At 45.7% G+C, this 66,574-nt stretch overlaps 3 protein-coding genes across 10 annotated transcripts in view; 1 reads left to right on the top strand and 2 right to left on the bottom strand.

Annotated features, from left to right (window-relative positions):
• Window positions 1-20,611: 20,611 nt before the first annotated feature.
• LOC144721149 (uncharacterized) lies at window positions 20,612-30,453 on the top strand. Its single transcript, XM_078598544.1, has 2 exons — window positions 20,612-20,618; window positions 24,027-30,453. The coding sequence occupies exons 1-2, from the start codon at window positions 20,612-20,614 to the stop codon at window positions 25,700-25,702; spliced, it is 1,683 nt and encodes a 560-aa protein (XP_078454670.1). The 3' UTR covers window positions 25,703-30,453.
• A 6,453-nt stretch (window positions 30,454-36,906) lies between these two features.
• Window positions 36,907-58,827, bottom strand: LOC144721061 (cytosolic 5'-nucleotidase 3-like). Of its 7 annotated transcripts, XM_078598378.1 has the most exons (11): window positions 58,711-58,779; window positions 57,235-57,309; window positions 51,632-51,718; window positions 47,074-47,172; window positions 45,000-45,069; window positions 44,173-44,219; window positions 42,434-42,519; window positions 41,760-41,849; window positions 40,665-40,827; window positions 40,073-40,273; window positions 36,907-38,973 (listed from the first exon to the last, which is right to left on the bottom strand). In XM_078598378.1, exons 1-11 carry the CDS (start codon window positions 58,741-58,743, stop codon window positions 38,818-38,820), a joined length of 1,107 nt encoding a protein of 368 aa, XP_078454504.1. In that variant the 5' UTR covers window positions 58,744-58,779; the 3' UTR covers window positions 36,907-38,817. The 7 variants fall into 7 exon arrangements, with proteins under 7 accessions (XP_078454504.1, XP_078454505.1, XP_078454506.1 ...); XM_078598379.1 differs by lacking the exon at window positions 57,235-57,309 and having other exon boundaries at window positions 58,711-58,803; XM_078598380.1 differs by lacking the exon at window positions 51,632-51,718 and having other exon boundaries at window positions 58,711-58,778.
• Window positions 58,828-61,092: 2,265 nt separating this feature from the next.
• Window positions 61,093-66,574, bottom strand: part of VOPP1 (VOPP1 WW domain binding protein) — a 32,339-nt gene continuing 26,857 nt past the window's right edge. For both annotated transcript variants that reach the window (XM_078598377.1, XM_078598376.1), the window contains exon 5: window positions 61,093-66,574. This exon is cut by the window's right edge and continues 2,699 nt beyond it. The gene's annotated coding sequence lies outside the window, so the exon portion shown is untranslated.

Here is a 66,574-nt window from a genome sequence, read left to right as displayed (position 1 = left end):
CACAACGCAAGCAGCCGTCCTCAGGTGAAGAAGAGGTCTGTCGGAAAGACAGCGTCTGAATGAACATCACCAGGCTTGGCAGCGTATATTTAAGCTGGGTTGGAGGGGGAAGAGCGCCTTGACAAATGAATTTGCATATCAATAGGAATTTTGCATATTTATCGGAAATGCAGATATGGGATTAGTCACTACTTGTGGAATGCGTAGGAGGTGGGCGGGGGGTTTCAAAGTCATATTATGCCCGTGCATTATGCACTGTGTAATAATCGATGTTGATCATCATTATGGACATCCCTGATCCATCCACTGCTGTATGAAGATCTTTCCACGCCATTGCCATTCCTCATCGTCTGGCCACGCCATGACGCATCCGTGTGTGTGTGTGCGCGTATTGATTTGCAGGCACCATGTTTACACCACCGGTGCTATTTGCGTCCTATTGAAAGATGAAGAATCCATTCAGACTCATCACCGAGCAGTGTCGGTGGTGGCCCTTCGTGATAGAGAGCGACCCGTGGACGCGGCTATCGCAGAGCGATCTCTGAGACCCCTGCAAGTGACTGCTGGCACATAAAGTAGAAAGAAGCACTTAGATATGTTTATTGTATAAGGGGCCGTCCATAAATGACGTCACGCACCTAGGGGTGGCGGGTCCGACATTTGTGACGATGTGTGACGAAGGGGGGGGGGGGGTTGGGAAATGTGACGTCACATCAAAATGCTCAACTTTAAATGAATATAGACAACACGTTCTACTTAATTAAATAGACTTTTTAATGAATGTTTTCTCCTACAACATCAGAGTGCAGCGCCACATTAAATACGCACTACAATGACAATAGTTTAAAGCGATTTGAAGTAAGTTTTATTTTGGGGGGGGGGGGCAGAGCTTTGTGACGTCATATTTGAGGGGGGGGTCTGACTTTTTGTGACGCCGTGTGACGAAGGGGGGGGGGGGTCAAAAACCGTCCAAAATCGCGTGACGTCATTTATGGACGGCCCCTTATGACGACTGGCTCCATACTTATACTCGGAGTGGTATAAATTTCACAAATGAATATCCAAACACAGCAATCCATGGTATAAACAAGAACATTGCTCATACAGAAGGGTAGTTTGAATGTCACATGTCAAATTACTATTAATAAGTTGGTGTAACCATTAGAATTTCATGGCCGCGTACGTGTCAAAGGAATCTGGTGTTCAGCATGACATTTGTAATCTCAATCGATTAAAGTACAGGCGTTTATTTTAAAAAAATCTAAGTAATTTTGGTTCATGAAGGCACGGTTATAAGTGACGAGCAGATGTGAACAGCAACCACAGTACTGAACTTCATACAACAAAGCGGTTTCCATTGCACATGGCCACAGGGGCAGCGCTTATCTCAGTGGCTCAGCCCTGAACCAGCGGTGGAAATTCCCCATTGCTATGGCAGGAACAAATTATTTTACGGACAACCACTGTTGACATGCAGAAGGATGAGCAGCTGACACATGACCAGGATATTTGAACCGGCAACATTCTGATCCGGTGCCATTACCTCCATCCACTGTGTCACCTGTCTGGCATCAACACCGTGCACAACACCTGTACAGGTATCCATCGATTCACGACCGTTCGGTTTCACGAAATTTCGCGTGAACGCGATTGACAGATGACGGGACGGACACCTTTCGATGAACGAAATGGAACTTCCGCGTTCTGGACATTTCACCGCGGCCACGCGTCACGAGCATCGTCAAAGGAGAAGCCACGTGGGGAGGGCTTGCGGGGTTACCCATCAGCCCCAGCGGCGCGATGTTCAGTTGAGTTCATGTGTAATGAGGTATAACCCTGTGAGCCATTCGGCTCTTGAATCGCGGGCAACCGCAACAAACAAAAACATGAACAAGAAACATCTTAAAGTGACTACGCGCAACAGAAAAATCCAGGAAAAAACAGCAAAGTCTTCCAGAAAAAGCACCATATACTGTATCAACGCTGTGTGCACAAATCCCAGTGGGATGCAAATCAAACACTAACAACCATAAGACAATTTTGATTAAGGTTATCAGTCTAACTCTGTACTACAACAAACAAATATGGCTAAACAAAAACGTTTTCGAAATCACCAAAATAAAGCTATAAAAACAATGTAACGGTGACCATAGGAACTGTGATTCAAATTTCACAATAAACGATATACATAACATGTACGACCAAACTTTGCAGCCATTGCTGGCAGCATGAATCACTCCATAACAGCAGGAGTATCAATAGGAGTATCCATTTTTGTTAAATGCACCTTTGAAGATCAGCCCACTATAATCAAAACTCAAGATCATACTTTGCAGCGGTCATCCAGAGCGATACATTTGATTTTCAGGCCACTGAATAGCAGTAGCAGCTAGGGGTGTACAACTCCTCTCGAATAGTTTTGAGTGAAGATCTGCAGTGCAGCAGTGGTGCCCTCCACGTCACCTTGCCAGTCGTGCCAACACGCAGATCTGTTGGTGAGGTCCCTGAACAAACAGGTGAATTCGTTTTAGTTGTAAATTCGTTATTGTTCAATCGGTTTAACATTTTTGGGGGGGATTGTGAAAAAGGCAAACAGACGTATATGTTTTAGGTTAGGAGTAGAGTTGAAATGGCTCTCCGAAACACCTGTACCTACATTGTTTTGTATGAAATGAATGGGAAAAGGAATTCCGATTTACGAAATTTCGTTCTACGTGTTTATTGAAGAATGCATCCCTTTCGTAAATCGGGGAATACATGTAAATATAGTCACTTACCTGAGAGTACTTTGAGTACTCAGTAGTTGTTTAGATGCAAAGCACCATATTTCGTCAACATGACGTTCAAATGCTGTCCAGTCAACAAAGGTCACTCACTTTTCCTTTGGGTTGAGTAAAATTAGAACCACTTTGTAAATAAAAAAAAATGTTTGTAAGTCAGAAGTGGTTTTACAATGCTGAGATTGGTCTCTGCCATGGTAATGTGGAATTATAATCACTTGCTCAAGATGACGACGGATACGAGCACTGCCCCAGTGTTTTAGCACAGATACACTCATGATATGTTTTTGTCATTTTACAAATGTGTACATTTTTGGCAATGAAGTAACCAGTGTATGGAGATGCCCTCAGACAAAATCGTCGTGGCAGATTAAACATCGATCAAGGTCTTTTACTCGGTTATTAATTAAACGACATTGCAGTTTAATTCTATTAATTCATCAGTATGTTAATTATTGCCGCTTTTTAAAGTTATTTGAGGGTTATTATTACATACATAAATAGCAACATTGAATTACTGTACTGTATTTGTTTTATATCAAGTTAGTAAAGCATCCAAACGTGTATGTGCCATGCACATTGAGAACTTATTTCGCACCGCGCTAATCGGAGGTGCAGGAGGAGCACAACAAACTGAACACAAAAATAAGTTCAAAAAAAATTAGTTTTCCATTCAGATTTAAAAGTGCACAGCTCCAATGGCTTCCGAATATCGGAAGGAAGAGCGTTCCAGACGGCCGCAGAAGCGCATCTGAAAGCGCCGCGCGATGCGGTGACCCCGTCTTTGTTCGGTTGTGAGCAAAGGCCGCTGATGCGGGAATGACCGGAGTTCACGCGATGATGGTTCATGCTTCTTGATCAGCAAGGTGTTGTGGTTCGTTTGCGGCATCCACTTTGTGTGTAATTAGTGCTGCCTAATAATATCTTCGTTCGGCACATCGGAAGGCAATGCAGCTCGGGTGAGCACTGGACGGACACGGTCAGATCTTGCAGTACCCGTCACCACGCGTGCCAGAGAATTTCATCATCGTGGTGTGGAGTGAACACTCTCGCACAACATTAACGTCATCTCTCTCTCTCTCTATACCTTCGTTATATCTCTACCCTTGTTGCCTGCAAACACGGCAGACAATCAAACACGCGAACAATCACATCGACATCCCCTGCAATGGACAGCGCACTCTGCATCAATGGGCCCATAATGTACCCAAGTTGTACTTATTATTTTTTAATTTCAGCCTCGTGTCTAAGTCTACCTGCATAACCGTTCACGCACCCCTCTTTTCGAGCCAACTGCTCTGACCCTAATTGTGTGAGCTTGATCATGAACAGCGAGAAGAATAGCACTTTCAGTCCATCTTAAGTTAGGCCACAACAGACATCCAATTCATATCTTCAAAAGAGATATATATGATCCTCGCTTTCTGGGCGGTTTTGAGTCTCGTTCCAAGCAAGTTATTTGTTCACATGAGCGTGCCAGTTTTTCTCTGGTGCCAGTTTTCACATCGCTATGGCATTTGCACTGCCTGCATAATTCGCAAGCAATAAAGCACTGGGCACAGTTGAATAGACTTGTAAGCAGGCTGCTTGCACAAAGTGCCTTTCCCAACGACGGTTGTAAACCACTCCAAAAAAACACACAACTTATTTGTTTAGCGCCCCTTGAAAGAAATTTCGGCAAAGTGGGTTTCAGAAGCCGGAGTTTTCACGCCGAGAATTTACTCCGATTCCGGCAGAAGGCAGCACCCATGGCATCGACCGTCCTGTGGCTTCTTTGCAGCTTGGGCATGTGTTTGCTGGCCCGGGCTCAAGGTATGAAAATCGTGTGCAATTAAGACATGTTAATGCCACGTTTTAGTTGTGTGCCGCTCAAATTATTTGATTGTTCAATTAATTCTGCACCGTGCATTCCGCGTTCTCGTGCCGATGCAAATAACTTGTGCGCGCGCGTAGTTTCATTTCTGAGTAAAATCGTTTAATTTTCGTTTGCACCAGTGCAGATGCTAAATGCGTATAAATAATGAACACTTGTAGGTGTTTGTTTTTATTGTTTAATATGTGAGATGGAAATAGGGTTGACCAGGGCTGGCTGATATAGACGGCTTTAAGCGGAGAGATTTTCTCAGAGAGATTTATCATTGCAAAAAAAAACATTAAATCATTGTTTAAGTCAAATAAGTGTGCATCCCGAAGAAATTAGTGGATACTCCACATTCCTATGGTGGGAACCATATCACAAGAACAGTTTTTTTTTCCTTAAAATATGTCATGCCCCATTGAAATGAGCTGCCCAAACTGTTTGGCTATTTCCTCTTCGCATATATTGTAAGTAGCGTGCATAATTGAATGTTTGCAATGGTCAAATATTGTATTGAAGTAATCTGCGTCCATTATTTTAATCCAAAGAAAAAAACATCGAAATATCTCGATGCCCTTCCAAGCGATGAGTTTTGCTCACCTCCTTTGGTGACGTTGGCCATTGGTGGAACATCCACATTACGATGGCAGGGCTCTATCCAGAGTTGTCGCTTGACAACTCTGGACTCTCCAAGCTGCGCGGCCTCACCAGGTGATGCTCGTGTGATGGCAGTGAGTGGAGCCTCACCCGGAGTAGATCTCAGGCGGGCATTCACACGAAGCCGGCTGCTATTTGGAGCGAGCACTGCTCGCAAATTATTCTATCTACATTTTAAAGATGTATTTTTGTTTAGATAACATTGGTATGCCATGAGGAGTCATTTACTGCATTGTAAGATACATTCATCATTTAAACAGCATTTTGAGCGATATGTTAATGAGGGATATATTTGAGTTGATAAACCCTCCAGGAGAATAGAATAAGTCTTGCGTTTTTCTTATTTTATTTACCAGTGGTAGTTATAGAGATAGACTTGTCCCATCCATAATAATGTGGAATGTCCGTCAACGGCTCAGGGCTACCTACTGAAATGAGCGAAAGGGAGATATTGTTGACTATGACTTACACTGACTATGACTTGACTATGACTGATATTGACATCCACTCGTGTACGCATCGCACACCCTGACGGTGACAACAGGGACTGGCCTGATAATTGTCTCATTCTATGGAAGTGGGAATTGCATCGTAGGTTGTTTCCGTATCTCAATAAAAAATAATGTTTTCACAATACGTACTATTATACTATTATACAAACCAAAGGCATGGACGTAAAAGACCATATTTACTCGTATTATTATCCCTCTAACCAAAAAAAACCTCTAATATGGATAATATTGTTTGCGAAAGCCGACGTGTTAAACAGTATTGCCCCTGTTTACCCACGGAAGCATCACCGAGTCTGCCGATTCCTTTTCAAGAGGGTCCTGCCAAGCGCTGTGCAATAGGAGGAGGCGATGTTGCATTGTGTAATACCCAACAATTGAGTAATTTGGGAGAAATTCTTCAAATCCTAGCAAATGTGGCCCTTGACGCTGGCACACAATGGCCCAACTCTTGCGACGGACGTCACGCGGTCAGCGAGGTCCACTCCGAAGCAGACGGCGCCAAACGATTAACCGGGGCAGCCGCCGCATTCAAACCGTGAACCTCTGCCGCAGGTGGGGGACGCACCGCTGCTAATCCTTGCCAGCGCCCGACATTTTGCAACAAAATGCCACCGTGGGTCTGACACGCCGGGCCGCCTGTGTGCGACTGCCTCTCGCTGTGCAGCGTCCAGAGATGCTGCGCTGCCTCTCGTCATATTTACGACACCACATGATTCCAAATCGTGGACTTGCTTCGAGTTCAAAGTGCAGCTTACCTTTGTCTTGTAACGACCTCATAACCCAGATTGGAGGCTCTTTATTTATTTGGTGGGGTCGATAAAATAGCAACCACTTTGGCGGCAGTCAAGAGTGGTTGTTTCCGGCAGAGACTGGCCCTTGCCATGAGAATGTGGATGTTTTTCCACCACTCGCTCAGCTCAGGGGTCACCGATGGAGATCACTGCAAGTGCTGAGTCTTTTTTATGGCTCGTGTAGCGGTTACCGACGGCAAAACATCGTCCTGCATTCAAGAGAGATGTCGACTGAGGTGTACGGTGTTTGATGCATCATCATTCCCTGGCAGTAATAGATTTTAAAAGTGTCTGTGCGCCTATATAATGTAAATAATACATAAATGACGGCAATTCTAAATCCGTCATTGGACGAAGACCTCCCAACACCATCTTGGGTATGGGTTCTTTTTTGTCAACATACTTCACCACGCATGTCGGTAAAGGGGGGCAAGCAGCATCAGTGTTGACATCATAAATGTCATTAATGTGGGCCGTAACCGGATATTATAGTCAGGTCGCTGGATTCAGAGGGCGCTAACTACTATGCGACTACACCACCCATGTTTGTATAAGAAAAAATAATCATATTAGCTTTGAGATATTTAAGTACTGTAACAGCACGTTCCCATTAGCAGCGGAAAACAGGTAGGTAAGCACGCTTAAAACTCTCAGCAGTGGATATGAAAATTAACGAACAGCTCACCAATGTAGAGACAAGACACAGCTGTTGATGTTTAGTGTCATCTCCACAACAGAGATGGAGCAATAAGGCATCCTGACCTCTGCCTACGATTGAAAACACAACATTTATTTTAAAAAAATTGCACCGTACTTATTTATTTTGTAACCAAAATAGCACTGATCCACAGCAGTGCCTCAGTTTGAAATGGGCTCCCTAAAAATCGAAAATTCACAACTCCACTGCGAAGCGCCCTCTTACCGGGCCCCAGAAATGAATGACAGCCCATCATGGGTTTAACATTTCCCGGCCAAACCTTCATTGGTTTGATGTGGCCAGCCAGGGCCACGGAGAGCAGAAGGGTCCTTCAGAACAAGCCACGCGGGCCTCAGATGATGTCTCAGTACGGGTAGAAGGGGCCTCAGAGGATGTCTCAGTACGGGTAGAAGGGGCCTCAGATGATGTCTCAGAACGGGTAGAAGGGGCCTCAGCACGGGTAGAAGGGGCCTCAGATGATGTCTCAGAACGGGTAGAAGGGGCCTCAGATGATGTCTCAGTGCGGGTAGAAGGGGTCTCAGAGGATGTCTTAGTACGGGTAGAAGGGGTCTCAGAGGTGGCCTTAGAATGGATCGAGAGGGCCTCATCTGGCATTTGGCCCAGGGCCTCCAAAAACCTGTTGTCATCCCTGTGCCGGGTCCTCCATCTTATATTAACGAGCAGGGCAGCCATAAGCCAACCACAGTATAAGCCAACGCAACCACAGGGTTATTACGCGAGTGTTTCAGAACGTCATGTGGCCATGACTTTTGAACATTGTATTGTTAATTAACGCAGCTTCTGACTTGTGTCAGACAACTTAGGGCACACAGCCTCGCTGTGCCTTGACAAGTAATACTCGTTCGGTGTTACTTTGGTGTAAAGCTTTCGTGACTGCAGGAACTCATACTCTTGGGTCTGTCGGTCAAGTCACGTGTTTGTTTGTTTCTACTTCACACGTGGAGCTCGCTCTCCGTGGAGGCCCTTCCGCCAGCAGTGGCGAGGTAAAGGAATTGCAGGGCTGCGCCTTCACCTTAGAAGAAACAAGCTTTCGCACACGTGTAAGCATTGTGTACATGCAATGCGCACACGTGTATGCATTGTGTACATGCAATGCACACACGTGTATGCATTGTGTACATGCAATGCGCACACGTGTAAGCATTGTGTACATGCAATGCACACACGTGTATGCATTGTGTACATGCAATGCACACACGTGTATGCATTGTGTACATGCAATGCGCACACGTGTATGCATTGTGTACATGCAATGCACACACGTGTAAGCATTGTGTACATGCAATGCACACACGTGTAAGCATTGTGTACATGCAATGCACACACGTGTAAGCATTGTGTACATGCAATGCACACACGTGTAAGCATTGTGTACATGCAATGCGCACACGTGTAAGCATTGTGTACATGCAATGCACACACGTGTAAGCATTGTGTACATGCAATGCACACACGTGTAAGCATTGTTTCCATGCAATGCACACACGTGTATGCATTGTGTACATGCAATGCACACACGTGTAAGCATTGTTTCCATGCAATGCACACACGTGTATGCATTGTGTACATGCAATGCACACACGTGTAAGCATTGTGTACATGCAATGCACACACGTGTAAGCATTGTGTACATGCAATGATTAACAGCACAGACGGGCAGCACTGTCTCCGTGGAAACAATGCATGCGGTGCACATTCTCGACTGAGTCAACCCAGGGGGTGCCCACTCGCTCCACGGTTGAGCATCAATAAGCGCCGACACCGATGACTAGTGATGTAACGCTATGAAGCCGAATGCGTAAATTGATGCAGATACGTATTGTACCAGGATATGTTCACCATAGACAAAGATCCCCCGGACAGCCTTAGCAGACTGTTGGGGCAAGTGCTGTTAGCGGCCACATGTTTAGGCTCGCACGGCACACGATACGGTGGCCTTGGTCCACTCCGCACCACACACTCACTTTAGGCTGAGTGGATCTGCAGAATAATTAGCGTGAGGTTTGTAGTCTTCGTTTTATTGACGTTGTGCATGGCCAGGACTCGAACCCAGGTCAGCAGGATGGCAGTGCAGCGCATTGGCACACTCCCTCCCCACGCGAGGTCGTTCACGCACGTGCCATCATGTGTCTTGACAGCAGCAGCGTCCTCCCACACGCGCCGCCAACGTCTTTGTGTGTGTTTTGTTTGTTGTCCTTCCCCCGCACCTTCCGATTCGCACGGTTGGCTACGTGCGGTGCGAAAGAAGTTCAACGTACGTGCACACAAACGTTGTGAGCTGTGGTCACACCTCCGAGGGGATGGCCAGGGGTTGTACATCTCGTGTGGGATTGGAGGAGCGAGTCGGTTTGTGGTGTGTGTGTGTGTGGACACGCACACCCAGGATAATTGCTTGGGCGATGTGGCGACTCCCCAGGGAGTGAGGCAATTGGGGGGACAGCTGGAATCATTATTAAGGGAGAGATCTCCGCCGAAATGAAGGGGGGCTGAGCCAGAGATGGGAAAGTCTCGTGGGGGATGAGTGTGAGCTGGTGCATTGAACGTGGCTGGGTAGTTCTCTGCTATATTTAAATCTTCAGGATAACTTTTACACTCCTTTAAATAAAGAATACTTGTTGGATACCAAACCTACTGTGGCCGCTCCAATGGTCGATTGAATTTCACCGCTTCCGAACGCGGACATTTGCTTCACACCGCACCGTTGCAACTGGTGGTGACATCTTCTTCAGCGTGGCAGCCATCGAAATGGCCCCAATCCGAATCGTAACTCTGCCTGCTGAGTCACTGGGGACTCAACAGGAACAACTCCCACGACGTTAGGCAACTCACTCGCAGTGCGCCCTGGCAGCTTAGAGTCTCGAGCCAAGAACGTCAGCGGCCAAGTGACTTTGTGCTGTGAATACTGCACATTAGGTGTCAATATTGCCACATTTTCAGATTATGTGTAACCTGTCAAAATTAAAAGAGATGCCCTTTGTTTATTGATTTGCAGATGTCTCATGCCCATCTCGCGAGTCATTGATATACAAATAGACGAACGTCTCCCTCGCCTCTAGAAAAATGATGAACAGTACAGACAAAAAAAAACAAATATCCCCCGTATAACCTGAGCAAACTGTTGGGGCAAGTGCTGTTAGCGAGCACCTATGAAGGCCATTATACACTCCAAACGGCACTCAAATGCCAGTCGTTATAAACTCGCCCGACCGGCAGTTGTTGTTGTTGTCATAAGCGGTATTCGCAATGAAAATTCCGTCGAAAAATCCCTTCGATTTGAAGTTTATCTTAAAACTGTGCGTAGTGGATTGCTCGTCGTCATTATGGGAAATGTTTCCGTTGATGTCGGAGCACAATTGACAAAAAAAACAAATCTCCGTCGCGTAAGCTGGGCCACATGGATTGGCAAGCCGGCCGAGAGATTATCATCTGCCGACGGTAGCAGATGAGACGTGTCACCCACGGTGTGATGGATTTGTTCAGACACGCAGGTCCCCAGCTCAAGATTTTTAAAAAAAAACGACCGCCGCTTTCACTGGAAGCCACCGCTTTCGTTCCAGCACTGGCGTGAATTGACAAACGATGAGCGTCGCTGGTTAATCCACCCGTCAGCATGACATCAGTGGGACATGCAAGTCACACGACACCCCACCTCCACCACCCCCCCATGGTCGCAGGTCTAGCCGACGGGTAGAACTAATAGCTACGTGAGAATGCAAAGTACATGGAGCCCCAGAACGAGAAGCACAATGTGGCTGTGCCGTGCGATAGCTGGCACCGACCTCCGCTCGCTTCACTGAGCCACAAATAGCCCCGTGTCTCCACGCAGCCCACGCTGATAAGTGCATGCGCACACAATCGCACCAACATCCCAAGGCCGGCCTCATTAGAGGAGCTCTAACGATCATAAATCTTCGGTGCTCATTACTGGCTCAACGGGAGGGTGCAAAAGATGCTTGTTAGGGTTTTTTTTCTTTATTTCTTTGGAAATGTGCACTCTGCATTGACCTATACTACGAATACATGCAGGTTTTGCTGTGTGTCAATCCCCAACCGAGATATGAGCTCGCAACCTTTACCACTGTGTGCCGTCCGCTCTGGCCGCCCCACTACCCAGCCGAATCATTCATGACCACCAACATTGTGTGGCTGACAACCACGTGATATATTGTGTGGCTGACGACCACGTGGTTGCAGAGTCGTCAGTGTCGACGTGAGCAGAGCAGTATCGTGATCCATTTGGCACGTAGGCTTTCGCGACCAAAATATTGCAAATGTTGTGGGTTTACTCTCCCACACACCGGTGTGCTGAACTAGTAACGAATTGGCCACGTTCTGTTTACGTGACAAACCTTAGTAATTGGCTGTGTCGGGTGGTGGCGGGTTTAACGACGCAATTATATTTACGTTATCCTAGCCAAAAGACTCTGTTATGGATCGTGAACCACGTACAGTTATACAAAATACAAAGCCATTTTCTCAACCGTACCCACGCAAACAAAATGTCATCTCGGTATCCTTTGTGAAACATTAATGTACAGGGTGCTTCAAAAAATGCTAACACTTATACGGGACCATCGTTTTTAATGGAAAAATAACGGATAGTGCACTTTAACATGATGACAAATGTAATGTTAATAGCTTCAAAAAGTCAAAGAGTGTCCACTCGTTCGCCACCGTTGTCAACACGTTGCCTGGAATCTTCTCCAGGTGGTCTCCAGAGCCCGGAGGCACATTTCTCGTGGTATTGGTGCAAATTCTCGGAAGTGTTCACATTTTTTTAAAGCGCCCTGTATTTCAAGGACTCGGGGAGGGAAATGCTGATCAGCCAGGTGTTGACACACCAACCCCTCTGCTTCCCGTTCTCCCCGGTTCAAGCTTTTTCACGAATGGTGAATAAATCGCGAATTCCAGTGAGCGCGTGTCTCACGTGCAGAGAATGGGTCTGGCCATGACCGCTTCTGTTTGAGATGACACTCGTGTGCCTGATGGGTTTCCATTCAAGGCCCTGTGGTCCATTCGGAATGTGCAGCAAGCTATCCTAGATCAGAACGATCCGAAATATGTTCAAAATGCACTCGGAGGACACCAATACAGTCAGTTCAACCACTCATATTTACATAAAGCAACACTGTCATAATAGTAAACATTGGGTGTCGACATGAGGATATACATGAGGATCTGATCCATTGCGCGTAATACTAAAAACACTTTTTGGAGTTTAGCAGGTCAAGCCCACTGAACTATAGAGCTCTTTTTCAGAAGCGACCTGGCCACAAATGATCGCTCAACGAAGTGGCTTATCACGTGGAAATGTATAGCAGCCAAATACTCTAAACGCATGTTTCTAAACATGGAGGGAAAACCCCGTAGGAACAGGAGAAATACCCACGCGGCCACTGGAGAACACGCAAACTCTAAATATACAGCAGGTGTCACAGGGTCGGGATTGAACCCACAACCTCCTGTATACCAGGCGAGCTAGTTAACGTCTCGCCACATGTGCATCTGTCCGTCCGTGTCTCTCTTAGGTGTGCCACCTGTCTGGAAATTGGCATCTGCGTTTGCGTGGCAAGAATTGATTTGTACCAAGATGTGGTGAGATGTTGAACTTGTTACATTTGGTCTGTGCAAAACGAGGGCAAACCCTCCTCTCAATCAGCCGATGAGCTTGCCCGGATATGTGACCTCTCTGAATGTCTCCCTATTCGTCTGTCTGCCTGTGAGAATGTTTTCACAACGTCCATAGCCCTGGAAAGGGCACTATATGAATCCGAAATGGAAGAGTACGTATGGAAGGCAATCGAATGCTCCTGAACACAGCTGTTAGCTAATGCTGTGTCAGTTCCATTACAAGTTCCATTCCCTTTCAAAATTAAACTATTTTACCGTAGTTAGCGCCAATTATGGATTTTGGTGGCATTTAAACAATAAATACGCCAAAAACGACGTCTTTATTATTAAGTTCCATGTAATAATAATTTCCAGCGCTTTGTCAATCCACTGCTGGATGAAGGTCTCCCCACGATGCTTTGTTGGTGGGGGTTGTTCGACCATACTTCACCACAGTGGTCAGTGCGGGTTGGTGAGGGAGGTCCAGGACCAGTGCAGATCGCACTCGCGACCGGCGTTAGCCGTTGACAGAACTTGGGTCGCCAGGTTCACAGCGCGCTGAGCGATCCACCCTGCGCCCAGCACCCCTCGTTGAAATCCCACAAACAGGGTGGCAGGTCACAGCGACCCACGAAGCAAGATCATTCATGACAACTAGGATCATTCACGATGGCTACAATCATTCACGATGACTACAATCATTCACGACAAATACGATCATTGACGACAACTAAGATCTTCTTGGTTCTTTTGGTAAAGTCATGTAGAAGGGAAATAATAAAATAATAAAAATAAAAGATAATAAAATAAAAATTTCACGACGTTTCGGCCACAACGCAAGCAGCCGTCCTCAGTTGAAGAACAGGGCTGTCGGAAAGACAGCGCCCGAATGTTATTTTTTATTTTTATATTTTTTTATTTCTCTTCTACCTGACTTTACCGAAAGAACCAAGAAGATGAATCCCTGCAGTCACGAAAGCTTTAAATCGAAAGACAACTAAGATCATTGACGACAACTATGATCTAACCATCACGTCAGGATTTTCCCCGTTCCGGTAGTAGTAGTAACACGTGGCTTTATTTCCGTGAGCGAGAGAGAGCCCGCTGAGATCTATCTCTCAGGAGAAACCTTCATGCCTCTCTGTGTTTATTTGCAAGTGCCGCTCCTGCGACCGGGGGAACGAGATTGCATATGTTTTCAAGTGATTCCACGGGCCCCCTTGGCAGTTCTACACAGGGCGGTGTGCTTTGTCCGTTGCCTGTACGTCCTGCAGCAGTGTGGGAACAACATTCCTCGAGCCCTTTCACCTGGTTGAGTCCAGTGAATTGGCGCAGGGCAGGGTGACAGACACTTCGCAAATGTTGTATAACAATGATTGGCGGGCATTCGTCGACGCACTGCTAGGTAATATAATATGTAATTGGTATGCCGCGTCACTCGTGCAAGCTGCATATCGCCATGCTGCACCTCGCATTAGCACGGTTGACTACGTACGGTGCGAAAAAAGTTCAACATACGCACGCGCGAATATATACTGCAATGCAAGGAGGTGCAGGCAGATTAAAATGCGTTTCAGCCAATCTGAGTGCCCGGAGAAATCCTACGCATGAGAACACTCTATTCCAAACAGGTGGAACAGATGGAGATTAGTCCACACTTTCTGCACCGCATTCTCCTGGCAAGCCAGGGGTGTGGCGCCTCAGTGCCCACACGGAGTTTCGCGACATTCGTGTGATCCACCAATCCTCGTCTCCGCCGCGCCGGATCGCCGCACAAGCGTGCCGACAGCCACCGGCCGCATTGCTTGACCGTCCTGCACCGCGCTGGTCAGTGCGCGTTGATGAAGGAGACCCCAGGACTGGTTCATGCATCGCTCGCCACTGACGTTGACCCTGGCTGGGAATCAAGCGAGTGTTTTTCGTTTATGGCGCTATTGTTGACGGGTTGGCCGAGTTTGTTGTTGTTTGTTGATTGTGCGCCGCTGCCAACGCAGCATCGCCAACTGATTCGTTATTTGGTGTGCGCAGTACTGAATTCTAATATTGTGATACACGTATCACAATATTAGAATATTTACTTCTACTGGAGGAATCCGATAAGCTATAAAGCTTTTTTCTTTCACAGGTGCCCAGCAGAAATGCGTTGATAACAACGATTGAAGTGGTACTGTTGTCCTTCCCCGGCACCTCCGATTAGCACGGTTGACTGCGTACGGTGCGAAAGAAGTTCAACGTACATACACATTCCATAAACTCAATGGTAGCAGGGGCTGAGACGTAAAATTTGGTGGGTCAAGTTCACACTGGGCACGTGGCCTTCACCTGTACCGATAGTCCTTTACAGCACCAAGATTTTGGGGTCGAGAAGTGTTGAACAGAACAATTGAAAGCGGATGGAGACCCCTGGGAGATACGGAGAGCCATCTTGTGATCATCAGGACATGGCCCGTACAATAGCACCACCACCACAACCACCACAACCACCACCACAACCACCACCACGAGCAGCAACAGCAGCAGCCACCCTCTCTAAATTTGGCAATGCACAGTACTCACTCAACCGGTGTGTATGTACGTCAGTCCAATCTGAGCCCTGCATGCATTCCTGATCATTATTTATCATTGTGTGGCCAGCTAGGTGTGGTTGCCACCTCTAAGGTACGAAAAAAACACATCATGGGCAGAATATCTCACAAAACCGGAAGATGGGACATCTGTGAAAAATAGCTTTATAGCTCTTCGGATTCTTCCAGGAAAAATATTCTAAACTACATGTGAATTGATTGTCCTAAGTGGTGTATTATGATTATTATGCAACTGACAAAAGCCAGGACTATTAAAATCACGGTAAAATTGACAGATTTCCCTGGACAGCGGCCACCTCAAAGCGAAGTCGATCCTGGGAAACCGGGACAGGTTGCAGACTCAATCTCTCCCCGGGGCGACTGGGCGCACATCCACATTGTTGGCCTATAATCGTGGGTCTTCTTGGTTCTTTCGGTAAAGTCACGTAGAAGGGAAATAATAAAATAATAAAAACAAAACATAATAAAATACAATTCTCACGACGTTTCGGCCACAACGCAAGCAGCCGTCCTTGCGTTGTGGCCGAAACGTCGTGAGAATTGTATTTTATTATGTTTTATTTTTATTATTTTAATATTTCCCTTCTACGTGACTTTACCGAAAGAACCAAGAAGATGAATCCTTGCAGTCACGAAAGCTTTCAATCGAAATTTATAATCTTGGGTCTTTCGGTAAAGCCACGTAGATAGATCAGATAATACAAAAATAATAACATCACGTTTCGATCGCAACACAAGCCATCGTCATCAGGTGAGACATATCGTGGGAGAGCTGCTGAGAACAACTCCTTACCTTAGCAGCGCTCCCACCATCTCTTCTCAGAAGCTCTCCCGTGATATTTATCACCTGATGACGATTGCTTGTGTTGCGATCAAAACGTCGTGATATTGTTATTTTTAAAAAAAATTCATGATTTGATCGATCATCGTGGCTTTACCGAAAGACCCACGAATATGAATTCCTGCAGTCACGAAAACTTTACGTCAATTGTTGGGCTACGCTGTGCACCACCACAGGCCCATACCAGCCGAGGCTTGGGCACACGGACAGGTCATTCCGGCCTCGTTTTACAGGCACGAAGGTGGACTAATTCTAGATTTGAAGCTTTCGTGACTGCAAGGATTCATACTCTTAGGTTTTTTTCGGTCAAATCACGTAGGTAAAAAAGAAAATAAATAATAGAAATTCAGCTGTGACGGTCCCACCTGATGACGGAGACTTGTGTTGCCTCCGAAACGTCGTGATTTATTATTTTATTTCTATTATTATTTATCTTATTTATTATTTATTCAAAAAAATTTCCTCCATGATTTTACCGAAAAAAACCTAAGAGTGCGAAGGTGGACTAGTCGTCGTGTGTGTGTGCACAGCTCTTTGTAAATCGACTGCTGGATGAAGGCCTCCCCATGTCGTGCGGGGTTTGTTTGACCATACTTCACCGCACTGGTCGGTGTGGGTTGGTGAACGGGGTGGCCATGGACAGTTCATATAGATTGCTCAGGATGGCGGGTTCGTAAAGCAGTGCTCACATCACTGTGTGTCGCTGCTCTGCCCGTGCTCATTAAGCGTGTATTAAAATAATCCGATTGACCGTTTAGGTTAATGTGCTCAAACTAAGTGCAAGTCTACAAAAAATGCATACTGTGGCTGCAAAACCATAACAGCTAAAAATATTGTCACCCTTACTTTACATATAGACACACACATAGAGTTGGCGTATGTTACACGTGTAAATACATCTCAAGTTAAGTAAACCGCCATGGAAACAGAGTAAAGGAAAATGTGTCTTGGAGGCCAGTGAGCCAAAATGTCAACACGTTCATTTTCTCCTAGCGGCAGGGATAAACAACCTGTTACAGTATTTCTATTTTACCGCAGGAGTAGCAGTATATAGTTTTGGCATGTTTGCACATATTCAACATCACGCCATGTGCCACGTGTGAGCCGTAATGTTCCATGATTAATTGTTTAAAGGTAAATGCATAGCGAGGGGGATGATGTTGCAATGACTCTGGAAAGCTGCGATATTTGTCCACGTCGAGGGGTTAACATGACCCCAAGGCGGCAACACGACACCATCACAGACAACTTGCCTTGCCGCACTGCATACTCTCCGAAGGGTGAGCTTCGGATTCATTACAAAAATAATCTGATTTTTAAAGGCAATTTTGGATATATATAGATAGTTAACGTGATGTATGAATTCATCACGTAACCAACCGTGCTAATTGGAGGTGGGGGCGGAAGGGCATCAGACGAAACGCAAACTTTCAATGTAGACATGGCCCTCTCATCCATGTGAACGATTGTAATTGAGTGCAACAATACACGTCAATTGTTGCCTGAAACTAGGCCTCGGCAAGGTAAAGTAGTTTACCCTTTTTACCAGGTAACAGAGTAAAGGTGTCGACCATGCCAAGGGGTAAGGTAAAGGGCAGGGTAAAGTATTCTTAGGTTTTTTCGGTAAAGTCACGTAGGTAAAACATAAAAATTAATGAAAATAAAATAAAGTAAAAACAAAAATCACGACGTTTCGGAGGCAACACAAGTCTCCGTCATCAGGTGGGACCGTCACAGCCGAATTAGCTGCATCAAGTGAGGCAATGATCATTGATCACTTGATGACGGAGACTTGTGTTGCCTCCGAAACGTCGTGATTTTTGTTTTTATTTTATTTTCATTAATTTTGATGTTTTACCTACGTGACTTTACCGAAACAACCTAAGAATATGATTCCTTGCAGTCACGAAAGCTTCAAATCTAGGCAGGGTAAAGGTAGCGCGAAGTATTACCTGCTGAATACCTTGTGTTTACCGCTCGCTAAAAGCTCCGTGGCGCAGTCCGTGGCCTCCATTTAGAATTGGAATCATCGAGAGTATTCTCTATATGAATAAAGCCCTCTTCCTAGCATTTACCTGTTATAAACCTTTTTCATGTGTAGTAGTACCCCAGTAATTACCCTGTAATCGGGTAGTTTGTATGGGGTAAGGGTAAAAGGTAGGGTAAAGGTAGGCTCGTTGTTTTTACCTTTTACCTTAACTTGCTAAAGGGTAAAAGGTAAGTGTAGAGTGATTGAATTGTGGTAAGGGTAATAGGTAGGGTAAAGGTAGGCTCGTTGTTTTTACCTTTTACCTTACCTTGCCGAGGCCTACCTGAAACTTCAACAAAACATCGCTGTTGCACTGTTATGCAATGCTGATGGAAATACTGACGAAACTAAGCTGCGTCTGGGACCCCAAGATCACGACTTATAATGATCGCATTCAACGAAAAAAGCTGCAGTCTATTTATTTTGCAGTGTTCTTCGTAAAGAAGGCAGTGCTGATTGACTTTAGCTGCCTGTGGGTGTAGCATTACGTGAAGCTTTGCCCATAACTACTTCTGGGTGAGTATATATATACAGGGTTAAACATTTGTAAACCGCGTTGTGTTTTTATACCAAAGAGCAATATTGGCCGTGTTCGCAAGGACACATTGAATTTAATGAACACAATATGTGTTTGGATGCCACCAAGGTTGTGTCGTACAAACAACTACTGGCTCCTACTGTGGGAACGGGGATTTGTGACCATTGGCTCACGGCTGCAAATGTTGACGAGAAAATCCCCACCATTTTCTGAGCATGGAAACACTAAATAAGAAATGTAATAAAAATAATAATTATAAAATAACAGGCAAATAACACGTACAGTACAGAACTGTGTTGTGTTATGTTTGAGGTGTGAAAAAAACCCTGTTTTTATTTAAACGAACCTGCAACTTAATATAAAAGTTAATATATCATCACTTAGGCGGCACCTTGTTAACTCACATTATATAATAATTGTGTCCTATCCAGGAAAGCATAAGTTTTAAGACTGTTTTACAGGTGGGTCCTGCATTAGAATGTTGGGCTAATTTCCATTAATAAATGCAAACATTATAAAAAATAAAAATTTTGGGCGCCCTATAACTACGTTCAACATGCATAGATACATTCATTACAACAAAGGGATGTCTGTCTTACCACGTGACAAGCTGAGCCCCATGAATCTTATTCTACATTTTAACACGTAAGCTTTCGCGACCAATATCATCCTTAATACAGGTTTTTTTTTGGGTTAGATCGCGTAAATATGAATCCATCGTTAAACCCGTCACCATCCGACACAGCCAATTAGTAAGGTTTGTCATGTAAAGAGAACAAACCAATTGGTTACTGGTACGGCAACACCGGTGTGTTGGAGATCCACAACATTTACTTATTCTACATTTTGCACCACAGATGCAAGATGTCTCTTGAATGAAACCACTGCGCAGGTTTTTGGCGCTTGTTGCCGCTACAGCTCTCCGGCGTGCTTCAGGGTCGTGCCACATGATGTCCGACGTTTCGCCCCGCGTTCTGGCAGCTTGTTCAGGAACCCGAGGAAACATTCCGCCGTGTGTATTTAGTGAACCGTGTGTGTGGTTGTCGGCTCCGTGAGAGGAACGCTCACAGCACGGGGTGGCAGTGCCCATAGAACAGCCTCTTAGGCAGCAGAATGTGCCCACACAGGGACCGAAGCTCCGTCCAAATTCACATTCAAACAAATAAACTCTGCAAAGTACAAATACCAAACACCTGAAAGACAGAAAAGGGATTATAAATAAGCCAGTATGCTTGGTTTGCTGTTGCTGAATAATCCAGGCCACAATGTTCACTCGCTCAAATGCGCGAGGGTAGGTGCTGATCTGTGGAAATTCCACATTACTGTGCTGTGGCCCAGCCTCCCCTCCTCTGTCTCCACTCCCACCCAGGCTCCAGTCTCAGGTTTGAGCCTCTCTCCTCTCACTGTCTTCATCACACGGAGGAACTAAAATAAAAACAAACCGAATAATTTTCGGATGAGGTCATCTCCACTCTGTGTCAGTCATGGGAGTTGTTTGGCAATACTTCACTATACTGGTCACTGAAGGCGGTGTTGGGGTGGGGGGTTGGGGAGCAGATGTCAGATACACGCGCACTATTCTTGATCAGAGGAAGCTCCTCGGAGTGGCTGGGAAGCACTCCAATTAATCAGAGTGCGAATATGTATTTCTACCGAAGGAATCCGATGAGCAATCAAGCTCTTGTTTCACAGATGTCCGGTAGGGCGATCATCACAGTCAACGCCATCGATGCCATCTCGCCATCGCCTCCTTCCTTCTGACAGCTGACAAAGCAGCTGTCAGCTGTCCACCCTCCCTGCCGTGCTGCTTTTCACTCTCTCGCGCTCAGACCGTTGGTGTCGTACCCTCTGGTCGGTACCCTCCGCGCTTGATTTTGTTTTGCCGCGCCCTATCGGAGGGCCGCAGGGCACGGCAAATAATGAGGTGCCCTCCGATTAGCACGGTTGGATACGTACGGTGCAAATGAAGTTAGAAAAAAAATACAAAGATCACCCGTATGGCTTAACAGACTGTTGGGGCAAGTGCTGTTAGCGAGCTCCTATGAAGGCCGGCAAATAATGAGGTGCCCTCCGATTGGCACGGTTGGATACGTACGGTGCGAATGAAGTTACAAAAAAATACAAAGATCACCCGTATGGCTTAACAGACTGTTGGGGCAAGTGCTGTTAGCGAGCACCTATGAAGGCCGGCACGGCACACGAGGGGGTGGGTGGCCAGCACCACGCCCGCCCGCCTTTGTCTCCCCACCGGCGATGGTTTTACACACCGCACCAGGTACTCATTTGAGGCTGAGTCGGCCTAGGGGAAGCCCAGGACCCGGTTCTGATAATCGTCGCTGATGTTGGCCGTGAGCGAGAATCGAACTCGGGTCGCCGGGTTCGTAGCGCAGCGTAGCGCTCACCGCGACACCACCACTCCACAACACGCGCACAACAACAACAACAACCGCCATTCGCCACTAAGTGGCGGTGACGTCACCACGACGCTTGTGCCAGGCCATGTGCACCTTGAGGCCACGTGAAGTGTCGAACGCCCGCTGGCAGGAGGTCACGGGGCAGACCCAGGTGCCACGGGTCGACTGACCGAGATGACCGAGATGACTGACTGATGCACCACCTGTGCCCCCTACTGTGCCAACTTGCTGTGCTTTAGCCACCCGGCGCTCTGCTCGTTGTTGTGAGCGTCGCTCCTCCGCCCTCCGTTGTTGTTGGAGGGCGACTGCCTCCAACTGCCCAGTAGCGTCCTTCACGAGCCTCCTCCACTGAGGCCGATCTTGACACCGCTGGTACCAGTCATCGGCAAGTCCACTCAGCTCCACGTCCTCCTGTACCACATCACTCCATCTCTTCTCTAGCCCGTGCCGCGCCCGTTTAGCCCCCTCGATCCGGCCGAACAAAAGCTGCTTAGGCATGCGGTGGCTGGGCATGCGGGCTACATGACCCAGCCAACGCAGCCTTGCCTGCCGGAGGAGCTCACTGATGGGACTTTGCCCAGATCTTTCAAGGACTTGTGAGCTCCTCACACAATCCAGCCTGGTTAAACCCAGGATGGATCGTAGGCAGGCCAGCCTAAATGTTTCCAACCGGCGAAGATGCTCCACTAGGGGGGTCCACGTTTCGCAAGCGTAGAGAAGGGAGGGAATGACCGTGGCCGAAAAGACCTGAAGCTTCGTGCGGAGCGACAGACCAGGTAGCTTCCACACAGCGTTACGCAACCGATGAAAAGATATTGCCGCTCGACTGATTCGGAGTGAGACCTCTGCTGATAAACTGGAGCCGGTCATAAGCACACTGCCCAGGTATGGGAAACTCTCCACTCTCTCCACAACTGCCCCATCACCAATTGGGAGTTGTGGGGGTGGAGTGTCCGATGGTACAAAATACCCAGGCAGGTGCTTAGTTTTGGTGGGGCTGATGGTAAGGCCCCACCTCTTAGTGGCACGCTCCAGTCTCAGCAGCAGCGTCTCCAACTCCTCTTCTGAATGAGCAGCTATTACCAAATCATCGGCATACATAACGTGGTTGACCAATAGGGAGCCATCCCTTGATCGCACCCGGGCGTCGATCAGCCTCCCATTATATCTGTACCAAATGGAAATTCCCCCGGTACAGCTATTGAAGGCTTCACGAACTACGCAGTCGAAATAGATGTTAAATAATGTGGGAGCCAGAGGACATCCCTGTCGCACCCCAAGGTGTACAGGGAAAGGCTCCGACTCCCGGCCACGTAGTTTTACCCGGGCCCGCTCACCATCATGAAGGTCCTTAATAATCGTGAGCAGAGGGTCAGGGACTCCGAAAGCACGAAGAACAACCCAGAGCCCAGTCCTACTGATGGTATCATAGGCCTTGACCAGGTCAATAAAGCAGAGATGTAGGTCTTTTTGGAATTCCCTACACCTCTGCTGTAGCAGACGGACAGAAAATATGGCATCTGTGCAGGACCGCCCTTTCCTGAAACCGCATTGGGGCTCCGCAAGCCTCTCCTCAGCGTGCCTAGCAAGGCGATGTTGAATAATCCTTGCCAGGACCTTACCCGGCACACTGAGGAGTGAGATGCCCCTGTAGTTGTTACAGTCGGTACGGTCCCCCTTCTTAAAGAGGGGGACCACCAGGGCATCCTTCCAGTCCTGCGGAACCCGTCCAGTGGTCCAGACTGTTGTTATGATGTCATGTAGGGCAGTCTGTGCACAAACGCCACCCTCCCTCAGCATTTCGCTTGGGAGATCATCTCTGCCCGGTGCCTTCCCTGGTCTCAGACTCCGGATCGCCCTCAGTACTTACCTCAACAGCTGGCACCTCAGCCAGCCACTCACAGGGGGTGACCTCTTCCAATATTTGAGGCACCGCAGCCTCAGCAGGGTTATCCCCACATACACACACACGCGCACACACACGCGCACACACACACACATACACACACGCGCACACACACACACGCGCACACACATACACACACACATACACACACGCGCACACACACACACGCGCAGACACATACACACACACGCACACATACACACACGCACACACACACACACGCGCGCACACACATACACACACACATACACACACGCGCACACACACACGCGCACACACACACGCGCACACACACACGCGCACGCACACACACACACGCGCACACACACACACACGCGCGCGCACACACACACGCGCACACACACACATACACATACACACGCGCACACACACACGCGCACACACATACACACACGCGCGCGCACACACATACACACACACGCGCACACACACACGCACACATACACACGCACACATACACACACACACGCGCACACACACACGCGCACACACACACACGCGCACACACACACGCGCACACACATACACACACACACACGCGCACACACACACGCGCACACACACACACATACACGCACACACATACACACACATACACACGCGCACGCGGCGCGTTGTCGCCGCTGATTCCACGACGTAAAGCCAGAGGTCGCAACCGGGTACCCGACAGCCGTACCCTGCCCGATACCCGGCTACCCGTACCCGGCCGGGTACGGGTAGACCGTGAGTCACTGGTGAGTCACCGTTTGTCACTCATTTCGGGTAGGGAACGGGTACCCATTTGCGACCCTGGTGCGGCCGGTTACGGGTAAGGAATCAAACCCCGTTGGCGACCTCTGCGTAAAGCCGCCCTCGCCTCGTTGTCGCGTTCTCTCGGCAGAGCACGACGGCTGGCACCTCCGCCGCGGCCACGAATTCCCGGACAAAGCGGCCGCCAGCACCGCCACTGCCGCCGCCTCGGCGCCCTTCGACGCGGAGGCGGACGAGGCCGCCGCGGGCTCGCAGCTCGCCAAGTGGCAGGACAGCCACGAGCCCGGCAAGCCGCGCGGGGTGCCGCCGCAGGACATCCTGCGGCTGCTTCAGAGGGGGCCTCCCCCCCTGCTCGCGGACCCCTCCTTCGACAAGCAGCAGCAGCAGCACGGCTCCTCGGCCAAGGGCGGCGGTCACCTGCTGCGGCTGCTGTCCGAGCGGCGGGAGGGCAGCTTCCCCCCGCACTTCCTGACCACCAACGCCGTGGGGGCGAAGGCCGGGGCCGCCGGAGGAGACGTCGGCGGCGAGTGGAGCGACGGCGGCTTCGAGTTGGGCGGCACGACGCCCGCCGGCTTCTCCTGGGACCAGGGCCACTTGGACGACGGCGCGCACGACTTCGGGGACGACGCGGAGGCGGATGAGGACGTGGAAGAGGAGGAGGAGGAAGAGGAGGAGGAGGAGAGGCACGAGGAGGGGGAGGACAATCAAGAGGAGGCAGATGAAGAGGACGAGGAGCGTGAAGAGGAAGCGGAGGAGGAAGAGCGGAGGGCGGAGGATGACGGGCAGACGGGAGAGGAGGAACGTGATGATGAAGATGAGCAGGAGCAGCAGAGAGAGCGGACGAGCAAGGGCGGCGTGGACGAGGATTCGCCGTACGACGGCGGCGAACCTCAGGAAGCGTCCACGACCTCGCGCGAGCCGGACCGGGAGGACGCGGAGGACGTGGAGGACGCGGCCGCGCCGACGCTCTCGGCGCTGCCGCTGCCCGGCGCCGCCTCTCCGGGAGACGAGGAGGATGAGGAGGATGAGCCCCTGCGGCCGGGCTGGAGCGACGCGGAGAGGGCGGCCGTCGCCACCGACCGCCCGCCCGTGTGGCCGGGGGAAGCGGTGGGCACGGGAGACGGCGAGACGACCCCCGAGACGACCCCCGAGACGTTCGCGACCGACAGCGTCGACGACGACCACGAGGACGAGGACGACGACAACAACAACGGCAATTTCGAGGACGGCGATGTCAATGCGAATGTCGAAGACGAGGATGAGGGTGACAACGACCACGACGGAGATGACGAGGACGTCCACGAGTCCTATCCAAGGTCGCCCACGCCGGCCGACCCCTGGCCAGGCGCCGAGGCTTCGGAGGAGCCCGTCGCTTCGGCGCTGCCCACGGACGCCGGCGAGGCGCTGCCGGAGGTTCGCACCGTGTCCGAGGTCGAAGGTCAGCAGCGGCACGACGGCGGCCCCACGCCGCAGCCGCGGCCGCCGTGCCCGGGAGGCGACTGCCCCTCGGACGAGCACGGCACCATCATCGCCATCATCGTGACCGTCCTGTGCGCGACGCTGGTGGTGGCCGTGATCGCCGTGTGGTGCTACAAGAAGCGGCAGCAGCAGCAGCAGTCGTCCACGTTCCAGCTCAACGGAAAGGGCCACTCGAGGCAGCGGGAAAACATTGAGATGCACCAGACTGTGTAGGGGCGGCGGCGGCGTCTCGGTGCCGGTGATGCACGGACGGTGTTGGGAGTGTTGATGTGCTACGGCCGCCTAAAGCATCATCGCGGTGGTCACGTTAGCAGCGGGCGGGTTACCAGAAGTATTTGTTCGATCACGCCCAGGGCTTCGTTTCAGCCGAAGCTATCCGGGGCTGAGCACCAGAAAATATCCCCGCCCTCCCCTGGAAAATATCCCCGCGAAATTACGCCCCTGGTTATACCTTTTTTTCTGTTTGTAATCAGATTGCCATTGCTTAGCGTGTGCAAGTTCGTTGCTGTTTATGGTTACTTTCATTGAAAGAAATAGCCCACAATAATGATTCAAGGTTGTAAACGATTGTGGTCGCAGCTTGGCTTCATGTCAGCACAGCAGCCAAATGCTCACCGATCATTCGGCAAAGCCTCCAATCACAACCTAGATCGGATCAGCATAATGTACGTTAACTCAAAGAGAGTAATCATAGCAGTGGTCAAATACTACAATCTCATCGTTTTGAAAACACCAAATATATTTCACATTGTACAACTTCCAGGAGTCAGTAATCGTGCTGATTACTTATTGAACAAATATTCAAACGTTTGCGGTCGGGAGACAGAATGAGAAATGCCACTCCAACAGAACACAAATTCTCAAGGGACATCTGCACTGTCACCAACTACTTTATCAGCCCTACGCTTCTCAGTCAACTGCGTTTAATTTGTCTAGGCACAGACTCCTCCTCTCTATCAGTCGCCGTGTCACCCATTACAAAACACCCAGAACCATACGCTTCAGACAAAAATCTAAAGACTTAAAAACATTCAATTGTCTATGGCTTGACCCATCACGCACCGAACTTTTGACCCGGAAGTTTCCCAGTTCGATGTCCCAGCAGGTCGGTTGAAACAACGGTGCAAGTTTCTCAAATCGTTCCGCCAATCCGTCCGCCCAGCGGTACGATTTGGCTTTGGCCACCCTCAGTCGATCGGCAGAGCCGCGTGTGGCCGAGTGAAGGGTGGGCCCGTGACTTCCGTTGCTTCCCAGACGGCTCGCCAGCGTGGAACGGGGTGAGCCAAAACAAATACCATCCGTAGGGCTCGCTCTCTCTATCTCGAGCTCACCTCGAGTGGAGGTCCTGCTGCCAATATATATTTCAGGGCTGCACCTTCACCTTTGACTAAAATCGATATCAGCACCGTGAAACATGTCACGCCTGACCAAAGTACGAGAACCTTCACCGGGACCCACCGGCTGTGGGTTGTTTGTCTGTGGATGCGATGGAAAGGGAACCCACGAAAGTTGTCGCCCCGCACGAATTCTGCACAGTGATACGAATAACTTTCGAAGCAAACCGACTGCCACGTAAACCTCACAGCTGCGATGATTCAACTACGGTCTGTAATGCAGGGCAGAGTTGTTGGTGAAACAGCCGCTGGACTTTGAAAGGTCGGGAGATATATTGCTTCTGAAACTCGAGCGAGAAGTCGAGAGTGGCGAAATGATTGTTGACAGTTTGATTTAACCTTAAACTCCACGAGGTCTCTCAATAGCCTTCGGTTAATAGTAGCAAGCATGTTTAATTACTTTCAAATGGCTCCTTCCCAACACTGTATGTGGAGAAATTAATAGAAGAGTTGGTATTGCAGTGTCCTGCAGTGAACGCTATTTAATTTGCAAGCCACGTTAACAAGCATCCAGCCAACATGTGCATAGCGCTAGATAGCTTATCAGAACGTCCCACCCAGACATCTAAGTCACCTTCATAATGTGTTGATATTTGATATCCGTATATTGGGAAGTAAATCTATATTTTTATACTGGTGAAATGTTATCCATAAACCCAAGTCTATAAATGCATATTACTGACAAATTAAAACCAGTTAACCACTTATCGTGATGGTTGCTGATGAATATGCCACATAATATAGTTTTTTTGGGTTAGATCACGGAAATATGTGTCGTTAAACCCTCCACCACCCGACATAGCCAATTCGTAAGGTTTATCATGCAAACAGAACATGGCAATTAGTTACTAATACAGCACGCCGGTGTGTTGGAGAGTAAACCCGCAACATTTACAGTATGTAGATTTGCTCTCCAACACACCGGTGTGCTGTACTAGTAACGAATTGGGCACGTTCTGTTTACGTGACAACCCTTCCTAGTTGGCTGTGTCGGTTCGTGGCGGGTTTAACAACACGTTTATATATTTACGCGTTCTAACCCCAAAAAACCTCTGTTATGGATGATATTGATCGCGAAAGCCTCCTAAGTGTTAAACTGAATATGCCACAGTCAATAATTCAATCCTGGCCCTAAGTCCGATGCTTCGAAACGCCACCAATGCATTTGCAGAGGCCAGCTCACTACCCAGCTGGGAGTTGCTATTTGAGGTGGTCTCTGAGCCGCGAGTCAAGCCGAGAAGATATTTTACCGCTGTGATTTTCAATCGTTGGCAACGTCGCTTCCATTTTTCGTACTCCTGGCCACCCCGGCAGGATGAAGTGTTGCTTGTGCTACTTAACAAAGGCACACAAATACGCGTTTCAGTCGCTGTACACTCCACACTATTACGGTGTTTCTCAAACTCGTTTGGGCCGCGGATCACTCGGCTGACACAAACATTTTCGCGGACCGCCCAGCCACCGCTGACAAAACGCATTCACTTCGTACCAGTTGTACAAAATTATTCATATTACCGGAACACACATTTTTTTTCTTTAACGCATCTATGAAGGTTGTGTTTAGGGGGTGGCATTGAGATCTTAGGGTTAGGGTAGTTGAATGAGGGTATATTACCTAACTTAATTTGAAAATTAAATATGAGTAAAACATTATTTCGCGGAAGAAACTGAAGGTGTTAACGTTGTCATTATTGTCCGGATCAACCTGCGTTTGTGTCACAGCCCTGGGACCACCTGGAGGACCGTCGTGGATCACTCCCCGGTGGTAACGGGGACCGCTCTCTGACAGCCACTGCTCTGTGACACGGAGACACACAAACATGGACATTGACAAAGCGAGTGGAACAAAAGCTGGGAAGCGCGCAGAGAAGCATTGCATGGTGCATGCTTGGAAATGCATTGAGAGAGACAGAGCGAGAGAGAGAAAGCGGGGAACGCGTGGGCTAGAGGACATCCGGCACTGAGTGAGCGAGAGACACGGGGACGCGGTCGCTAGAAGCGGGCGGTCGAGCCTAGCGACGGAACGGCAGCCAGGGGGGGGGAGGAGGGGAGGGATGCCCCCGAGAGGACGCCCACGGCAGGGATGGAGCAGTGGAATCGGCACGAGTGCGGGAGTTAGACGGAGCTGACATCGCGGGATTCGTGAGAGCTGGTGGCGGCGGCGGCTTAGGGGGAGGCCTTGATCCAGCAGTGGATAGAGGTTGACTGAGTAGTAGTTTCGTGATTCGTTACTTTGTCCACATTATAAGAATTTTGATGGCAACAATTAACATGGTTCATTTGAGTCTATTTTACTTTTTATTTTACCAGGTAAGGCGCACTGAGCTATACAGCTTTGTTTCAGCAGCGGGCCTGGCCACAAATTAAAGCTCAACTTAGTGGCTTGTCATGTAGAAATGTATTGCAGCCAAATACTCAACACGCTTGTTTCTAAATGTTGAGAGGGAAAAACCGGAGGACCCGGAGAAAAATCCACGCGACCACGGGGAGAACACGCAAACTCCAAACATACAGCAGGTGTCAGAGTCGGGATCGAATGCACGACCTTCTGCATAGCAAGCGAGGGAGTTTCATTCTCGCCACAGTGGCGTCGTGAATCTACGAGGATTGTAACTTCACAAGTTACAGTGGCATGCCACGTGCTTTCTCATCCCGCACAGCCACATGCATCGTTCCTCTAAAGCCAAATAATTGTATTACTGTGCAGGGGGCGAACAGCGTTACATCCTGCGGTTCTGAAGTCTTTAAACGCTTGGTTGAAACCCATAGACTGTGGCACTGATTATCCCCTGACAGAGAAAACGAAAATACAGTAGAAGTAATCTTATCTGCGGTAATGTGGGAGATGAACATCGCGGATCTTATTATCAGTGGAGTTATCTGGAGAATGTACTCCACCTATCCATGAAAAAAAAATGGCTAAAAATGCTGCACAATGCAGAATGCGAAAAATCTGCAAATAATTGTGGATAATAGGAAGGATAGGGTATCAGATAACATGAGTTCTACTGTAAAAGCATTTGCTTCTTGGAAATCAACCAGTGAGGCCTGGGAAATAGACAGGTCATGAAGCCACACGTTGCAGAGCTTTGTAATTGCGTGATTTCGTGTGGGTTGTTCAGTGTTGTTAACACGAGGATATATCGCCGAGTGTAACTTAATTATATATCCGTAGACGTGACTACAGGCGTGATGTATAAAATGGTAGAGGGCTTAGTTAAAATCTGTCCAGAAATGCCGATGCTTCTGTATATTTTATGATAAAAAAAAACGTCTGTACCCTCGTGCAGAACATAGTGACGTGGCATTGGTGTTGTTTTACCTTGACAGAATGTAAAGTGTACTGCGGTGATTAGAGAGAATGTCTGCTGGCAGGAGTTGAGGGTTTTTGTAAAACAGGAATCGCATGTGAAGTGGATTTAAGTCACAGAATATGTTTCCATGAGGAAAAAATATATATAAACGATCGTTATGATATAGCAATGGACAGGGAGAGTGGGTTGCGTATGATTGCATTGAGGCGTTTGGCAAATGTGAGGTCCAGTAATAAAATTAGCGGAATTTATTAAATCCTTACTAGTTCAGTTATCCGTTTATAATGTAAGTTAACATCTGCACACTCACACGAACACACCACACACACACACAATCGCACACAACAACAACAATCGCTATTCGCCACTAAGTGGCGGTGACGGCACCACGGCGCTTGTGCCAGGCTATGTGCGCGTTAAGGCCACGTGAGGTGTCGAACGCCCGCTGGCAGGAGGTCACGGGACAGACCCAGCAGGTACCATAGGTCGACTGATTCAGATGACTGGCCGATGCACTACCTGTGCCCCCTACAGTGCCACACTCACGCACTCACTCGCACACACTCACACGGGCACACACGTCACGAGCCAGCAAGAGCGTGGCTTCTGGAAGCCAACGTCTTCAGCTGCAAATCTCTGGGTTGGCCCGGTCACTTTCGCTTCAACAAATGAAGAGTCAAGGGCGGCCGAGAGTGCGAATGTGGTGAACAACTTCTCGGAAAGGAACTCATAGCGAACAACCGTTCCCGCTAGAACTCCTCCGGAAATGCCTCCAGGATTAGCTCCGCATCTCCCAAAGATGTTGACTCGACATCAGAGTTTAACGTCAGACTGTAAATGTCACCATTCCTCCAAAGGACATCATCTTCATCTACTTGAACGCCCTTGGTGTCTTCAGAACGAGTTGCAAAGTGAGTTGTACGCACCGCATTATCTGCATAATATACGTTGAACTTCTTTCGCACCCTACGTAGCCAACCGTGCTAATCGTAGGTGCGGGGGAAGAACAACAACAAACTAAACACAAAAAAGCGGTCCTAAAAAAAATAGTCTTTCAATCTAGATTTTAAAGTGCATAGCTTCAGTGACTTCCGAATATTGTCAGTAAACCGAGGTCCTTGGTATCCAGGTGTAGGAAACTAATTTTAGCAATGCTGTGATGTTGATGAAATCACATTTCCCAAATTAGGCATGGCCAAGTGAGTTGGATGTCATGAAAGATTGTTTTTTAACAAAAGTTAAAATGAAGCCACATCTGGGATTTGGTCCTTATACAAAAAAAAACATTAATGTACAGCGGTATGGGATGCTATTAGCATGAATGACGCAATATAAAATGAAAGTATTATTATATTCTTGGGTCTTTCGGTAATGTCACGTAGATAGGTTCAAAGAAAATAACAAAAAATAACAAAAAATAACCTACCTACTTGACTTTACAGAAAGACCCAAGAACATGAATTCCAGCAGTCACGAAAGCTTTAAGTCAAGAAAGCATGATTCTATCTGCGAACTAAAGCAGCGTTATGATGAAGCCACATGGAGCCTTTTACGAACGGCACTTTACCGTTTTCGTCCCAAAATGCGTTCAACTCAAATAAGCGCGCAAGTTGCCACGCCGTTCCAATTTCGGTGCCACAGACAACGTCGGACTGTGGATGTCGTGAAGTGATGACGCTCGCCACAATGTCTCATTTGTGAGAGAGATCAGACATTTGCAGTACTATTCAAGATAAAAAAAATTATTTCAATAAGTCCCACATTAAGTTGCCGGGTTTATGCGGGAAATGAATCATCAAACGTTCCATTGACCCATGACAAATGTCATCGCTTCGCTATGCAATCTCCAGTACGTGCCAAATATCAGTGCCAATAATCCTCTGGGTCAATAGTAAAAGTGGAATTTCGAAAGGCGTAATGTCTACAAATTCTTAAACGTGTAGCTGCAGCAAAGACAAAGATCCCCCGTATAGGCTGAAAATACTGTTGGGGCAAGTGCCGTCAGCGAGCACCTATGAAGGCCGCCACAAAACACACGTGGGGGTGGGTGGCCAACACGACGCCCGGCCGCCTTTGTCTCCCCAGTGGCGATGTTTACACACCGCACCCAGGTACTCATTTGAGGCTGAGTCGACCCATGGGAGGCCCAGGATCGGTTCAAATAATCGTCACTGGTGTCCGTGGCCGTGATCGGGATTTGAACTCGGGTGTCCGGGCTCGTAGCTGCAGCGCGCACACACAGAGAGAGAGAGAGACACACAGGAAGAAGTGCGACATTACTCCGCGTCTTTGCGGGGGTAGAGTGACACGCACACGTCACGGCCTGCTCCGAGACGGGGCTTGGGGCGGGGGTTGGTGGCTCATGCAGGCATCGCGCACGAGACAGGCCTTCGATGTGGCCGGCACGTGGCAATACAATGAGTCGGTTGTTGGTTCTTTCGGTAAAGTCACGTAGAATGGAAATAATAAAATAATAAAAATAAAACATAATAAAATAATTCTCACGACGTTTCGGCCACAACGCAAGCAGCCGTCCTCAGGTGGAGAACATGTCTGTCGAGAAGACAGAGTCTGAATGTCGTGAGAATTATTTATGTTTTCTTTTTATTATTTTATTATTTCCATTCTACGTGACTTTACCGAAAGAACCAAGAAGATGAATCCCTGCAGTCACGAAAGCTTTAAATCGAAATTTAATGAGTCGGTTGTTGACCTATTTGTATTGAGTTTTCTTCAAACGCTCGCTCCCATATCTTCCCACATGCGAATTACTCAAGAGATGAGCCAAAACATCATAAGCATGATTCTCCTAAAATAATATTTATACTTAGCGAGTCTCTTCTTGTATAAGGACATTAACATTAATATTATATATATTTCCACTTCAGTATATATATCAAAGACTAGTGCGTAGGGTAGAGTACTGTTTTCCGACTTACGAACAGTTCGACTTACAAACGAACCCTTGGAACGAATCGCGTTCGCAAGTCGATGACTGCCCGTATCTGTTGTAATGATGTAATTACAGAGACACGGAGGCCCGAGTTTCGACCATACGTGTACCGCATTGCTGTTACAAGCACAACCTTCACACCGCAATGATGCCAGTATGGTGGTGCTCTTAAAAGTCTCTTTCAAGTATTTTTTTTTTATATAAGTATTGAAGCCTGAAAACTCATTTCAGACAGCCCAGCACACGCAGCTTAAGTGCATATCTGAAAAACACAGTTTTTTCCGTTGAGTTTTTCTTAATGGTGGGATTCATCCGTGGCGGTGTGATGGTTCGCACACTGGACCGACTTTCAATCCAGAGCTCGCTGCTTCGAGCTCCTGGCGTTGCGGTTGAAACAATGGGAATGTTTCTTAAATCTCTCTCCATCCCCAGAGTAGGTCAGACACTCTCTGATCGAGGCATTTCTGCCAGCAGTGGCACAGCACAAGAATATTACACATTTACCTTTCTTGGAACACAATTAGTTGCACATGATAAAGACAAGAAAGCTCCTTTAAGCGTGAAACAGGTGGCTTTTATATCCGACCAGAAGTACATCGTCTTACTCTAGAAACCTCTGATCCACGGCGCGCATTAGTTCGCTGTCATTAGGGAACTGTTTTCTTCCCGTGGTTCTTTAGACCTTGCCGTTAGGCCCGTTTCAGAGCCACGTTAATAAATGAGTTTGAGCTTTCACCACATTTTACCGAATTTTCTCTCATTTTCCTTGAGATTTCGCTGGAAGTTTCAGATCTTTTTTTGGTCAATTGTTTTTCAAGTTAACGTCCAAATGTTTGATTGAAACCATCTCTGAGAATTAATTTTGGTAAAATCGATTTTTTGAAAATGTACTTTTCACCTAACGTTCACCCATTCGTTACAGCACAACTATTGTATGATTGGCTAGACCCTTTGATCACTCCCGTACACAATACAAGGCGATTTCCCCACCAACTGGCCACGTGGCAGGGAAGTCAGCTGTCCATGGAAATCAAAGCCATTGTTAAAAAAACAAAAATCCAACAAGCGTTCTTGAAGTTGCAAATTCACTCGGGGTAAATAAACAAAGTTAATCCATAATAGAGTTTTTTTAAGCGAAAAAAACTACCAGCATTATCCGTCGAGTTGACGACACAAAGTACACGATCACAAACGCCCGCTTTGTTGTTCACGCGCGAGTCGGTGCTAACGCCCGTCTCTTATATAACTCGGCGCTCGCCACTTTGTTAACGAACGCGACGGGACCATCCACCCCCACTCCGCCCGCCTCGTCCCCCCACCACTTTTAAACAAGGCCCCGCGAGTCTGGCGAGAGACACGCGAAAACGCCACGATGTCACATCTCGGGCCCGCGCGAAGAAAGACAGCGGTGAAAAGGGGCCTCTGTCTGCCGGCTGCCACACACACACACCGGTGGGGGGCGTGGGGGGGGGTGACGGTCGGGCAAAGAATCAAGGGCTGAGGAAATTCGTAGCATGAGCCACCGCACACTGACTTTTCTGGGGGGCCAGGCAAAGTGGCACATGCTGGCCCAGGGATGGATGGATGTGACACTCTGGTGGCAAGGAGGGGGGAGGGGGGAGGAGTGCCAGCCTCTAAATTTAAAACTCGCACCTCCCTGGCGAAGTCGTTATTTCTTTGAAAAATTATTTTTCAAAAAAGTATCCCTTCCCATGAACAGCAAGGTTGCACGCTTTTCGCTATTTTTATAATGACCACACGTCTACAAAGAAACGCATCTCCTCAAGGTTACGGGGTATTCTTGGATGAGAGATGAGATTGAGATGCAATTTTGTTGTTGGAAATTAGATTTTTGGATGTTGAGGCCAAGTTTTAGATTTTATTTAATATTTTCAGATTTAAATTGACCATATTGCATTATGAACTAAATTGTATTATTTTAATGATGTAAAAACAATTAATATATTTTCTTTCTAACATTTGTTTCAAATATTTTTTTACGTACATGTGTTTTATTTAAAGCATTCGTGACATAACGTATTGTCACAAGCGTGGAGGTGATGCCATAGAAGTGACATCACTTCCTGTGAATGATTGGAAAAATTGGGATGATCCGAAATTTCGTAATTTGTGCCCAATACTCAAATTGTTCAGATTAAAAAAAACAAAATCAAGAACATCCCTGAAATGCACACACAAAATAGCATTTGGTGGACAGTGCTCATTTACACTGGTGGCCATAATCCAGGGGTGAAAGGTCCATATTCCTTCTTGGGAGACGAGGTGCAATGATGACCGACTATAATCACCAAGAAATGTCTGTCCGTCCCGCGCGTGACGTCACTCCACATGTGGCCCACCCCCACTCATTAATATTCATGAGTGGGTGACGTCACTCCACATGCCACACCACGCCACAATAACCATGAGGGGGTGACGTCACTCCACATGCCGCACCCCTCCCCAATAATCATTAGCGGGTGACGTCACTCAATAATAATCATGAGCTGAACAATTTTTCAATTGAATAATTCACATTTACTGCAATATCCACCCGTCCTTGTGATACGTGAATTATTAACCCTCAAAGAGTGATATCCAGGGGCGGTTTCTTCATTAGGGCGATTGGGCGACGCACCACCAATGTCATTCAACCACAGAGTCACGCTAGCCGTCACTGTCAGCCTCTGGATATAGTCCAATCAGCGTCATGTCACGTTCTGTGGAGTACCGCCTCTTTTTGGGCAATTTCACTACGGCTGAGAATCGCCCCGAGTGGCCCCATAGACTTACATTCAAAGATGTTTTTTTTCGAACGGGGGCGCTGCAATGCATTCTCTATGGCTTCCGGGAGGGCTCGCCCTAACGTGCTTACGTCATCATACGTGCTAACGTCATCATACGTAAGCACGTTTCATCCAACAATATAATTTATCGCCACCTAGTGGAATCTTTAATAAAATAAACTTGAGTGGTTTGTTTTAATAGTGAGTATATAAACAAACAAGATGTATTGTAAGAGTCACTTTATTTTTCATTAATATTAAAGAAGTGAAGTTGCCTTTACATGCTTAAGCTGTTAATTTATTAATTGCATGGGTGGACCTTATCAATCATCCAGACATTTGCCCCCCCTGAGAGATTTTGCAGGAGCCGCCACTGGTGATATCTAACCGCCCCCACGCCATCTAACATGCACTGAACAGCACGAAGTACGGTCAAACAACCCACATTACTTACGTAATGTTTACTTACGTAATGTGGATTGACAAAGGGCTGTATAAATAACGATGGACTGAGTGGACGCGATAGAGGACGAGGGTTTTGACTGTGACATGGGGGCACTCACGACAGAGGCACCCTGGCCGCATGCCATCATCATGGGATCCATGCAAGCACGAAAACCACACCATACACTGCCACCTTCCGGACTGCTATCAAATATTAAGCATTCTAATACAAATCTAGATATTCTAATACAGTCACCATCATCACCACCACCACCACCACCGTCTCTGCCTTCGTAACTCCACTGCCGGATGAAGGCATCCCCGATCCGTCGCCATCTCGGACGACCCCACAACGTGAACATTGTCTCCAAGAGCCGTGCGCGCACTTTCCAAGCAGCTCCATCACCCAGCCACTGGGGCTGAGGAAGATGCCGGCAGGAGATGCATCTTGCTGTGTACAAGGATCTCGGCGAAGTCATGGGTGGTTGTTCAGGAAGGCACGAAGAACAAACATTCACGTCACCAATGCTTTGAAATATTTTTTTTATTTGTAAAAGTCATGTCTGGATGAAAAAACATGTTTAGATTGTGCATGTTTTAAAAACAATCAATGCCGATATCAAAATGACGTGATTATGTCAGCTGTTCACGTACCCATACTTTATGAATAACGCATTTCAGCCTCAGTTTTTTTTAATAACACGTACAAGATGACCGACAGCTTGGTTTTAAACACAAAGCAGTGAAACCCAGTATATGGATAACAGCTGCATGTGGTGAGAAGGGAAGAGGTGGCCCTCTGGACAACATTCGTAATAATCATTGAACAGTACCAGGAAGCTTCGGAATTGGTGACGACACATACAATACTGAAAAGTGCTTTTCCATCAAATACCCTGCAGGAAGATATAAAAAAACTGCCCCCTGGTGTTTTGTCTGCTTTATTGCATAATATCGTGCTGTGAATTAACGAATAACGTAACAGTGGCTGTTGTAGAGAGTTGAATCGAAATCTGTTTAAAGTCCAAGTGGACGAGACCCGGGTCCAGTCGTGGAGTTTGTGTGCCCACACTCCACGTGCTGACCAGTGCAAGCTAGAGGGCGGAGTGGGATGGTAGAGATCACCAAGCTCCACTGAATGTAATTATGGCCGCGAATCAAACTTGGGTTGCCAGGTGCACAGCACATAGCTAAGTGCGCGAACCACTGCACCACCACACCGCCACATTTGTTTATTGCGATTTCCACAATATTGTAATTATAAAAACGTATTTTCTTACGTAATTTAAATACATGTTCTAGCGTTCGATGCATTCATAACAAATTATACTGAAGTGCAAACAAAATACACGACCGTGTGGTTTCAATATATCGTTTTAGCTTTGACTGTTCAGGTAAATTAATAGATTTTACACAGCCGACAATCCTTTAGAAATAGCATCTGTAAGCAAACAGGTCCGAAGTGCGGGACAGATATTAATTTGTGTCACAATAAAAAAAACACGGTGGATTTTATTCGACTGGTAAAAGTCACTGCAGAAATGTATCCCATCTGAACTTTACACAGAGCCCATCGCTGGCAGATTAACTTGACCAATATTTACCATCACCACCCGAGTGCTGTACCTTGACACGTTACTCTACTGGTGGCAGTCCGAGCGATGATGCCGCATTTGAGAACTTCCCACCCAATTGTCTCGAATGTGACAATCCAAGCAAAACACATGCCACAGGGCAAACTCCGACAATGCCATGCAATCCGTCTAATCGTGTGCACGTATTGGACTATTTTAGAAATGAACGCCTCCCAACTGCCTCCACCTTGGATTTCACAGTCTCAGCAAGTGCAGGTTGTTTGACGATGCAACGAGTGGAAAACAATGACAGTGGTTATAACGCAGATGTCTTCATCAATACTGTGCTGTACTGGCCAAAATGAACACCACACAACACTCCCGCAACGACTGGCTCCGATGCAATTTCAGCAAAGGCGCATCACTAAATAAGCAAGAGTGCTGCATTCCGATAAACAAAACAATCAGCTGCACAAGTGACCATTGCGAAACGCAACGTGGAATCCGTTACTCCGACACGATGCAGAGGCCGCCCCTGCCAAACCCACCCACGAGGCCAACCAGACCTCCATTTAGCTTTGCGTAGGTGTTAGTCTTAATTAACTTTTCTTTTTAAAATATCACGCAGAAATAAACATTGCACCAATGTATTTATACATTTAAAAGTGCATCTAAAAATATTAAAGAAAGCATTGTGCGTTTCAGTTGTTGCAGTTTTCTCCTCTGTACCGTCAAGTGCATCAGATTGCATCAATAAACGTGACACCCATAAAGTCTGAAAAGGTTAAATGAAGTATTTCAATATAATATTAAAATTTAAAAAAACGTGCAAGCAATAACAATATTACCATTATTACTGAGTACTAGACGATACTGGGCGTGTCGCTCTTCTCCCCCGCCCAGTCCGCTTGAGTGCGTTTCTGCAGCTCCTCGAGGATGCTGTTCACCAGGTCCAGAGTCTCGTCACGAACGAGGACGATGTCATACAAGTCCATGTACTTCTCCAGGCTCTCCTCCACCTGCACCCGCCACACACACAGCGCCGACCATTCACGAGCGGCACCCCGCAGGCAACGCGGCGAGGGCTGGCGGGGGGGGGATTTCCTGCAGGAACGATTGCTGCACGAGTCGCCCGATTCTTTCGTGGGAATGCGACTCGGACAGGGATTCTGCCAGGTTCGATTCGTGCAATGGATCGGGATGCTATTTATTTGGTGTTAACTATAGTCTGCTGAGGCAGGTCATACCCAACTGTTACTCCATGTCTCCCACAAGGCAATTAGGGACGGTGACAGCTTGCAGGGGCCTTCATCCAGCAGTCTCTACATCATGGTGGTTGATGATGATGACGGCGACGACAAAGAGGATTCTCCATATAGCCAGGCACGGTGGCTGTGTGGTGCAGCGGTTAGAGCACTCAGTTCAAAAGTAGACGTTTTCAATAAATTCGATCGTGGTTTCACCCAGTGCCACATCCCTCTGGGTCAATAAAATATGAACCACTTCATGAGAGGTCAACAGTGATTGCCCTATGGGTGGCTTAACCCCTGTCGCAAAAACGAGCCATGTCCACCACTGGCTGTGTATGACAAAAGACTGCTGCCCGACCTTTATTTGGGAGGAGGACATCGGTCAACACAGCCTCTGCATGCAGGAAACAGCAACCTCGTCCATAATAAAGGATTTGGGTTAGATCGCTTAAATATAAATGTGTCGTTAACCCACCACGACCCGACACAGCCAATTAGAAAGGTTTGTCACGTAAATAAAACTTGCCAATTAGTTACTTCAGCACACAGCTGTATTGGAGAGTAAACCCACCACATTTACAATGGGAGTAAGTCGTTTTTCTGGTGATTACAACCAGCTTCATCAGGCGATTTGCCAGAATTGTGGGCTTCAAGTGAGAGCCGATCCACACCTACAACAAGAACGAGGAGGGTAAACGACACATTTATATTTACACGATCCAACCCAAAAAGACTACTTTATAAATGGTTAACATTGGTCGCGAAATCCGACGTGTTAAACATCAACTTGGTGCTTGCTGCCAGCGTGCCCCACCACGGCCGTCACGTTTCCCCGGGTTGAGAAGGACCCCCCCCCCCTCCCCCCCACCTTGTCGTTGAGGAATCCGATGGTGAGTTTGTTGTCGACGTACGGGACCCCGTCCGCCATGCGCACGTCACCCATCGAGTCGCCCATCAGGATGACGTTGGTGCAGTCGCGCTGTCTCTCAAAGTAGCTGGCGTTGGAGTGCGCGCTCTCGTTCTTGTTGTAGGTGTGGATCAGCTCCCCCTTGAAGCCTTGCAGGACGCCCTGCGAGACGCGGAAACACGACGACGCACCGTGGACGATTCGCACACCGAGTCGCAGGGATAGAGCCGGATCCCACCCGGGGCGTGACGTGTTGAAGGCTCCCATGCGATTAACGACGAGCGAATTAATTAACGGATTCTGGATGGTACTTCAATCAATTTGCAGAGTTTTCTACAGAACTAGTTCCATAAAAGCCACGCAGTGCTGTAACCGACCCGTCATTCGCATGAATAAAATAGGCAGACTATGCTTTCTTTGCATCTCCGTCTCACCATGTGAATAGTACAAGCATGTTTCCCACATCCCATCGGCGACACGGCCTTCTGGAGGATGCATCATTTTTGCCGCATCGACTCAACACAAGCTCGCAGCGATCGCTCGGTCATCGCACCTCCTCGTTGAAGTCCATGTAGTTGGAGACGATTTGCACGTTGGGGCGCATGGCGCCCGCGTTGTTCAGCACGTGCTCCAGAATGTCCCCCACGCCGGCTGAGAAGATGAACACCGCCACATCCAGCTGGTGCAGCGTTTCGAAAAACCGCGTGTGACCATCCCTGCGCCGAGGCGGGAAGCAGACACCGTTCGGTTGGAAGCGGCAGAAGTTTGGCACAACTGATGCCATTGTAACAGGACCATATGTTGTAGCGGGTATCACGTTTTTTTATTACGATAGAATGGCACAATACATTGGAATATCCTATTAAAAGAATACACTCAAACAGTATGTGTACAAAGTCTCTGTGAACAGTTGTTGTATCCTCACTGATTTGCAAGCCAAATCACACTGAAAGTCCAACCCTCTGTGCACGGTACAATGTTAGTTTCCTTTCGAGATATCATTATATCTGACATTTAAAAACATGCGAACAAGCATAGGAAATAATTGCCGAACAGACAATATGCACACTTTGACGTTTCTGCTGATCTGCAGTAATGAACACGTTACTATTCTGTAGCTCCACTCTGAACCTTGGCCTGCAGGCGGAATGAAAACGCAAATGTTGCGAGTGAAGGAGTGCTTTCGCTCGCAATGCATGCACGCTGTTGCAGTGCTAAATGTGGGCGGGCATGTTAACGGCCACGTGCAATGCTTGCAGGCACTCTCTATTTTTAGAGTGAAAGGGTGTAACGGTACATGGGGATCCGCTTTTCCAGTCTCCAGTTTTCCCTCACTACACCAAGCTTCCCACGGGTGGCGGCAGAGAGCAAATAAAAAGGAATGCGATCCCACCTAATTCGTTTGCTCTCAGAATCAGAACATTACTTTACACTGGAGGAATCCGATGAGCTGTGAAGCTTTTTTTCACAGATGTCCACCCACCTTACCTCCGAAACAATGAATAACTGGTGGAGGACAACATGGCTGTCACAGATCCAATGCCCGTTGGAGGAGCCACTCCAGTCACATTACATTCTGGTCATCCCTACACAGCACTGCTGTGGCCTGTGAAGCTGGGACGGTTGGGGTGAGTGCGTCGATGCTTACCGGAGCTGGATATCAGACTCTTGCACCACCTTGGCCAGCTGCTCTTTTCGGATTTGCATGTCCACCATAAGGTCGTGGGACTTTGACCACCTGCGCAGAAAAACACAAACGCAAATTTTTGTGCAATTGATTGGATTGCGCTGGGATCGCTCCATGTTGATCACAGGCAATTTTTCGAGGGAAAAGTAGTCAACAAAAAATACAACACCACTCTGAGGTTGACACAACGATTACCACTTTGTGAGAATTCAAGACCGGCTGTCCTGTGGAATGATTGTCGATGTTTACCAATGATGCAGCACAATAACGGAGTGCAGCACCTTCCGACATGAGTTTGATCAGGGGTATCGTCGAGGGACTCGACTCGTGCACTTTTCCATTCAATATTTCAGGGATCAAAACAAATCGAGGAGGTTATGGGAAGGTTCAGAGGCACGACCGACGTCAATGGTATTGGTTGTGCGCCTGCCTCTTCACTGCGAATATGAAAGAGTAATGCCCAATTTACAGCTTTTCGTGGGCTCTGGCAGTTCCTTACAGAATTACCGGTCAGACACAGAAGTTAACCCATCAATTACACTGAACAAAAATGAGGCACAACACAAATTATATAAGATGCATAAATACGATTAATACAGCCAATCGCGGAGACTTTTATTTTGTACAATACATACCAATTAACCATGAAAGGAATCTTTTCTTCAGCAGAGAGATTGGGGTTGATCTCAATGGGGTAGAACTTTGACTTCAGTGCAGCCATCTGGGGGAAACATTAAATGTTTATAATGCAAATAGAATGTCCGGCAGTCACAATTCATAAACGTAAACAAAGATGGCATTCAAACAATAAGCAATTAATCAGACTTGGGGGCATGTAAAGTTTGTATGTTATCTCCCCCTGTTCTGGATGACTTTCCTCCGGGTTCTCCAGATTTGCTCGCATAGAAAAAAATATACAATATCATTTTTATTGGCCAAAGATCCCAATGCTGACAAAGTATCTGCAAATCAGTCTCTTTGGTTATTGCACAACAGCAACATCAAAAACTTGGCAGGACTCTCATGAAAACGAGTCCTGAGGCTCAGTTTGGCTTCCCCGAGTAAAGCATGCATGATAATAAAAAAAACAATCATAACCACAATAATTCAGTGCTCTGCATCTGTGCTAATCACAAAAAAAAACATTTTAGATTGATTCTAAACGAAATATCTTCAAGTGATATACAACAGTGGGATGTAAGTAATGAAAACAGCAGGTGAAATAATAAACAAAAGAAATGTATCTTCACATATCAACAAAATGTTTCGAGTGTAATGGCCTACTGGCTTTGCAGACCGATTACATGCAGCAGAATATGTTTAAGCAAGCATACCATATTGATTTATGTGTGGAACATGCCCCCATGATTGAAAAAAAGGGCTATTGCCAATGACATGACAACACAAGCAGTGTTTGTTTATTGAGCCCAACTCTGCTGATGGGACCCAGAAAGTCAAAACCAATCCTGGATTTGCTTCCTAAAACAAATGCTGCTGGATAATGTTGGTTTTGAAAACCAATAGGCAGGACTCAAAACATTTATTTTATAAATACGAAACAATTAATGGATTTGTGCTTAGTTATGTAATTACCTATGTTCTACTAACATGCATAATGAGTTTCAATAAATAGTCACGTCAGTGATGAAGATGAAATTATGTCAAATAGATGGCAAGTCTTCATTAAAAAATTGAATCAACAACTATATCATCCATAAGAGGTTTTTTGGTTTAGATCGCGTAAATATATAAATGCGTCGTTAAAACCCGCCACCACTGGATACAGCCAACTGGTAAGGGTTGTCACGTAAACAGAACGTGACAATTCATCACTAATACAGCACACCGGTGTGTTGGAGAGCCAAGCCACGACATTGACAATCTGAGTACGACGTTTCGCCAGTAATTACAACTAGCTTCATCAGACGACAGCCAGATTTGTGAAGTCCACCCGTTTCGTTCCTTATATAGAGGCGTAGATGTGGTGACCACGCTTCTGCGTTGTATATTTTCCTGTTATAAGGCAATGGTATAACAACAAATGCGGCGAGTTTGTCTTGATTTGAACTGTGATGGCAGGCATGCACACGCAGAGTAGAAGCGATGTGTCTCGAGGAAGCTGTTGAACAGGAAGAAAATGCCAGCAATGCGGACAAAAAGTGGGCAGATATTCCACACAACAGCAGCAACAGCGCGGAAGGTGAAAGGTCGACTTGAGCGGTTTGACTGGTTATATCATGAAGAGGGTTACTGGTTACAGAACTGTACAGGATGGGGAGGTTTAAAGGAGTTACATTAGCGAATAAACTTAGATGGAGGGAAGCACGTGAAAGAGTGAAACGTACAAAATCATCAGGATAAAAAGTGGACGTACCTGTTTCTTTATTTCTTCTGTCATGAGATTGCAAGTCTCAATTGCATCTGCAAAAAAAGGGACAAAGGTATTAAATATCAATGTCCAACCGGACAAGTACAGGCGATTAACTACACCCACATTCACGACTTTTATACAACGCCACCATGGATCGATTTATGGTGGCAGAAACCCGATTTACGACGCATCTTCCGACACGACTCGGAACACATTTGAACAGTCAGTCTGGTTTCTGATGTGACTTGGCGCGGAGCTTTTGTTATTCGAGTGTTTTTGTGGATTTTTTTACCGGTTGAACCCCACTAAATATGACTCGTAAAAGGAGTGTTTCTACTGCTTCGACCGTCTATGGGAAAATACGGTCCAATTTACGACGACGGAGTTTCCAGGAAGGCATTGTGACATCGTAAAGGCGGAGACCGCCTGCCTGTATTGGGTAAAAACCACTTGTATGCATACCCGTCAACCCGAACGGTTTACCCGTATTCTTGCACATGGAAATTGAGTTTTCAGGTCCATACGGCGTACAGCCGTTTTCATCCGGGCAAAAACATGTTATCTTGGTCTATTTGTTTGTGTTTCTCCCTTGTGATGGGACTTTGTAGGATGAACGTTGAGGTTTATAAGAGGCACGTGGTGACAACCGAGGTGTGAACTGGTCTGCAATGAGGTAGGCAGCACTGATAAGGGGTTGACAGCAATGTGTATGTTTACATTTCTTTTGCGCCGCACCACAGCCAGCCGTGCCAATCGTAGGTGCTCAAGTTCAACAACAGCAGCTGAGCAGCGATGATGGGAGCTATGCTTGTTGATGTGCACCCACTTACTGTGGCAAGTCGAGCACCTCTTTCCATTGTTGGAAAACCTTGTCAGTGTCATGTCAAAGTCTGTTATCACCTGTGAATCATAAAAAAACGGGTTTAAATGTGTGTGGGGACTATCATGAAAATATGCAATGTTTTGTCATCAGCCACGTGAGGTTAAACGGTGTTCAACCCACAATCGGAAGGGCTGAGAATTCAACTCTGTATACAGTGCTGACCGATCCCCAACTTACCTCCTGGAAAACCCATTTTGTGTGAAGATAAGCGGATGGTGGTTCAAATGAGATGCTGGCTACTGCCATTGGAACGTGGAATTTCCACCACTGATTTACGGCTACCAACGGAGATGAGTGCCCACCATTTGCATACGAACAGGCTTTTACTTGGATGATATTTTCGTAATTGTTATAAATCAAATGATTTAGATGATACGGAAGGCACAAAATGAGTTGCTCAAATGCACCCAGGATCTCAGAATATGTCTCATTAATAGCTGGTGCTCAGACAAGTTGGCTCAAAAGCTTACTCAAAATCCCACTCGGCCATCGAGCGACCTCAGAGCGATGTATAAGGATGCAAAAACACGTACATTGCACATATGCTTTCAGCCCAACATTTGGCACGTCAAGTTTAAGAAAAACCTTCTCCGGGCCACACATTTTCAAAAGCTACGATTGAAGTCAGTGTGCTGACCTCTGTTGCGAAGGTTTGCAATTTTTCTTCTGTGTGGGGTTCTCTCCTTTTTTGCAGATATGAATAAGTATCGACCTCTTTAGCCTTGCTCTCTGGAATGCAGCCAGACAGTGCGTCAATGTTCACCCGAGCTCGTGGCTTGCAAAACAATACCACACGCCCCTACATGTTGCCGTCTCTTCTTTACATAACGTGGTTGTATAATGAAGAAACAGAGTGGTTGTTTTGTCTTAAATAACACAACCGAGGCTTTAAATGGCTGCGAACTTCCACAAGCTCTAAGTACGACGGTACATTAGGAACACCACTGTCAATATGTTTTTATAATGATTGCTATATTTCCTCTTTTTCACCTGGAGATGACCGAAACTAACAAAATCAGGGGGCACATGATGAAGAGGAACTTCAAGTAGAAAATTATCTTTTAAAAGCAAAAGAACATCCTCAAGCTATTTATATACATTCATAGACTTCAAAAAGATGTACAAAAGATCTTAATGGTTGATTATGCAGAAAGCCATTGCCGCCGAGTTAAAATATGTGATGAGCAATAGAACCTGGACCATAGCTGGTTTATGGAAGAATACTCTTGACTTTCAGAAGCCATTTCTCTGATAGACTTGTGGCACAAGCGTCGTCTTTGGTTCTTTCGGTAAAGTCACGTAGATTGAAAATTCACAGATCACCACATTTCGATCGCAACACAAGCAACCGTCATCAGGTGAAACAAACACAGCAGTAGAACTGCTGACGGTTGCTTGTGTTGCGATCAAAACGTCGCGATTTATAAATTTTCTACCTACGTGACTTTATCGAAAGAACCAAAGAGCATGGATTCCTGCAGTCAGGAAAGCTTCAAATCAAGATTGACACAAGGGTAGTGTAAAACACCAAGCGTCACATGTGACTTAGGAATGAACAGCTCCCTGTCAAGAAAGATGGGGGCTTCCTTGTTCACCGTATCGGGTCGGCTCGTGGTCAAAAGCGGTTCAGGTTGTCCAGTTATTCCATAGGGATGAGCAGTCACAATGATGACGACGATGGGGATGGATGGGTTTATATCCACGGATAGAAGGTTCCTCAGCAGTAGTTGCGGAAGGTTTTAAACTGATCAAGTTGTCCGAACGAAAATGCCGACAACATAATTAACCGGGAAGTGTTGGCAAATTCATCCACGATTATCCATGCATCTTCACATGGATATGAGGAACAAAAATGTGGATGTTTGGATTGATATAGTCACAGAAACATGTCAAGTAAAAATGAGGACAACTCTTGTATGGCCACATTGCCAAAACTGAGTTCAACTTGTCAGAGCATTGATTGAGAGGTGCAATGGTACACAACAATTAAAATCGGAGTGGGTCTCTAAGCTGCCCATTACCTGTAGCTTTTTGGGACCACCACTGATGAGGCAATCCACGATCTGTTGCACGCGTGCTGGATCCTTCATGTGGACCTTCTGATCCGCAAAAGCCGGCATCTGCACAAAACAAACACACAACCGTTAGCAGCAGCACACCCCCAGGCTCCCATGGTCAATGACGTTGTTGCTGTAAGCCCGTGTGCTCTGTGAGCAAAGATTGTTGGATCAATGTGTCACATTGATTTGTAAAACGTCCTACTGTACAATATTGTGAGGTGTCTAGCATGCATGAACTTCTTTTGCAACGTGATAATCGGAGGTACGGGAAGTATTCAACAGCACCACACAGAACTGCTTTTTGCGTTTAGTTTGTTGACCATCCCCCACTCCAGAAATGAGCACGGTTGGCTACGTACAGTGCGAAAGAAGTTCAACATGCACACGTGAACCCATATGTGCAAGCCTCTGAGTGTTATCCACTGTTTTCTCAGAGTACTTTGGGTTTTCTCACACGTGCAAAGCACTCCTGTGAGTCAAGCACTCTTACCACAGCACCATCCGGCTTTAGCACAATACAGAACATATTAATTTACAATACACATTAATTTCCCCTCATAGTTTCGATGTGTAAAGCTGCCTGGCATATCATGCCTGTGGTGTGTCAGGTTGCAGGGCACACACTTTAGCTGGGCTATTGTAGTTGCTTAGCTGTCTTTAAATATAGAAATTAAATACACAACAAAAAACAACTTTTTGATTGGCAATTGTAAGGCGCTCTTTAAACAAGACATATATATATGTAATTATAAAGCACAAGACTATACGGTATATGTGAACACAGAAGGAAGATATTTCAGCGTGCCATGTTTTTTGGCAGTCGTATCAGTCCCACAAAGGACCATCGTGTCCTCGGACATCAAAATAGCAGAGATGCATAGATGCAGTAGCATCAACATTCTCAACGAGTTACGGTTGAATTAAAACGGATGACAGGTAGCTGAGAAACAATGTTTATTCTGCAGGTGAAGCTATTGGAAGTGGCATTGATAACTCAATGAATTTCCATTATTCAGCTATGGCTAGTTGCATTAAAATTGTGTATATTGGCGATGATGTGGTCAAACAATTATTGGCAGCCATAAACCAAGAGTGGAATTCGACATTTCTACGGCAGGGCCATTACACAGATAGGACAACCACTCTTCCAACAACCCAGCTGGGTTACGACAATGTAATACAATTGTTGCACCTTGTGAATTAAGACGGGATCTTTATTAAAACCAAAACAATACGACAGCCATGATGAACCCCACAACAGGAACAAGAGAATCAATAGCCACCATCAATACTGTAGGATGGAAAATACGAATATCACCTATTGGTGGGGGAGCACGACTCAGGCCTGGGACAGTTCTCTAACCGAGAAATTACAGCTTTCATTAGACACGAGGAACTTATGGTAAGCGTAGAGACATCATTGTATTTGTGCATCATAGTGGAATATGCTTGCAACACTGCATTTGGCACACGTACATTTTTATTAATTATCTGAAGGTATGGGCATAAAGATGCTCAGGTAAAATTACAATGGGCATGTTTAAATGAGTTCAGGCCTCGAATAATATTATTATATATGTTCAATAAAGTACAACACTCTCATGGTGCTAATCTCTCATGAACACTGCTGTTGTGCGCATATGCGGGCATGATACTCTTATGCGGCGACGGAAGCTCATTCATGCTAATCTCCCTCCCTAATCCCTCTCTCCCTAATCTCCCCCATTAACACAACTGACGTGCTTACGTACGTGGATGGAATTCCTTTCCAGCTCAGACCCCGCTTGCTTGCCCATCGCCACATATATAACCTCTTGTTGTAACGGCTCTCTCGCTGGTTCAGCAGTTCCACTGCTGGATGAATTTTTTTCCGCCTGAGGACGACCGCTTGTGTTGCAATCGAAACGTCGTGATTTATTTTACCGAAAGAACCAAAGAGTATAAAGTACAACACTTTTTTTTTTTTACAAAATCAAAGTTAAGGTGGTGTCCGTATAAAATTAGGGTGGGGGCATTGCTCGTCTCTTGTTCGCAGGACATTAATCATACAGAATCGGAATAATTATTTATCCTGGAGGAATCCGATGAGCTAAAACTTTTTCACAGATGTCCAGTAAGGGTGAGTCAGAACGTTATACCAACAAACAATACAAAAACACAAATAAAACTAAAATATCCATTTTTTATTTTACCAGGTAAAGCCCACTTAGGTATTAACTCAACTTTCAGAAGCGACCTGGCCAACAACTGTTGACTTCCCAAAACGTTGCACTGATGTATTGATCCGAGTGGAACCCCAACAGGTTCAACTTAAATATGTCCCATTGCAAGTCACGTGCCATAACCACAGCACCACTCCGCTAGAACCAAATAACACTACTGTAAACTGCGACAAAAGTTAAAGCATATATAAACTTTTTACATTCACATTAAACATGTCGTGTGCCATATTATGTGGTTACTACGAATACTCGACTCACGTTTAAAGGATTGAAGGCACCCCGACTCCAAACGCAGAGGAAATGTAAGTTAATCGTTACACTGCCCAAGCTGAAATGCTGTCAGACTTATTGCGCAGCTACTTATATGGGGCAGCAACAGAACACAGGGCGGAGTTTAATGGGGGAAAAAAAAGAGGACTCAATCGCACATTCCCATGAGTGATCAGAGTCGGGGAAAGGTCGAGAGACTGGGTATGCATTTCTGAGAAACACTGATAAGTATTGGAATTACACCAGCTTTGGTGGCTGCTCTGGAGAGAAAAGACAGCTTTTTTTTTGCTTACCAAGATCTGCAATATATTTATGATGGAAATCACACTTACCACCAATAATATATGTAAAGTATATGACAGAGTCCTTGGGGCTTTTTTCAAGAGGGTCATTATATGCGTGGGAGGAAACCAGAGCCCCCGGGGAAACCCACCTAAAGGGGCAACACTCGATCCCCGTACGGATGGAAACCGATGGAAAGTTAGAGAGTGGTTAGTGTTTATTCGAAGCTTGTTTGTGTGTGCCAAGTGACCCATAGTCCCTGGAGGTCCTATAAAGTATTTAGTAGGTCGCCCTGCTTTCCGTATCACATTAAATAACGCGAATCCATAATAGAGGTTTTTGGGTTAGATCGTGTAAATATATAAATGTGTCATTAAAACCCGCCACCACACAACACTGCCACTAGTAAGGGTTGTTACGTAAACAGAACATACCAATTCGTCACGAGTCCAACACACCAGTGTGCTGTACCAGTGACAAATTGGTATGTTAAAAAAAAGGTTTCAGTTTTGTTGCCAGAAAAAAGGGGAAAAACCCTATTCTTATATTTTGGTACTGGCAAAGGAGGTCTAATGATGATGGCACGTTCTGTTTACGTGACAACGCTTACCAGTGGCTGTCGGGTGGTGGCGGGTTCTAACGACACATTTATATATTTACGCGATCCAACCCAAAAACCTCGATTATGGATATTGGCCGCGAAAGCCTACGTGTTAAATAGCGTGAAGTAGGGATGTAACAATTCAACAATGAAAATAGACTGCTACGCTCATTACACGAGAATGTTGTTGCGCATGTAGGAGGCTACGTTCAACTGATATGCTAGTCGTATACAATTGTTTTTATATCACTACTGATTTAATAGATTCATACCACTACAAATTGTATATGAAATACAAGGGGGGAAACAATCAATTTGTGGATTTAAACATGACTACAAATTTTTTAAATTAATAAAATCTAGAGTGGGTGAATAATTATTCCTCTAATTACATCTGTTTTATTCAGCGAGTACAGGAACAATGAGTCCCAGGCTGAGTACAGATACTCAATGTGAATGTCTAAATCATCCTACATATTTATATTACAAACAAAACAAGTCCGGGCATGCTGAGGACAATAAATATACAGCTATGGGTGAAATTGAGGGTCAATGGGCTCAGATGTTTCGATCGCAACACAAGCTGTCGTCATCAGGCTAACGAGTCAGCCTCTCAAGGCCAACTGTTTGCAAAGGTTTGGGGACGGGCAGAGCCCAAGTGTATCAACAGCACCAGGTGCATGGGCGGTGCACGAGTGCCAATGCAGCAACAATGCCAATGCAGCAGAATGCAAATAGAGCAGCACAATCATCCCTGCACCGCGCTCCACACATCACACTGCTGACGGTGGAGGTTGATTGACAAGAAAACACAAGTCAACTCATGACTCAAAGTGGTTGATGCCGAGTCTATAACCCTTCTCTCGGTTGAAATTGTCTCTGTGTCTGTATATATGGATGGCTTCATGAACGAATCTTTGTTGATAGCCAGTAGGCTTGCAAAGTAGCATCGTCTTAGAGAAATAAATTTCGTGTGAGCCAGCCGCATTAAAATAATGATCAGCCACGGCAGAAGTATTGGTCCTACCGTGTTTCAAATCTGCCTTATGTTCACGAACAAGGTCTGAGACATGTCACTTAGTTTCCCCAATGTAACGGAGGGGGAAGAGACTCCCAAAAGGATGACCACTCGTATTTGATTGACCTTGAAAGGTGGGTTAAGGCAATCCTTGACCAGGGTTTGAACTAACGACCATCTGATTGTAGGTTGAACGCTCTGCCACAACACCACCTGATTAAATACAAAAACACAAGAGGGCAAACAGTTTTAAAAGCAAACATAGCAGCTCTGCTTGAACAATGTCCCCACATGCGATACACCGCCTGGATTTGGCTTCTACACAAATGCTTTGATTCACATTTACTCAGTTCCAAGTACACAAGCCTTCCAGGCACTTAAGCCATCATTACTCTAGCACACAGCGAGGGAGGACAACCCAACTGGGAACAGCCAGGTGCATGGCTGCAGGCGCTATTAATATTTAATTTACTCTGTCCGTTTTGTATTTTCCTACACGAAATTTCTCACAATTACTTTGCACAGCAGCAGCAACAAGAACAACACAGGGACCAGCATGCACGGCACTCATGTAGCCGTCATCCATAACTAGCGCATCCCGCTCGAGGGTGGAGTTCTGGCTGGTTTCTGAATTTGTGCCGCTTCCAGTCGGTCCAAAAGTGACACGAAAGTAATTGATTTTTGGGGTTCGATTTGCAGTGTGGATTGGGATGGCTTTTGCAACTCTTCTGAAGCTCCAAAACCAACTGGCTCCAATTGTGTATTTTCAAAACTCACAGCCGGCATATCCTGCAGATATGAGGGAGGGGGAAGGGGGGCCGGTAAGCACGCACACAAATTAGCTGAAGGTTGTGTGATGCGGGTCCTTGAATGCCTGATTGCCTTGCAGTTGAACCCCCATTTGTCCTCTGATTTTCTGTATCAATTTCAGTCAGGGTTCAGGGCTGGACACACCCACTGAGACAGCTCTGGTTAAAGTGGTGAACGATCTTTTGATCGCTCCTGACTCTGGCTCACCCAGTATTCTTGCTTTGCTGGATCTGAGTTCAGCCTTTGACACCATCGATCATGACATCTTGACTGATTGCTTGGAAAGCATCATGGGGGTTTCAGGAACTGCTCTCCGTTGGTACAGATCTTATTGAGTTTAATTGGGAACAGTTTGTATCCATGGGAGATTTTAAATCTGCTCCCAGCCATGTTTCATTTGGGGTTTCTCAGGGTTCAGTTCTTGGCCCTCTTCTCTCTTGTATTCATATGGTCCCACTCGGTCATTTGCTCTGAAAAATTTTTTTACTTGCATACCGAGTCCGATATCCCTTTGTCTGCCTCCATGCTTACTTTGGCGCTGGCTTCCATCAAAAGTTGGTTGCAACAAAACTTTCTCTAATTGAATGGTGATACTCGTTGGGTCACCGCACCAACTTCATAAATCTGCACCCTTCAACATTACGATAGACGGCCGTGTAATCAGTTTGGCACAGGAAGCCACAAATCCAGGGGGCATCTGTGATCCCACATTGTCCTTCAAGGCTCATTTTAAAAAGATCACAGACTTAATTTTTCCGTCTTCGGAATATCTCCTGTACCTGATCCCTTCTCTCTGCCTCAGATGCAGAAAAGCTGGTCCATGCCTTCATCTCATCTCGTGCTGATCAATTTGGATCATGTTTAAAATGCGGCTGCTCGGGTGTTAACCAGAACACTTTCTTCACATCATATTACGCCCGTTTTTACCTCCCTACATTGGCTTCTAGTTTCCCATAGAATACAGTTTAATATCATATTGCTAACTTACAAAGTAGTGACCCATCTTGCCTCAGCCTACACCATTGCCATGCTGCACCCATGTCTCCTCAAGGTCCCTAATATCTGGGGATGCAGATCTTCTGTATTCTCAGGTCGAGGTTTCGGTCTATGGGTGACCGAGCTTTTCCCCGTGTAGCCACCAGGCTATGGAATGCTCTTCCACGCGATATCAGAGGGATCTCCGAGTCTGTGGACATTGTAAAAATGCGACTTAAAACCAATTTTTAAACTTGCGCTTCTTACATGTTTTTGTTAATTTAGTAAATGATCCTTAAAATGTATTTATATATGTTTTATACCGAGTATCTGCTGCTACTGTCCTGTACAGCGCTTTGAGATCCTTGATGAAAAGCGCTATATAAATGGATTACCAGGTAGGTGTGCGTGGTGACGTCATCACGCACGTGTGTACGGTGACGTCACTACCACGTGCGCCTGCCAGCTAGGAAGCCAGCCAGCAAAAGTTTTTTTGTTTTCCAATGGAGAACTGTATGATAAATCCATGCCAATATGCCAATGACAAGTTGGAACTGGCGACAAAAATGCCAATTCATCTCTGCCACAATGACTGTCAACGAGGGCAAAATCTCCAACACTGCGAGTAAACTCCAACTTCGGTGGGATGAAGTATTTCAAAATTCCATACAGATGGATCGACAAGTCTACTGTACACGTTGTATCGCTGTCGACTGGCCACAGTCGTCCTTGTCTCATGCATGTACGAATTTGCTGCTTTAGAGAATCTCGTTGGATCTCAATGTGTTCTCATTTCGGTTAAAGTGACTTAAAATTCACAATGGTGGTGTCTCCATGCTTAATCCTGAATCAATAAATGGTTAACACTCCACAATCCCTAAGCAGCAGCAACCAGTCAAATCATGGCACCATTACATGATGACAGGCTGAGTCGACCCCAACCAACATGATAATGAATGAGCATCTGATTGTCAAGACACTGCCACAGTGCCTCAATGCGTCATCATACATGGTCTTTACACAAATGTTTTATTATGTAAAACATACAAATAAAAATACTGCAACAAGACAGTAGTTTGAATGAGCCCGAAAACATGTCAAAAACGTTTCAAAGGATCTGACAACGGCTGCAGTTGCACCCGAAATAAATAATTTTCAAGTGAATTATATAACGAACTCGATGTAATAAACAGAGGTACAGTATAACATGGATTGCATAACAAGCAGAGGCCACGTGGAATGCATTTGTGCAGTTATGACTGAGAAACGACGACAAACTCAATGCTCTGTGACAATTCTCAGTTTCCTTTTGGCAAAGCAAAGTTGTATTGTTTAACACTAGGCTTTCGTGACCAATATCCATAATCGTCTGAAGGAACGAAACAGGAGGATTTCTCCACAAATCTGGCTGTCGCCTGATGAGGCGAGTTATAATTGCTGGCGAAACGTCACGGTACTCAGATTGTAAATGTTGTGGCTTTGCTCTCCAACACACCGGTTAGTGCTTTACTAGTGACGAATTGGCACATTCTAACACGTAGGCTTTCGCGAACAATATTATTCATAATAAAGGTTTTTGGGTTAGATCGCGTTATTTATAAATGCGTCGCAACCCTCCATCACCCGACACAGCCAATCAGTAAAAAAAAGTGTCACGTTGACAAAAGACAAATAGTTCACTACTTTAACCCACAGGTATGTTGAAGAGTGAATCCACCACAACATTTACAATTCTGTTAACGTGACAAACCTTACTAATTGGCAGTCGGGTGGTGGCGGGTTTAATTACACATGTATATATTTACACGCTCTAACCCAAAAAAAACCTGTATTATGGATTAAAGTTGTATTATTTGTCACGGCCGATCACAGGGGGGTACACTTGTGCGAAATAACACCGCGTCACAAGATGTCCCTAGTTTACAAGAACAAACGTAACAGTTTCTAAAGCAACTTACCGGTTTCTAACAAAGTCGTTTACAGCTTCCTTTTTAGTGGCAGGTTGTTCAAATACATTGTAACATATGAACGGCATGTATGCCCTGCAATCATACAGATAGGGGCATAACTTTACTACTGAATGTACCCAACAAGTAAGCGCATGGTGATGACATGCAGGCAGCTGCTTGTTTTAGCTGAAATTCTCTTCTGTGTGTCGTTTCATTGCAATGCAGAATTGGCAGAACAAGGATGTTGAATATTTCTCCAGCTTGAGCAATGTAACGTGAAGCGTACGTGCCATTTTACTTAAATAGGGTTTTTTTGCTCTCACAAAGTCCTGAAGTCAACAACTTATAACAAAGATCCTCTGTTTTAGTTTCTACAACTACAAAGATGATGAAATACGATAGTTGGAGAGACTAGACGTGATGATGAACAAACTAAAATCAATTCTTACGCTCATATGTGCATTGGATTGTACATGTCATAAGTGGCTATTAAATATGTACTCGAATTGTACATTAATTCTACGTGATGGCAAAGGGAATTAAAGTGGCTAGACAAACGAGAAGCAATACAAACTAGCCAGTAAAAACGAGACGAAAAGTTAATGTCTAAAGTGGTTCATAATTTAAATTGCAGAATTGTGACATTTCATTGAGTTTTGCAACTTCATATTCATAAGGAAAGTGTGCTTAGAGACCTAATTTTCCTTTATTCGCAGGCAAAATTTCACGCGTTGAAATCTGTTTTAATCACAATCAAAAGGTTATGTCGTATCCCAGTTAGAGCTCAACTGCGCCTTGGATTATTGAAATATAAATAGGAAATCTAATACTTAAGTACCGTAATGGGATATCCCAACTCTAGGATACAGAGTCAAACTCTGGGATGCCCCAATCCGCGTTTGAACTGGATTGGCAAGTGCTCTGAATATTAAATGCTGCTACAGCACAATGATGGTTTTTAGGTGGTGGTCAGCAGAACATCCAGCCATCTTTATCTCCTTAGCAATCATAATAATAGACATACTGTACCAGCCACTGATCTATGGCCAAGTCAATGTTGGGGAACAGTCATGGAGAGGATCAGATATGAGTTTAAACTCGTGTGCACGCTTGGGAATCGAAAACACGTGTTCTGGGATTGCAGTGGAGAGAGGCCTAACCAACGCTCAACTGCCTCTCATAAGACAACACTATTCATAAAAAAACACGAATACATGCAGACAAATGTCAATTACACGACATGTATCGTAGTCTCAAGGTTATAAGACGCTCCGAAAATTGGGATGCACCTCAAACGTTTACCTTTTTATTAATCCAGAGAATACAGTACAGTAATTCAACCAACGATACTGTAACACACAAGTCAAGGCCATGACTGAAATGGGTAAACAAAATGTCAAGTAATCTTCGAGCTTTTTTTTCTCTCTCGCTCTCTGCTATGTTAACGGGGTCTACTCATTACGAAACCTGAAACGTACTCCCAAGTAAAGCGTCGTAGACACTGTTATTATAAAAAAAATGCCAGAGAGAAATGTTTGCAATAACACGAGTAAATGCATGGCCTGCATATTTATAATGTAAAGCATTACGTCGATGTTCAAAGGGGCCGGTCCATAAATGACGTCACGCACCTAGGGGGGAGGGTCAGACATTTGTGACGATGTGACGAGGGGGGGGGGGTGAGAAATGTGACGTCACATCAAAATGTGCAACTTTAAATAAATATAGACAACACGTTCTACTTAATTAAAGACTTTTTAATAAATGTTTTCTCCTACAACATCAGAGTGCAGCGGCACATTAAATACGCATTACAATGACAATAGTTTAAAGCGATTTGAAGCATTTTGGGGGGGGGGCAGAGCTTTGTGACGTCATATTTGAGTGGGGGTCTGACTTTTTGTGACGCCGTGTGACGATGGGGGGGTCAAAAATCGTCCAAAATCGCGTGACGTCATTCATGTACGGCCCCAAATCGAAACATATATCGAGTACCTTTGTCTGCACACGCGAAGGGAGTTTCATAGAAAGGAGTGGTCCGAGATCCATTTTACAACCCAGACCTACAAACTAGGCACACGCACACATTGAGTACTATTTAGGCGAGGCCGAAAGTGTTACGTGCCAAATCAGGAATCATTGATGGCAACAACAATCATGCAGCATAGAGTCGTGGCAAGTGATCAATATGCAAAGCAGCTTTACGATGACCGACCCACCACGAGTAGATCTTATCACTGCTGCACCACATGTCCACTCTGTTGACTATTAATACGAATGGCCCAAATTGGTTGTCATCAGTTACGTCTCGTTTCACATGGGAAGGGTCCACGATATTCATAGCTGCCAACCCGTGCCGTTTACCCCGTATTCTTGTACAGGGAATAATTATTTGTTTCTTTCGGTTAAGTCACGTCTAAAGATGAAATAATAAATTAAATTAAATAAGTTCTAAAATTAAGATTGTACAGGGAAATTGAGTTTTCAGGTCCATCCGGCGTACAGCCGTTTCATTACAGACATTTGTCTTTTTGTTGTCGTCTGTTTGTTTGTGTTTCTCCCTTGCGATGGGGCTTTGCAGGATGAACTTTGAGATTTGCGAGGGCACGGGGTGACCAATACGGTCCGAATTGGTCTGTAATAAGGTAGGGCACTGATAAGGGGTTGACAGGTTTGTATATTGGTGGTTACCAGGGAAGTTAAATCATATTAGTCATGCCAAACCAGCTTCGCCGCTATCAGTAATCATCAGTGCCTTCCCCCAAGCGTGTACACCACAAGCCACATTTATTTTAGCCTTGCTGGCGATCATGGGCACGATTGCACAACCGGTGTACATATACAAGCCAGCTTCAACTATTGCTGGTGACCATCGTGGAGTCATTATTTTTTCACCTACGTGACTTTACCGAAAAAACCTAAGCGTATGAATCCTTGCAGTCACGAAAGCTTCAAATCATTGGTAACCGTCGCCGTGACTTGGCAAGGCGCGGGTGTTATAATCACGAAGCGGCTTCACCCGTGCTGGCAATCATCAGCGAGGCCACCACGAGGGGAAGTGTTAAATAGACGACGCGCTGAACAACAACAAAACAACAACAACGACGCAAAGACAAAGATCCCCCGTGTAGCCTCGTTGTTGTTGGGGCAAGTGCTGTTCGAGAGTAGCACCCACTGAAGGCCGGCACCGTGGCCCACGAGAGGTTGGGGTGGACACCACCACGCGCGGCCGCCTTTGTCTCCCCAGTGGGGGTGTTTACACACCACGGCACAAGGTACCGCCTCTGATGAAGCGTCACCCACGGGTTAGGAGGACTTTAAGTGGCCGTCAGCGGGCAATCGAACTCGCAGCGCGCTCCCCATGCACCCACAACAACAACAGCAGCAACAACAACAGCGAGTGATACGCACGGGCTCGAGTGAGAACCCTGACCCGCTGCGACAAGAGCGGAGACGCCAGGCGGACCTCACCATCGCCGGCCACGGCGTCTTGGGCGTCTTCATGGTCACCTCCAACACCGCCGCAACCCTGAGGCGTCGGCGACTGTTGACTTTATATAACGGCAGCCTCCGAGCGCTGCGATTGGTCCATATGCATCACGTGCCGATAATCCACCAATCAGACGCTATGTTTACGTCGCAGTAAAAACTGCCCTCTCTCCAACCCCCCCCCTTATGAACTCGGCGCCCCCCCCCGCTCCCCCCCACGTCTTCCACGCCCCGCCCACGTCTTCCACGCCCCGCCCATACATAGCCATCGACCGTTTGTGTATTTTATATTTTCAGGCCACAGTGTTATCGACGAAAGTGTTGAGTTTTCAGTTATTTCACTGTGCACTAATATTAATAGTTGATTTCCGCGTGGTGAATTATGAATCCATACTCGTGAACCCGATCAGCATGTGCAGATGTAATCATGGTTTGATTCACATCGGATAAAACACAATTGATTCCCAGATGGCCTTTACCGCACACAGTACACGAACGAGGCTTCATTATTTTCGATTCCTTTCGTTTTTACTGGCAGGTCTAATTGAGTCTCAAGATTCTTTTTTTTCAGGAGGGTCCTGCCAGCCAAGGTCTCTCAATCGGGTGCGATGTTGCTGCCATGCGTGATCCCAATTGAGTAATTTGCGGGTAAAATGTTCCGCCTGTGGGATGGGACATCATCATAACCTGTAGATCCTTTGGCTCAAGTAGACTTTGGCGTGGCGGTTAAAACCCCTGTCGTTCATTGTACCTGCAGTCGTCCAGCCATTAGGTGGAGGAAGCAAATCTGCCCGTGTGTATTTAATATCACATTTTGCATCTGGTTTGTCAAAAAGCGGTTGCCAGATTGATGTGATGTTAGGGCATTAGGTGGTAGATTAACGAGCTTTTGTTGCATTATGAAGAGCTTGGCCGGCTTAGCGTTGGCGTTGTATAACTTTGTTGGCTTTGAAGGGAGAATGTTTAATTGGTGATTGGCCAATAAATACAACGTGGCATAAAATGAGGACTTGCTTCGTTGTTGGAGGGTACTTTAGCCTCCAATGAAACTCATGGATGCCTTTGGACTTCATATGCCATATGCTGTAAGGGTGTTCCAGATGTTCTGTGGCTTCCTGATGACGACCGCTTGTGTTGCGATCGAAACGTCGTGGTATTTTTATTCACTTTATTTTTGGATCATTGTTTATATCTACGTGACTTTACCGAAATAACCAACGAATATGAATTACTGCAGTCACGAAAGTTTTAAGTCGAATTTTAATGTGGAAAATCGTCAGGGCGAATACGTTTCGGCTGTTTTGGGATGTGAATGTGGCCCTAAATCTTCACCCACAACGCTTAATAAAGGATGGTATTGGCATGGATGTTGTGGCAAAAACGCATGGGAAGGCGAGACGAGGAGCCTACGTGATTATCTAACAAAACATTATATTACAACAGCAACATTGATCGATTGTCTGAGAAATTGATAAGGAAGGAGGATCGATCGGCTGATGGATGGGAGTGAGCACAGCTATAAATAGAAACATGTGCACTTTAAAAATGCATTATTTTTCTTCAGCAAACTACGGTATATGTTTAAATTATTCCGTGAATGGAATGACTCGCCTGATGGCAATCACGTCTTGCCTAAGGGCAGATCCTCAGCTTACCTGGGACTACAATGACTGTGTGAGGTCGTATCACAAGATATTTGTTCCTTTCCTTGGCTAATTACGATACAATACAGTAATTCAAAACGTCAAAGTGGTGGAAGTTCCACATTACTATGGCAGGGGCGAGTTTTCCCACAGGGAAAAACAAACACTATTGACTTTCCCACAGTGGTTCTGTACTTATGTTCTGAATGATGGGTGAACTGACCGTCACATAGGACCTGAACTCATAACCTTCTGCGAGTTAACTGCTCTAACCACAGCACAACTCCGTACACGAAACAAATCACAGGAGTTACCTTCGAGCACTTGAGCAAAAATAGCAATCAAGATGAACAATATGAGCAGTCGATATCAATATTGGGCAGTACAAGACTCTATCAACGTCACAACCGCGACATGTATTGATAACTTAATATCGAATTGTGCAATGCATTGGTATAGGGCTATAGGCAATGCACTGCTGTCTTGAGCAACACGTAAAAGTATGTTGAACTTCTTTAGCGCCGTACGTAGCCAACCGTGCTAAGGATCCTGCAAGGTCAACTGTAAACCTGTATGGTGACGTCCATATCCACCGTCGTGGAACTGTCGACTGGTGCTCGGCTGAGGTCGTGGCTGAGAACAGAATGCCCCCTGCTACAGGAATGTGGCATCACCCCCGCTGGGGCTGCCAATGGAGGCGAACACTGCCCAACACTCGATGGGACATGGAGACACTTTTATTTAACTTTGGGTTCCGTAAAGAATGTTGACCGAAGCACTCGTATGCATAAACACACGCAAAAAAACTCCAATATCTTTAACATTTTCTTGTATTTTTACTATGAACAATTTTTGACTATAAATACTGCTTTTACCGCAAGTACAGTATTAATTTTTTTTTATCAAACACGCTTTTAAAGATCATTAAATGTAGAACACATTAATTTGTTTTAAAACTGTTAATCTATTCAACGCAGGCAGTTTTAACCCACAAATAATTATCAGATAATGTCTCAAGAGCATTTTACTTGCAGTTGTGTTCAATTAAATTTCACACCCTCTTCCCTGCCAATGTTTCGTATCAACTAATAATTACAATTCCACTGAATACAATAGAACATTTGTCTTTCTGCCCGAAGTTCACTCGAGTGTCAATGTGTTTTATCTCACGGTTAAGTGAATTTCGATTGAGTTCGATAATGTGAGGTACAACACAGTATGCCATCATTGCATGAACGTTGTACCAATTGATGGTGTTTGAAAAATGAGTTTTGAGTCATGTACCACTGCCAACTGTAACAACATTGGCAAATGCAAGCTGTAGTCATCTAGCATTTCAGATGTATCCAACAATCATCATAACCAAGAATCAATAATCATGTATCCATCAACATTTTACTAAGCACGGTTGAACAACAGGTTCGGCTTCAGAGCATACCACAAACTCATGAAGTTGTCTGTGCTACACTTTCTGTCTCTCATAAATCCCAGCGTGCATCTTTCCATGTATCTTTGGTTATTTTTCTGCTTTGTTCCATGTTCTATGTCCGGGTCTGTTTTGGATTATGTGCTATAGCAGGGGATAGGGAATGATTGCAAACGTTATTCTTTAAGCGCAATGGTATGTTGCTTTTCATTGTCAAATGTAATATTCCAAAATGAATAAATCCCGCTTTTTCTTGCCTATGAATTTCATAATTGTGATCCTGGTCTATCCTCAATAATTGTCCTAAATATACATTTTTTTCTCTCCATTTGTGTGCCTCCAACAATTAATTTTCTCTTTAATTCGGCAAACTTATTGCACGTGGCTTTTTCTTGGCTCAAATTGATATTTTTCATTAAGTTAAATAATTCATACATCCTGCAAACCTGTATTCATTTGTTAATGTACTTGTGTTGCCCAGAACTAAGTGATATTTCAATCACTGTGTGAAAACTATATTCACACAACAGAATCGCATGCATGTACAAACGACTTGACAAAGGACATTTCGTGATACACCACTGAATATACCATTTCTGGATTTCAAAAGACCGCTTCAATGGTCAAAAATGTTAAAAGTTAATTAACATTGTAATACCAGCTGTATAATCTACAAAAGCAAACTATTATACAACAGAAGGGGATGTTCAAAAATACAATGTGGGATTAGATTTTTTTTTTACTCCTGATATAATCCTGTAAAGGTTTTGAGAATGGGATGCTGAAAAATAACCACAGGCACGCATTTATGTCACTAATCTTCCTTCAATAACTGATAACAGATTCCATTGTTATTTTATGCTTAACACTTCAATTTGGCAGACATTGCTGCGGCTAGAGTTCACAATAACTGAACACTCTAAAGTTCAAATCCAGGTTAATTTGCCAAAAATGTTCACTCAGATCTCTAACCTTCCTTGGTTGATTATAAGGAGTACTACTTGGTAGGAAGTCAACTGGTCTTTTCATATTATGCAACTCACCTCCTGCCATAGCAATGTGGAATGTCCACCACTGCGCATGGGATAGTTGTTGTGATCCCACACAGCGGTGCTCATTTTATTGACCCCAGAGGGGATGATAGGCTTAGTCGACTCCCGACCGGGATTTGAACTCAGAGTATGAGACGAACGCTCGTTCTTCGAACACACACACGCAATTTCGATTTAAAGCTTTCGTGACTACAGGGATTCATCTTCTTGGTTCTTTTGGTAAAGTCACGTAGAAGGGAAATAATAAAATAATAAAAATAAAACATAATAAAATTATTCTCCAAGCTTAGTTGTGTTTCATTCTTCACCTGAGGACGGCTGCTTGCGTTGTAGCCGAAACGTCGTGAGAATTATTTTATTATGTTTTATTTTTATTATTTCCCTTCTACGTGACTTTACCGAAAGAACCAAGAAGACACGCACACAACTTTCTGTCAATGCGTCAATCCGCGTCTCTTCGAGGTTTCCGAAAGCAAAAGGAAAGACTCGCTCGTGTGGAGAGATTCTCCAGTATTGCCTGCCTCTGACACCCTTACCGCAGTGGGCTGCTCTAAATGTTGCCATCGGAGAGCGGCAGAAAGAGGAACGCGAAACAGGGGCCACCGACTACAAGTGGACACACCTAGCTTTCACACACACGAATGGCACTAGGGTACATCACACATTAAGTATACACTTTCAGACATGCAACATGCAAAGGCTACTTTTAGTACTCATCATGTTACTCTGCTGTTATCAGAAAACCGACATCAATTATATACGTGGCAAAAAAGTTGATCCCTTTAGCAAAATAGCCACCCACCTAACATTTATAAACTGCCCCATGTGACTTGTCTGCACTTTAGTAGGCTTTACCCCAGTGCAAATGTATAGTAGCGCACAAGAGCCCTTTACTTGAATTTAAAGCACTGAACTAACATAAACAGACAGATTTTCCAATGACAATTAAATATCAGACCTTTGGAATGTGATTTCCCGGCTGTGTGTGTGTGTGAATGAAGAGTTAACACAATGAACAAAAAAATTAACCCGTAAAAACTAAGTTTTTCACTATAAATCCTTTATATGCGTGGCGGCTAGAGTCCTCTCGTCCTCTGGCTTGAGATGGCTGCCACCTATGGGTCAGATGATTGTCTGCCACCATTAAGCAATTGGTAATTACATATAATTTATTTTTTCCTAAAAAGTGTAAAATTTTGGAAAAATTTTTTCACGAAAATAAATTGTCACGCACAACGAGTCTGTGTGCAAAATGTCAGCTCGATTGGATCACGGGAAGTGGGTTAAAAAACGACCGAAAGATTTGCACGGTCGTAAGCGCGCAAGCAAGCAAGCACGTGAACTTAATATAAAGGATTTAAAAATGGAACGCAGTTTTGTTGAATCACGCTGTACAGCGGCTAATTTCCACTCCTGACATTACACTCATTGTTCCACAATCCTGGGCCAAGTGTGGAAATTCTCCATTTATGTGGCAGGTTTTAATTTGTCCATAAGAAGTCCACTGTCGATCTCTCACAAAGTGACTCATTTCATTGATCTCAAATTCATTGATCCCAAATTCATTGATCCCAAATTCATTGATCCCAAATTGATGGGCTGAGTCAACCCCCAACTGGGATTTTAATTCACAACCTTTCAATTGTGAGAAGTCGACAACAGATTAGCAATAACGAAATAGTTTTTTTGCTATTAGTCTTGTGTATTACTATTTCTAAAAACACCGTAGAAAACCACTTAAAGCGACGATGACTCTACTGCCACTCCCTTATTTATTATCTGCTGATGGAGGAGATCATTAAGTGGGAAATGAAGTGTGCTAGTTTTGGAGGCAGACCTGTTTCCAGAAATCAACCGCCATAATATTTCTTAACTACAAACGAAACAATGACTGCAGCGGAGACATGAAGAGTGAACATCAATTGGCCAGCGTTGCGAATAGCTCGCCAAACATTGGTCCGACGCAGCGTGCTTAACTAATCAAATGCCTCGAGGTGTCCAAGGTGATGGCCACACGGCGTGTGATGCACGCTTGTGAAAACACTGCGCTGTAACCAGCAATGCTCAGGGATGAGAATTCCCCTTCGGATCGCCAACGCGTGTGTCCACAGCGAGAGTAGTCCCCAACTCTGACGACAAATGTGACTATCCAAGACTCACTATTATTATAATAATACATAATCATTGGCGGCTGGTGGCTAAATATATTTGAGACACAAAATCCTGTTGGGGAAGGGAGGGGCTTGGTGTAGTTAATTATAATCTATATAATGAGCAGGTCGATATGGCATGACATCTGTTGCTATGTTTGGACAAACATCTATTTCATATATTGGTGAATACTAAACGAACATCAAAGATCAAACATAGCAACAGATGTGTGTGTGTTAAACTTCTTTCGCACCATACGTAGCCAACCATTCTAACCGGAGGTGCGACGAAAATATGCCATAGGTTTAAACTTAATTTGGAGCTTTCGTGACTGCAGGAATTATTCTTTGGTTCTTTCGGTAAAGTCACGTATAAAGATAAAAGTCTATATGTATCTGGTTCTGTGTTTTATCTCTCTCTCAAATTTAGCATTCTCAGGAAGAACGTAATCAACCAGGTAGGGTGTTGACTGTTATGGTATCCGACTCTCTGTTGTATTACATTACATTTCTAAGTATACTAGATTTGTGTTTCTATTTAATTTATACCTGATGATGATTGCTTGTGTTGCAATCGAAACGTTGTACGCTAGTATTTAATTGAATTTATTATTTTATCTTAATACGTGACTTTACCGAAAGAACCAAAGAATAACGCCATAGGTTTGCTGCGCGTTTTGTCGTTTGACTCGACTCTGCAACAGGACCCCCAGCGAAATGTTTGTCGACTGCGCGTGGAGGCAGCAATCACGACAAGACGTTGCCGTGAAACGTCTGTAGCGCTGCACTTGCCGTTGACGCGCGCTCATGGCCATTACCGCAAAAGCAGATGCCATGAAATGTGCTGAACGTAAATCTGCCCGCAGAAATGGGCGAATACCAGCATGCTATCTATTTGGAATGTTAATGCGACTCTAATCCTATCGCACATCGTGTCACGTTTACTCCGTACCGATCATCCGGCTAGGTGGTGCCATCACAGAGTGATCAATTCACATTCGAAACCTGGTCGGGGATTTGACTCGGCAAACTTTCTCGTCTGGAGACAATACATTAAGCACCACCTTGTCGAAGTCCCAACAGTGGTTGCCCTTTGCAGTGACTCACCCTTGCCATAGAAATTTGAAATTTTCACCATTGGCTTTGAGCCACCTATGGAGAAAGACACCAATGCCAATTTGAGCAGAGAGACTGAATTAATTAAAGCTATATAGCACACTGCAAACAAATAGAGTTAGGTATTTAATAGAAAACAATATGCAGAATGTGCCTAATGTGTTGTTAAAAACCACGTTTGCACTGATTGGGTTGACTCATCTGTTTCTCCACAAAATATCGGTAACAATTGCCTTCCTACCAAGCAGCTGCTTTAAATTATGGCGTAATTTCAACAGACACTGTACTAACGTGAGAATCACAAGATCCCACTACAATGCTTCAATAGATCTCTTTGTAAATGTTCCCCAATTTGTTCAGCTTCTTGAGATGTAGTCGCATTCAGAGGCTTCATAAATGCAAATTATCGTGCAATTTGCATTCTATTGTATTGTGTGTATACTGCATATAACACGTGGA

The sequence above is a fragment of the Lampetra planeri genome, chromosome 10 (assembly GCF_965212315.1).
Source record: "Lampetra planeri chromosome 10, kcLamPlan1.2.h2, whole genome shotgun sequence".
Classification (NCBI taxonomy): Eukaryota; Metazoa; Chordata; class Hyperoartia; order Petromyzontiformes; family Petromyzontidae; genus Lampetra; species Lampetra planeri.
The sequence above is the reverse complement of the archived record's forward strand: the minus strand, read 5'-3'. Positions and strand labels throughout refer to the sequence as shown.

What these genes read in the sequence shown, in the direction of transcription:
- LOC144721061 (XM_078598378.1), bottom strand. Translation starts at nt 58,743, where the DNA reads ATGAAGACGCCCAAGACGCCGTGGCCGGCGATG. An exon ending in GAGTCTGATATCCAGCTCCG is followed by an intron (nt 40,828 to 41,759) that starts GTAAGCATCGAC and finishes GCCTCGGCGCAG; the next exon opens with GGATGGTCACACGCGGTTTT. An exon ending in TCGGATTCCTCAACGACAAG is followed by an intron (nt 38,974 to 40,072) that starts GTGGGGGGGAGG and finishes TGGCGGGTGCAG; the next exon opens with GTGGAGGAGAGCCTGGAGAA.